Raw genomic sequence first — 70,359 nt, 5'->3', positions numbered from 1 at the left:
GTCTCTGTAATTAGATTTTTCAGGACCCTAATATTTAAAAAGTATCTTTTACTGTACAAACTGCAAAGAAAAGAGACACTCTCTTAATCCAAACAGCTTACTTCTATTCAGTCTTTGCTGAGGTCATTCCTGGGGGGAACTCAGTCCTTTGCAGACAGACAGTGAAGCAGCCTCCAGTTTGACCGTATACCAGTGAAGCAACTGGGAAATCTCCAAAACTAATATGAGTTGCCACAGCTTGAGCTAAACCTATTTAACTGGTGCTATGAGAGATGCATATCCTCTCTAGATTGGACTTAGAGTGTGAACATGGTAAAACACACCCAATAATGGGTTTCACCAGCACTACATAATGCATTTAAGATTGATAGGGGTTTATGCACCACTGATGTCGTGCTTAAGCCTTGCATGGAGCTGACTGAAAATCTTCTGATGAAAAATTGTGATTTCTTCTAAATGAACCTTGGGGGAAAAAGGCCAATGACATTTCTCACTTTTCCAAAGCAGCATTATGTGCCAGAGCATTGCATTTTAAGCACAACAAGAAGTCCTGTGGCACCTTACAGACTAACAGATATTTTGGAGCATAAGCTTTCATGGGCAAAGACTCTCTTCATCAGATGCCATTTCAAGTGAGCACTTCCACTTCGAATGCCATTTTCAGTCGGCATGCCCATTCACAAGGGAACACTTTGGTTGCCGTCGGCATTTTTGTTTCCATTTACAACATCCAAGAGTTTTGATCAAAAACATTCAGTTTGCACAGGAAGAAAGACATAGAAAGAATTGTTATTTCAATGCTTCATTCCAATCCAAGACAAAAACAAACATCAATTTGCTTTTTCGGCTCCAGGCAAATTTTCAGAAGCACTGACGTACAAGGTTTTTATGGGTCCAGCACCCTGTTTTCAGAAGACGTTAGCTCTAATTCAGGCACCCAAACAAGGGCCAGATTTTCAAAAAGATGCACCAATGTTCTCAGCGCTTAAGAAAACTCTGGCCATAGGAATTACACATTACCTAAGAGCTAGGCTGGCCTTCTTCATAGAGGTGAATTTCCTGCTAAGAGCATTACTTTTGCACACCCAGAACCTGGATGGACTGGGAGTTTCAGCATGCACAAGGATTGTGGTGTTGCCAATGCCCAAGCATTTGTCATGTGTCTCATTATAATGATTGTCTTCCTTAAAGCCCCAGCTCCTGGAGTCAAGTGGATCTGTGATAGTTTTGTTTTTTAAGAAAAAGTAATTTTCTAGTTTTCTTGGCTATGGAGAAAGCATCAAAATATGAGCCCCGTGTTCCCTAAAAGTTCAAAAAGCAGAAGGCTAATAGAACACAAAATCTATTATTTTTTACATCTCGTACCTCTAAAGTCGATCTCCATGATTTTTGGTGAGCCTGACGTGATTTAGAAAGATTCGTGTGGGGATGCAAATAGCCATTAAAACAGTTAACTAATTAAATGATTAAAATGATATTGCTTACCAAATCGCCATTGGTGGGCTGGTGCAGAGCAGCTGCAGCTTGGGTCCCATTGCCTCTCTGGGGCGCAGGTCCCGCTGCCAAGCATGGTGGGGGCTGGTTTATTCCAGCCTGCCAGGGCCAGGGATGTCTCCAGGCCTGTCTGCCTGCCTGCTGTGGCCAGGGTCTTGCCAGCTGGCCATCCACTGGGTTTTGGACAAGGCTCAGTCAAGCGGTTATCCAGTAAGCATTCCAGTAAGCCTAATGTTGCTGTGTAACCAAGTAACCTTTTGCAGCCCTGATTTGGGGTTGCATGATTGGTCCCACAGGGCGATCAAATGCAGATAAACTCATCTACCTTACTGAGTTCCTGTGAACCAGGGGCTAGTGAAGAGTCCATAGTGTGTGTGAAAGGTGGTGGTTGGTTCCCGTTGGCTACCAGCAGGAGTTGCTGTCACTGGAGTGAGGTGCCTTGCAAGCACTGTGAAAGCAGATCAGCTGCGAGAGCCCGCAGGGAAAGCAGAAGCATGAGGTGCCCACAGGAAGCACTCTGGGGGGCTGGTGGAAGTGTCTGAAACCTGAGAGAGCAGTGTGGGTTGCCGGGAGGCCCATGTCTTGTTAAAAGGAACAGGAGATATGGCGTTCTTGGAACACTCACAGCTTTTACTGATCTGAAGAAGTGGCTCTGTCCCACGAAAGTTCATCACCTAATAAATGATTTTGTTAGTCTTTAAAGTGCTCCAGGACTGCTGTTTTGTTTTGGTAGAATCCAGACTAACACAGCTACCTCTCTGTAACTTTTCCCTTGTTCATCTTCCAATATAAAACACATCAGTTGCCCCTCTGTGTTCCCATCCCCATTATCTATCTGGTAGCACCAATTCACTTGTTAAAGCCGAGGCAGGTGACCTCGATGATGGCACCATGAGGTGGTTCCCCAGAAAGGGAGCGCTACAGGAGAGACAGCTCCTGATGCCTGTTCTGTCTCCAAAGTGAATTCCATGTGGGGGAGAGAAGGGAGCCAGACAGCGCCGTAAATTAACCTCAACATTTCCTAAGGGAGCCTGATTTATCTCCTGCCTACTGTCTGAACTAATTGAGCTCATCCTGCATGGTGATTCATGCCATGGAGATGGGTTCCTGAGACAATGGGACCTCCAGCCACTTCAGCACATCGCCAGGTTTATTAGCCAGGGACCCTGAATGCTTTTAAAACCAGAAGACTTTCAAGAGACCCACTCCACCTGGACTCAAATCTGTCACTGCCAATGGCTGCAGCTCAGGTTTCAGCAGAGCCTGAGGCAATGGGAGGATGCCTTGGGGAAGTTTTCCCACTTCTGGTGACTGTGGCCTTGAAGGGAAGAGGTGGGGTGGAAGAAAGGCGAATAGTCACAGAGATGTAGCTGTGTTAGAAAGGTGTTAGCAGTGGGCTCCTTTGAGCTGGTGACCCACTGATAGTCTAAGTGCCTGGAAGCCGTGGAGTGAGGGGGGGCTTTGGGGCAGATTTCCAAGGGCTTGGCTTCCACAGGTGAGCCCATTCCTCTTGTAAAGCAGCTCCCTGTGTCTGAAATTGCCAGTCTCCTGCCACGTGCTCTCAGAAATCCATTGAGACCTGAACCTGTCGATGGAGGCGACTGGCCTGGCCGTGGCCCTGTGCCGTTCAGCCCAGTGGGTGTGTGATGCTCCATTGCAACTCTGCAGACTCAGGACTAAAGCCGGCTGGCGGCAATTTTTGTCATTAACTTTTGGATTATTTTTTTTAACTAAAACTTTTCTTCTCTGACAGTCGATATGTTTGGGTCAACGTGTGTCAGTCTTTGATTTCCCAGCCCACTTTGCAACCCTCCCCAGCCCCTAAAACTGTCACTTCCCCTGCCTCTTTGCTTGCAGTGTCCTGGCCAAACTCCAGAGCAGATGGCTGGGTCCCGCTTCCTGTGGTTCTGATGGATAGGAGCTTCTTTGGTTCCTGTTTAACCCCAGCATGTGCCTGGTTGTTCTGCAGCCTCAGCCTCCTGTAAGACATGCTGATGCTGAAAAGCAGAACTGCCTGGCTGTAAAATTAAGCAGCCCTCACGGGTCTGTTCCTGTGCGGTGCTGAGTGCCCTCATCTGGTGGACAGCTCCCTTTTGTACTGGTTCACAGGTCCCTTCTTATACCCAATTTAGCCATGAGTTCAAGTCATACGTACTCAAAGCTATCATGAGACCAAGGGCAGGTCTACACTACGGGGCAGTGTCAACCTCATTTACACACCTCCAGCAATGAGAGTGCCACAGCTGGGGTTGAGTTGTCACCCGCTGGGTCTCCGCTGTGGGGTGAGGTTGGCGGGAGAAACACTTACGCTGACTTCCCTTGTGTTTCTCGTCCTGGTGATGTACTGGAGCCGGTGAGAGAGTGATTGGTGGTCAATGTAGCAGGTCTTCGCTAGACCCACTAAGTCACCCCCTGGGGGATTGCTCAGGACCCCCATTCAGTGTAGACGCCTCCTAGACCAAAGTGGCAAGTCAGGAGCAAAGCAGTGCGTGAATTGCTGGCCCCACGGTCCATTCTAGCCAGGAGCCTGTCTGTGTTGCTGGTCAGCACCAGATGATGGAGGGGAAAGTGCAAGAAGCCTTCAGTAGGCAGGTCTGGGATGATCTGTGGGGAAACCCCCACAAAGGTCTCCTAATCCCTCCTCGTTAGAGATTGGTTTAAGCCCTGAAACATGATCTCCTTTCCGTTCTTATGCAGTTAGTATAATAATGGATGTTCTTATTATCCCTACAAAGAGCCAGTCCCTCTTTGAAGCTTACTAACTTTAACCAGACCCGTCACAAAAACTAGAGGGCTGCACTACTTTCATAATGAATCCCTCATGATCACACTTGCTGAGCTTGGGGAAGCCTCTCTCTGACCCCCCTATTTTTTATTATCCCCAGACCTTTGTTCTGGATGCCTGGTGCAGGCCGCATCTGGCCATGGACAGATGGTCACTTGTGAATCTCCACTGCATGTGCGTAGGAAGAGGTCCACCTGTGTGCGATCCTTTGGCCAGCTTTGGCCAGTGTAAGTGGGGCTGCAGCTGGGGATTGCTCGAGGGTAGAACTGGGCTGTTCATGAAATTAGCCCTGTCCTGTGCCGGGGCAAAGGGGGAAAGGAGCTTGTGGCTGCCTATGGGACGTGTGGACTGGCTTGTTTGTGTTTGTGCCGGCCTAAGTGAGCACAGGGGGGTGGGCTGAGTTTGGGCACATTGACAGTTGGACTCCAATGTCAGAACAGAGCACCTAACCCGGCCTCCTGCACTTGCAGGCCACAGAACCTGACCCACCACTCCTGTAGGAGACCTCTCACCCCGGGCTGAGCTACCGAAGTCCCCAGGTCATGATGTAAACTCTCCCAGTTACAGAGAATGCACCACTTCCACTCGTTGAAGCCTGCAAGTGACCCGGGCCCTGTGGTGCGGAAGAAGGCCGGGGGGAGGGTCTCTGCAGATTTGTCCTGGAGGGGAATTCCTTCCCTACCCCACATATGGCAATCAGGTGAACCCTGCGAGTGTGACCCACTAGCCAGACGCTGGGGAAAGACTTCTCTGTCGTAACTTCAACCCCTCCCCAGCTTGCGTCCCATCCCTGGCCCTTGGATGTGTTTGCTGCTAGCCATTGCAGACTGGTTACGTATGGTTGTAGGCAGTAATGGCTAATGGTCTGTCTGCTTTCTTCCTGTCTCGGGTCCTAGCCTAGGCTGAACACATGGCCTGGCATTCGGCCCTTGCTGCTCTAGCCTGCCAGAGGAGAATACCACCACCTGTCGCCTTACCAATGGCATCCTGGAGCACAGTGGGCCATAGCATTTCCACTGCAAAGGGTCCTTCAGCACTAACTCAAGGGGAGCAGGGAGCCCCTCCCCTCACCCTCTAAAGGCATCAGGGCACTCAGCTTGCTGCCCACTGAGAATCCTTAAGGAATCTCCAGACTCCCTGCCTGACTAATGAAAAACTTTTATGGAAATCTCAGAGTTGCAGAAAATTGCTCATTGCAAAACAAATAGTCTCTCCACTCAGGCCTCCGGGTAAACCTTGCCAAACTGCTGGCCAATTTAGTTGCCTCTCTCTGAACTGTCTTTGTAGTTTACTAATGTCCTCTCCTTACGGGTGACCAGAAGAGTTATCTAACGGTGTCCAGAACTAATAGTATCAGAGAGGGAGCCATGTTAGTCTGTAGCTACAAAAACAACAAGAAGTCCTGTGGCACCTTACAGACTAACAGATATTTTGGAGCATGAGCTTTCGTAGACAAAGACCCGCTTCATCAGATGCGTGAGTCATCTGACAAAGCAGGCCTTTGCCCACGAAAGCTTATGCTGCAAAATATCTGTTAGTCTGTAAGGTGCCACAGCATTAACAGCTGTTTCAGTCAGTGTTCCCTGTAAGCTGAGTGCTTGCATGGCCACCCAGGTGATTAGCAACCTGCCCACAGCTGGCAGCCTGTCTTTTTACTAGCGGTGCACAACTGCCTGTGCCTCAGTGCACATAACAAAATTTATTCTGCACACAGAGGGGAAAAAATTAGGGGGAACATTGGTTTCAATGGTGCATAAGTGGATGCAGCAGCTAGTTTACGGAGAACAGGATGAGGTGTCAGTTTCTGGACATGGCTGTACCTAGGACACTACATATTTTCTATCCCTCCCGTTGTAATGTGAGCTGTTCCTGTTCGTCTTTAGCAGCCATTGAACCGCGCAAACTCCGAAAGAGCGCACACCTTCCCTCGCTCATCTGCCAGGGATGTGCAGGCCAATGGAGCACTCCACAGCATACGTGGGAGACCCACACAAGCGCTCCTCACTGTGAGTTATTTGGCGCTTGCATTTTGCCTAGATTGGCTGGCGAGCCACTGACTTTGCCTGAATTCTTTCAAAGCCTTTGGCGGCTCTCGACAGCTGCTGGGTGTCAGCTGAACACACCCTCCTTGGGAGAAGCTAGATGAGAAACCCCACCTCTGATGTGCAAGGCAGCCCCACTCCAGAACCTCTCTCATTCTGCCCAACAGTCATCAAGGTCTCACCAAGCCCCATGAATGGTGCTGAGATTGAGAACCCGGCTGTGATACAGAAACGTAAGATAGGTGCGTGTGGGATCTAACCATGTCCTTGTCATGTCTCTAGTCCAATGCTGATGCAGAATCTGGGGGCACTGTTTAAACCTGGTTGGTTCTGTGCTGGGGATAGACCTGTTCTGTGCAGGTTCTTATAATTCCTTCACCGCTGTAGTAGACGTGCTCTGTACCTGATCACCATGTTATTGCAGCATTAACATGACCTTATTCCCAGGCTGACTGCTCACTGCTCGCTTCTGTTTCCTCTTTTCTCTTTGCTTCGCCCCAGGAGTTGGTCTACCCGGGCCCTGTGGTGGTTACGTTTCTGTAACTGTGTCACACGAGGAGCTTGCTGAAAACTCGCTGGCCTTCAAGGCAAATGATATTTACCCATTTCCTCCCTCTTCTCTGCCTTTGTTTACGGTCTTTGTTTGAGAATTCCAGCAGGAGTCACTGGCTGGCTCAGCCCCCTCACTTTATTTTTATCCACTTGATCTTCATTACACTGATCTTTATGAAGCTCTCAACCGATTTCCCAGCGCTGAAGAGCAGCTTATTGGCCTATCATTTCCTAGGTGCTCCCCCTCCCCAGGGGTTGCTATTCCATTCTCTTTTGGTACCTAAATCCCAAATTAAATACTCAGTGAATAAGAAGTTACTGGAAAGCTCCCGGGTTTACATGATACACTTTGGGAAAGTTTCTTCTGTGGTGCGGGCGGGGAGATTTCCAGTTACAGGGGTGGATGGAAGTTAAACCGCATATCTGGCCCTGAGGTGGATTATTAGGGTTAAACAGAAGTGCTTTGGCAAGCGTGGGAGGGAAGTCTGCAAACGCTTTGAATCTTCTGGCCCCCGAACAAGTGGATACGAGCTCCAGGGGAACTAGATCAGATAACAGTGGGGGGTTCAATGTGACTGAAGCCACAGCTGCTAGCCGGCCCGCTGAGGGCAGAGGAGCCACGAAGTGCACGGCCTCAGAGCCTGTTCTGCGCTATCCTGCGGGTTCATGGCTCAGGCCCAAAGGAGGGGCAGCGTGGAGCAAAGGAGCACATCCTGCCACTGCTGTCCACTGGCTACACGGAGGGCTCCTCTTCGGGGCTGCCGGTCACCCTTTCCCAGCACAAACGGCACTTGAGAACTGAGCAGGGAAACTCTATTGCGATTTGCAGCTGGCCGTGAGACTCGCTCACTTTCTGGACCACCTCGTTTGGTCCCATCTCTTAGGTGCCTAATGCAGGAGGAGACAGCATGGGGCAGCACCCAAAGCCCTGGGGTGTTGCATCGGCAGATTGTGGGTCTGCTCCCATCATGGACCCCTGACAAGATTTTTCCCGGCTCTGTGCCTCAGTTTCCCCATGTGTGAAAAGGGGGCGAAGGATTGCTTTGCTATGAATGGTTTTGTGGTTGCACCCAGGAGCGCCAGGCCTGGACCAAGGCCCTCATTCTGCCAGGTGCAGAGCGCCTGTGCTCCACCCAAAGCGAGCGACAGACAGCGGGACCCCTGAGGTAGCTCAGGGTCACTGTTAGCCAGCAGCTGGTCCAGCACATGCCACTTTAAATTGGAGGGTGGCACGTGTGCGTCCACTCTACGGCCTTCGGGGGCAGAGCCCCCAAGCTGTGGGTGCTCCCATGTGCTTGCTAAGTTCTGCCATGAGCTTCTTCCATACCAGGCACTTTTCCCTGTGTTCTGAGGGCCAGCTTAGGCCTGATTTGCATTAGGAACGAAGGCAGCAATTAGTGTCTATTGTCTTAGCAGACTGGGAAATTAGCTCCATTAGAAGTTAGGCACAGATGCTGGGAAAAGGCTCCAGCGGGTCCAGAAGCCAGCTAGTAGCACCTCACCAGCTGTGCACAGCAGCAGCCTGCGAAGCAAGGAGTTCATTTCCTTTTTCGAGTGCCCTCTTCCCTCCGCCTTCAGGCTTCAGGACTGAATGCTGTCCAGACGTGGACTCCTGGAGGGGTTCTTAGCAGGGAGAATACAGAAGGTTGTTATGTAATTAACAGGCCCGGTTGTCCTTTCATACCTGTACCACAATAGGTTTTGCTGTGGTTGTTTCTGTTTTGCACCAGAGCCACTCCACAGATCTCAGTGCCATCAGTTCTGATTTTACACAGCTGTTGCTCCGGAGACGTCACGTGTTTAAAATTAAGACTGTGCAAAAATACTTTCCTGCATCAAGCAGCCTGTGCAAGGACTCGCGGCCACGTTGACCTTGCACGGCAGCATGGTGCTGGCATGTTGCATTCACATACTGAGCTTCTCTGCCAGGCCTGGGAAGAACCACAAGCATGGGAGAACAGGTGCTTTGTGTGTAAGTGCTTAACCCAGCCATGCAACCAGCTGCCGATTCATTGCCATCTCTATTGGAACCACTAATTCTTCCTGAACATTTATTTCCCTGCATGGGAATATTAATGAATCTAAAAGGAACCCAGGAGCCCCCTTCCCCATTAGAGCGCTGGTCTCTTGACCCTGATGAACACTTCATTCCTGAGTGTTAATCAGAGTGTCTTCTCCACTTCAGGGAGATGGATGGAAATGCATTTACCAGAACCACGTGGCTGCAAGATAATGCATCTAACCAGGCTCTGAGAAGGACCTGCCATGTCTCTGAGGCTCCAACCTCCAGCTCTTTTACAGGGTGGAATGAGGATCTTGTGGGTTTTCTGGAAATCGAAAGCAGGAATAGCATCCTGATGATGCTGAGAAAGCTCTGGTGGGCTCAGGAGAGGGTTAGGCCGCTAGTGCTCTGAATGAATCCATAGGGATGTTTCATCAAGAATGTAACATCAGCAAATGGGCGGAGAAATGCTGTTTTTACCAGCATCCATGTGTTCTCTTCATGGAGCAGTCACATGGAGACTAGTCTGAAGCTGCTCTTCTCGGCACTGCTCCATGTACATCAGGAGCATCAATTCCCCGAGCACCAAGAAAGGGACTTGTCCCACTAGGCCCGGTACACCAGGAATGGTCTGGAGCACTGGTGTTCCAGCCCACTGGCACAGCCCCCCCTTGTGGGGGACCACAGAATGAGACCCCAGTTTGGGGGTGGGAGAAATGAGATGGGCCCCTGAGGCATCTTGTCCCTATTAAGTGGTCCAAAGCATGAAGCTGCTGGAGAAACAACATGAGTTTCTTCTTGGCTCTTTTTTCCAGTAAATTGAGGAGCGTCCCAATGCCTGGTGCTCCCTGCAATACCCTCATTGGTTAGTCACTTTCCTTTACCTGTACCCTGGAAAGGGGAGAGCTCAACACACCTGAAATGCCACAAAAAGAGAACGTTGAAGACCAAGGGACCGGTTGCTCTCAGTCACACCAGGGTGAATCCAGAGCATCCACTGAAATCAACAGTTACACCAGACTGACCCCATTGTTCATGAAACCCAAACGCTGCATGATCGATTAACACAAAACGCTCAGGGATGGTAGCGGGCGTAAGGACTCAGTGACACCTTCAGAATCTGGCTCTGAGAACTACATGGGTCCAAAGGCTCCCTCAGCAGTTCATGGGGTCTTTGGAAGAAAATACCGCGGGTGGAGAAAAACACCCTACGGCGTATCTCCCAACCCAGCTCCCACCCAGGCCAAGGCTCTCTAGCGAGAGAGAGATTATGTTCTCTTCTCTCTTTGTTCCCCTGGTTGCTGATGTGCAATGCCATCTCCCCCACTCACCTACCTGCCTTTCACTGTGGCCTGAGCTCGCTGGGTGGAAGACCCAGGTGCCTGTGCTGCCGACACGTGGAGAGGCGGTAAGGGGAAGACAGACGCGTGGGAAGTGGGAGAGCAGAGTGTGCTGCAGCGTTCGCTCCATGGTCCCAGCAGCCAGCCTGTGCCTGGAGCCTCCGCTGCCAGTTCCAGGGGTCCTGGCCAGGGTTCCCTCTAATTTAATCCATCCGTGGGTGGAATAAATTTTATGTGCACCAAGGTCTGTGCACCACCAATAGAAACACAGGCTGCCAGCTGTGGGCGCTCTGCTAACCAGCCAGGCAGCACCTGAAACTTTCCTGGGTGGCTGCCCGAGAGCTCTGCATACTGGGAAAGTGGTTCATGGCTGCCAGCCCCACTGGATCTGCAGCTGGCCCCTGAGATCCCAGCCACTGGGCACTCCACTGCTGCCAGGGTCCCAGCAGTTCACACACAATGTGGTGTTTGCACTGGCGCTCACATGGCCACGTGCCCCGCAGGCTGCGGGTCGCCCCTCACTGCTGTGGACGGATCCGCTCTCGGGGTGGGAGGCAGTGGGAGCCCTGTTCGGGCGTATGGGGGAAGCAGGGAGATGAGTCAGTGAAGAGCGTGCTGGGGAGAGCTGGCAGTGGAGGAGCAGGGGTCTCCCTGGGAGAGAGGGAGTCCGTTTCACGTCATGAGCGGTTCTCCTGTCTGGCTGTGGGCCTGAAGGAAGCTCCTTTCCCTTCCCACCCCTGTGCTTGCTGAGAGCTGGGAGCCGCTGAATGGGCTGTGCATGGGGGAGAATTACTCAGGAACCTCCATTCCAGGGGCCGTGTCAGCGGGAGAAGGAAGCAGGCCATACATGTGAGCACTCCTCCTGGGGACCCCTTCCCCTGAGGTGGTCTGACCATTGCATCCCCAGGGCCATTCACCTGCAAGGGCAGAAGGGGGCAACCATGTTCCTGTCCTCTGTAGCTCAGCGGGAAAGGCAAATCCCCCAAACCTCTTTGGTAGTACCAAGGTGCTGCTGTCAGCAAGTGGGTGAGAGCCACCTGTGTCCCAGCCAGACACTGTCCTGCCTCCACAAGAAGCGTTTTGCTGCCAGACTTGCTGCTGAGGCGCTGGCTTCTCTAAGCCGCTCCCCATTGTCAAAAGAACCACTGCTCTGATCCCTGGCTCGCCTGCGGCTGCGTAGCAGTGAGACACGGCCAGTGATGCAGCAAGAGGAAGAGACTGTCTTTAAACGACTGTCTCCTCTCCGATTGTTGTCTCTCGGGGCTGGCTGGTGTCTTCAAACTCAAAGGCACCATCTTGTTTTGGTTCAAAGCTAGTGAGATAATTAAATATTTAGAGTAGGAGCTAATTTGAAAATGGTGCCTTCTGCTGAAAAGCACTCAGCCATCAATGGGATATTAAATCCCTCTGCTCTGGCTCTGTTCTGTCGTCAGAAATGTTTTAAGCTTCTAATAAGGAAGTAACATGATAAACTTATATTACAAAACTTAATTGCAGGGAGAAGATTGCAGCATCGCATGCGCTACTGCGCAGGACACTGCAAACTTCCTGACACGAGACCGTAAGGAGGCGGCCACAGGAGGGAGGGGAAGAGACGTCTCTGGAGGAAGGTGGCGAGGGAGCCACCAGGAGCTCTCAAGGGGCCAGAGCACGACTTTCACAGCTCACAGGGCCCAGACGGAAGCCCTGGTCCAACCACCTCTGCTTTCCACTGGGCGCTGGGAGCTGCATCCGAACACACCTCCCAGCTCTACCGCAGCTAGTGAGAGAACCCTGTGGACTGCGGTGGGCCGGGCTCTCAGCTCCCTCTCTCTACTGATGGCCTGAGCCGACATTCCAGGTCTGAGCTGACGTTCCTGTGAAATCTGCATCTGAATGGCCTCTTTCTTTGCTGCCTCATTCCCATTCAGATTTAGTGTGTTACAGTGGAACCTAGAAACACCGGCTGGGATGGGGGCTCCTTTGGGCTCGGTGTGCCATGTACATAGGATGAAAGACAGTCCTGTCCCCAAAGGAAACCAGCCAGGAGCAGATCTGAGCCTGGACCAATGGTCTCTTAGAGCCCACCTCACTCACCTTGTAGGCCACGTGGCTTCCTGTAGGGCTGCCTTGTCCATTGTGTTGGCTTTTACACCAGTGCATACACAAGCACCCACACGAGCTCTGAGGCAAAGGGGGATCAGCCCAGCAGCACTTGCACTGAATCAGTCTTCCTGAGCTCTAGAAAGCAGCTCCCCCCCCCCCGGCTCCGTGAAGAGTTGAGTCACACACAGACCGAATGCGGGGGGGAAAACTAGAACAATAACAAATAAAAGGAAGTTCTTCACACCACTCGCAATCAACCTGTGGAACTCCTGGCCAGAGGAGGTGAGAAGGCCAAGACTCTAGCAGGATTCAAAAAGAGCAAGATGAGTTCATGGAGGTTAGGTCCACCAGGGCTGTTAGCCAGGATGGGTGGGACTGGGCCACGGCACTAGCCTGTTTGTCAGAGGCTGGGGATGGATGACGGGAGAAGGATCGCTCACTGTTCTGTTCCTCCCCTCTGGGGTACCTGGCATTGGCCACTGTTGGCAGACAGGAGATGAGCCTGGATGGAACCTTTGGTCTGATCCAGTCTGACGTTCTTATGTTCTTAATAACTTAATTGCAAATATCTGTATTAAAAGGGCCAGTGTGAAGGGGCAGATGGGCCCCCCAGCTCTGATCTGCTGCAAAAGTCAGCTGTGCAGTGGGGGGCAAAAGGAGAAGGACCGGCGCCATTTGCGATGGACCCAAGGGTGTCAGCTTACCCCTGGGCGAGGCAAGTGGGTCTCAGCTGAGAGCCACGGACTGTTGACTGCCTGGATGGGAGAACACCCCAGGACCAACATCTGGAAGACCAGCCCTACAGGAAGGTGGGCTCCTCAGCTAACCCTGGTCTGGGTTCAAGGCCTTCCTTCCCTTCTCTGGGCTGCAGCGTCCCACAGGGCTTCAAATGGCCCACAGCCTGGGGCCAAGGTGGAACGACAGGAGGGCACGGGGGCAGTGGTGGTGGCCTGCCCTGAGGTCCCACCCTCCCTCTCCCTCCCCCACAAGCTTGTGGGGACTCTGCTGTGGCTGGGGCAGCTCGAGCCAGCTTGTGGCCCAGAGACAACATCCCCTCTAATTTTTTCCACACATGTAGAATAAATTTTGGTATGTGCACCCAGGAATGTGCACCACTGGTAAACACGTCCTGTGGTGCTCTCCTCACCAGCTGGGCGCCATCTGCATCTCTCCAGGGCGGCCACCCAAGCTCTCTGCTTACAGGGAACACTGCCTGGTTGCTGCACTGGTGCTAGGACAAGCTGGGGCTTCTCCAGCTGTTGGGTGGGCTCAAGGCTCTGGCCATCTGGGAGGTGCATGGGTTGAATGGGAGAGCTGGGGCTAGCGTCCCCAAAGGGGTGCTTCACCCACTGCCCATGGTGTCCCCCCAGTGTTGGGACGCGGCTCAGAACTCGATGTCACTCCCACGCCCTCGTGCACATGTGGTGCCTGATCTGGCTGCTTCCCCGAAACACACAATCCCGCTTTGCTGGCCCCGGATGTCACGGTGCCCACGTCTGAAACACTTCGCAAAGGCAGCGAAGGGGGAGATGAGCCTGATTTAAAGAGATGGAATGGCGAGGCCAGTGACCCAGCAGGGGAGTGAGTGAGTTACGGCCATGGAGTCAGGTATCTGCATGAATCTTGCTGTCAGGAGGTTGCTGAGCTGCAGCATTTCTGGCTGCGTCCAAGCAGCAGGAAACGAGGGCCCTGCAATACGCAGCTCTTCTGGAAGGAAGGGGGCCTGTGATTTAACGGCTGTCATAGTCCCAGATTGCAGAGCAGGCGGGTGGGAGGGAATCTCGTTCCAGGCTGGAATCCTGACACCTCTGACGAAAGGGCAGGAGCTGGTTGGCCTGCACCTAGCTGCGCCACCCCACATCCTCTTGGTAGCAGATGGAGACTCAGGCCAGTGCTGAGTGGACCGCCTGGGCAGAGAGCGAGAAGGCAGAGGAACCGCTTGCAGAGCAGACGGAGGGATGTACCAGACAAGTGAAACCAGCTGCTGGGGAAGATCCAGGGAGGACAGCGCTGACCCCTGCTCCTTGCCAAACGGCTGTTAAGATGTAATGAAGCTCCAGGCTTATCCGCGAGGTTATTTCCCCAGATGTCAGCTGAGGGCTGTGCTGGTCTTTTACTAGGAAAACACTCAGGGCAGGGGGTCTGCAGAAGCTTAAGCAAAAGGCTCCAGCTGAGACCAGGGAGCCAAGCCCAGAAAAGGATCAGAAGGCGAAGACCAGCTTGTCTGCAGGGGGGGATTGAGAGGTGCTGGATGGTGCTCAGCACCCTGGCAGGGTTTGGCCCAAGCAAAGCACAGGTTATACTCAGGTCAATGGGTCCATGGGGCTGCACACAGAGCGGGAGAATGTGCTGAACAGACCTGGAGGCAAAGCCCCAACCAGCTGGCTCGGAGGGCTTGGCCTCCAGTGAAGAGCTGAGCTGTTTGTTCTCAGGTTCCTCCTCCACTTAGCCTAACTTGGCTCAGAGCAGCCCCCACGGCGAGACAACGCCAGAGCGGCCGTGTCCCCACTGCTGCTGTGCTCGCTCACGTGCAGGGTAAGACGTCCAGGGGGCCCGTCTCCTGCTCCTTTTGTGCTGCAGCAAGCTGGCCTGCCCTATGGCGTCTTCCCTGGGGCATCACGGGGAGGTGCGGGAGAGTGAGTGGCACTGGAAGGAGCTAACAGGTGTCCAATGGCCCCGTTAGCGGCTGGTGGGCTGTGCTCAGTCACGTTTCAGCCTGTGTGGCCGTACGGGCCAGCTGAATGGAATTAAATGCTCGGGGAAGAGTTCCTGTTGATGGACAGGACTCAAGCGAGAAGCAACACTTGCGTTAACTTTTCAGTGAAGAGGAGCCTGCAGCAAAGAAATGGAGCCTCCACGTTTCTGCGCACCTGGAGCAATGCCCCCTCCCCCTGAGAGCTGTTGAGGCGGCTGTATTGTCTGGTGGTTAGAGAAAAGGAGTGGGCTTTGGGAGGACTTGGCGCCATTCTGGGGTGCATCATTACCAAGGTGACTGGTGCCTTAGAACTATTACAGATGAGCTGGAGCAAGCCTCTGTGGTTCTGCCCACTTGATGGGCCAAAGGCAATTGGAAGCTGAAGTTGTTTGAAACTACCTGAGTTTCAATGGGGCAAGCCTCATTTGGCACCCATGCACCCTGTTTCCATGAGGAGGGTTATACTGTGGTAGCTTTAGGGGTGCGCCCTGGTCACCTGTGAAGACAGGCCTTTCTCTTCCCCATTAACCATAACACTAGATCAAGGGGTGACCTCAATGGGCATCAAGTTTAAATCAAACCAAAGGACGTACGACTTCTCATAACACACCGTCAGCCTGGGGCTGTGGTGATGGACAGAACTACAAGGGTTTCAAATAAGCGTAAGAAGAGCATGGTGGACAGGGCCATTATTTAGTGTGCAGAAGAGAAGAGCAAGGAGGGATTTGGTAGCAGCCTCCAACCTTTGAAGGAGTTCCAAAGAGGACGGAGAGAGGCTGCTCTCCATGGTGAGAGACAGCAGAATGATGAGCAATGAGCTCAAATGCGGTGTGGGGGAGGTCTAGGCTGGATATTAGGAAAAACTATTTCACCAGGAGGGTGATGAAGTGCTGGACTGGGTTGCATAGGGAAGTGGTGGAATCTTAATCCCTAGAAGTTTTTTGAGTCCCAGCTTGACAAAGCCCTGGTTGGGATGGGGCTGGTCCTTCCTTGGGCAGGGGGTTGGACTTGGTGACCTCCTGAGTTCTCTTCTAACCTTATGAATCTATGATTACTGGCTAGTGGAGTAGCTGGCCAGAGGTACAGCTCTGGGTGCCCCTACCCTCCGATTGCCAGCCAATGGATGATGGGGTGGATTTCTCAAAGATTGCCTCTTCTGTCCACTGCCTCTGAAGCAACCTGCATTGGTCACTGTCAGAAGATAAGATACTGGACTATATGAACCGTTGGCCTCTTCCAGTGTGGCTATGCTGATGCTTTGATGTTCTTATTAACTGGTAGAGGCCATTTCTGGTCCCTGTGCTGGGGGGAAACTCTCCCCATTCTTCCTGAAGATACTGCAGAGACAAAAGAGAACAGCATGGTAGAGAACAGAGTAAGCAACCCCCTGATCCCCCAACTGAAGGGACAAGTAACTCTGGCACAGTTCAGACTACCCTGCTCTTCAGCATGAGCTCTCGGCTCCTCGCAAACGTTCATTCAGCCTCCCAAGCTAACTGCAAGCCAGGCCAGTATTTGCCTCCCCATGTTACAGAGGGAGAAACCGTGACCCAGAGAAGTTAGCAGCCCAGATTCACTGTTTCGTGGGCACAGCTTGAAACCCGTTAGGTCTGGTGTGTAGCTCTGCTTCCACTTTGAGACGCGCTTGGCACATCCAAAAATGAGACCTAGAAGCAATCAAAATGAGAGGTGGCTGGTGCCTTGTCCGAAGTCACAGGCAGAGCCCAGGAGTCCTGACTCAGTGTCCAGTGCCTGCCTCTTTCCTTCAGATCTAGGCATTCATTTCCTTCCATCAGCAGAATTCCTGGTCTAACAACATATCTGAATCAATCGGTTCCCAAACCCTGGGCCAGCAAGAAGAAAGCCTGCTTTGCCCTGGCATGTGGAATCGATCAATACCTTAAACAGAAAAATATTGATAATCCTGTCTCCAAGCTGCTGCTGCAGTCATAGTTATGCCCATGATTATCGACACCATAAGGAATGGCCCCTGAATTTAGTATGTTTTTTCTCATTTTTGGAAACTCTTGTTGCTCCGGGTTAAAAAATGAAATTCTATTTTTATATCTCTCTTCCTCTTTTACAGTTGTACCCTTTAGTGGTTAGGCATCTACAGCCGTAGTTCACATACTTGTTGGGCACATTTGTTCATTGCCATGATGCTTCCGTGGTTGGATCATGCATCCGTGATCAAAACTTCCCTTTAAATGCTATTTTCAGGTCCCCATATTCAGGACTTTCCATTGGGCCATTTGATCTGTGCAAATGTCATAGTCCTCCAGCATTATGCTGTATTCCTGGAGCTAGTGTCTAACAGAATACAGGCCTGTAGGTTCCCTGTGTTACTGCTGAATATGATGCAAAGCAGCCAATATAATAAAGGCAAACTAGGCCCCAGGACATCAGTATCAACAGCCACTGCCAGGCAGTCCCCAGCAAAGCCCAGAGTTTGCTTAACTTTAAGCACATGCTTACGTCCCATTGACTTCCGCATGCTTAGCTCATCTGTGCCTAGGTGTTATTGTAAATCCCTAGAGGACTCCAGGCTGTTCTGTACCCACAGTAGGTAATGTTGTTGCAGCTGTCAGTTGCAGGATGTTAAAGACAAGGGGGGTGAGGTAATATCTTTTATTGGCCCAACCTCGGTTGTGTAGAGAGGTGGACAAAATAGGTTCATCTAAAACAAGAGCCATGAAACCCTCCCAGACTGACTTCAGAATGCAAATACCCAGCGGGGCCGACAGCCACCATGGGCCCTGGGGCAAGACAGGAGGGGGCCAGCTCAGATCCCCGAAAGGGATGGGGACCAAGGGCAGAAGGGGTGGGGCCTAGGGAAGTCAGGCCTTCCTGCCCCCTCTCCCAGAGCCATGTGACACAGTGGAGCAGCACTACCACGGCACTTCAAAGGGGTCCCGAACTCTGACGGCCTTCGCTGCCAAACTCCAGGCGCACGGAGACACTGGGCCCAAGGCAGCCGCCCTCTGTGTCCCTCCATCAGCAGCCTGCAAACACCTATGTTGCGTAAATGGGAATGCTGCGATTTTAGGGAATGGGTTATTTAAAACTGAGAGAGCACAAATATGAGGTTTTGTTTTTGGAGCATAATAAAAGTACATTTCCACAAACAGTTCAGGGCCCTATTCTGATTGGTTTGGGTTTTTTTGTTTTGTTTTGGGTTTTGTTTTTTTTTTGGTCATTTATAGAAAACCCTATTTCTAAAACCTGCATGTTCTTTGCCATCCTTTGCATGGTCTTCACTAGGGCAAGGGGAAACTCTTGCGGAATGTTTTCCGTCTGATAAGCATAGGTTTGTTACAGCCAAAGTGGTTGTGGGGAAAAGTTATTCCCTCCCCCTCACCCACTGTGTGTGTGTTCCTGGGATATGAGCGTGGCAAGGTGAAGGGGGAATATTTCACTTGGACCAGTTTCTGTTGGTGACAGACAAGCTTTTCAGTTGCACGGAGCTCGTCTGACACACCCTTGAGGTAGTTGAGTATTCTTATCCCCCTTAAAATTAGGGATTTGCTCCTAACGTGGAAAGACCTATCAGCCCCTAAATCCAAGGCCTGTAGGCTCGGGATTCAAAGTAAAATCGCTCAACTGAATCTGAGCTATTGCTCACGACAGAGCTTGTCTCGCCACTCTTCCTTGTCAGTTGCCTCCTGCTAACAAAGTGGGGGTTTGGAAGCTGAGCCTTGGCAGAGACCTGGGCTAGAGGGAGTGAGTGAGGGGTGAGCTTGGCAGCTGTGCTTTTCAAGCGTGTCTCTGAGTATGCCCCATTCTCTGCTTTGTTCTATATGTTCTTTTGAGGGTGTGCTCCGCTCTTGCCACCCATCTTAGGATGCAAAGCCCCTAATGCAGCTGGTTGGAATCTTTTCCAAGGTGTGTTCTGGCCTTTTGGGGTTTTTTGATTTAAAAAAATGGGCTTTTCTCAAAATCTTGATTTCCCACCTCCCTCCTGGCCACAGCTAATGTTCCCACTCACCTTTTCCATCCATGTGCAGAATATATTTTGTTATGGGCACCAAGGCCCATGTGAATGTGCATCACCAGGAGAGAAACAAGCCCAGCGGTGGGCACTCCTCTAATCAGTTGAGCATCTTTGGCATCTCTCCTGAGTGGCCGCCCAAGCACACGGCTTACAGGGAACACTGGCCACAGTCATTCTGGGCCCATGATCAGAGACTGTCTTTGGAATAAGTGTTTAGACAGTACCGAGCATACCCTGATTGCGGCGCATCGGTAGTAGTAACACAGTGTGAAAGGAGCTGAGAGCCAGATTCCTGCATGCCAAGTTTGCACCCAGCCACATCTGGCTACGTAGTTAGGGATGAACTTTTCCAAAACACCTAAGTGACTTACATGCAGAGATCTCATTGACCTGCCCCTCCAAAGTCATGTAAGCCCAGATCCCTGAAGGCTTTTGGAGTGCCTAACTCCCATCGGTTTCAGTAGGGGGAAGAGGTAGGTGCCTGAGTCCTTGTAGAGCAGTTGGGTTGTAGGTGCTTTAGGAGCTGAATTCTTTTGCGTGTCTATGAACGGTCTCGTGCTCAGTGACGATGGGAGTGCGACCTGATGCCAAGCAAGCTGACTGCATGTCAGCCCCCGGCCGTGCATACGCTGGGTATATATTTCTGCGTATATATTATTTATTTGTCCTTATTTATAACCCACCGTTAATGTGTTACTGCCTTTGTTGGGCCTGTAATTACCTATTGCTTTGGAGTAAAATCAATACAATGTTTGAAGGCTGCAGTTCGAGCAGTGTTTAACACAATCTATTTCTGGGGGAGGCCTCTGGCCGTTCTTGTGCCACACGTGCGTGGCAGGACAAACGCAGCCCAGGGATGAGCCCTTGTTGGGGTCTGTAGAGGAGCTGGCTCGGGTGAAAGCTACATTGAGAGAACAAAGAATACACTGGGGAAGACGTGTTCTGGGCACCTGATGCACTTAGGCTCCATCCTTGAGAAATGCTTATCGAAGCATGTTTTAAGTACAGCCCCTGCAGAGGCATTAAGTAAGCCCACCTAGAATACTCCTGGGAGACAGGGGCGGGAGCTGTGTGCACACATGGACTATTCCTGACTAGCTATTCCAGCGTAAGAAGCTGTGCATAAATCAGGGAATGCTTCTGTGGGTGGATGGGTCCTTCATTCCGGGTGTCTGAGGAGTTTTACAAGGGGGTGGGTGGATCCTGAAAATCACCCAAAAAGTTACATAATTTGTAGACAGCCCTTAACCCCCACTGCAGATGCTTTTATTCCAGAGGACGTGACCCTTATTCCGAATTAATTCACCCCAATAGTCTATGCAGCAACACTGAAGAATGGCAGTTGGGCCCATATTTTGCTCTGAATTACATTGTTATAGAGCCAGAGCCAATTTCTGAGAGCAATGAGTGGAACAGCCAGAAGGCTAGAATCCAGCCTCTGGCTTCCTCGCGTGCATGTTGGCCCTGATTTCCTGATGTGCATCCTGCTAATCGTCTCTGTTCCTCTGTCTTCTTCCTCCTTTCCTTTCTTACCCCATTTCATCGGCTCTTTCAATCCTGCCCTCTTCGTCCCTCCCTGATGGAGAAGTGCTGATCAATGTTCCCTCTCACTTTTAACATCCATGTGTGTAATAAATGTTGTCACTTGCACCAAGGCATGTGTGGATGTGCACCACCAGTAGAAGCACACGCTGCTGGCTCCAGTTGCTCTGCTAACCTGAATCTCTCCTGGGTGGCCACCCACGTGCTCAGCTTCCAGGGAGTGCTGGTGCTGTCACAGTAGCTGATGAATTCATACTGTGATGAGCCCTTCCACAACCCCCATGCTTGCCCGCGGCAGCACACTGGGGTCCTGCAGCTGGACTGACACAGCTTGGCTGAGCTCAGTGCCTGCCCCTGCTTCCTTGAAGGCAAAGTGTCTTGGGAAACTGGCTCGAAATGACACATGGCTCCTTCGAGGTGAAGGAAGGGCTTCCCTGCCGGCTCAAGGAGCCACACAGTTGAGCTGCTCAGATCAGTGGAGTCTGTCCCTGGGGAAGTGTTTCAGGCTTGTCCCAGGGAACGTGCCGTTCCTGCTGCAGAGGGGCTCAGCTCCACTGCCCTGAACCTTGGGCTGGTTCAGATCTGGTCCTGAATTTCACAGTTTGAACCCCTCTAATTTCTGTGTCACCAGCACCAAACACCTCCCCTCGACCTCTGGCTCAGAGCCCCCCACATAGCTGGTGGTCCTGCAGCTGTGAGTGGTTAGCGGCAAAGGCCCAGGGTGACTGTTCTGGGGGCAGAACAATCTCTAAGAGCAGCATTTCCATCAGGATCACGACCCAGATGTGTAAAACAGTGACAGGCAGGGCCACCTGAGTCAGCCAATCGATACCCCAAAGCAGCAGCAACATCCCTTCTGCTCTCAGCTCCTCAGCAATGTTCCCGTGAAGCCCTCACAGGCAACTTTCCCAGCATGCCTGGGCGGCCAACGGAGTGGCGGTGCAGGCCTGGCGCGTGTTCCAAAAATCTCTCCCTCTCCTGCACTGCAATGAGCTAGCAGCTGGATTGAAGGACCCGGAATGGGGGGATCCTATGGCACCTCTGAGAGGGGGCTTGAGCCCAGTGCTGGAGCATTTTAACTGGCCTTTGCAAATGCACTTCAGACCCGAGGAGAGCCAGGCCCATCGTTTGGCAGGTATGAGGCTGAGCACACATGGGAAGACCCTTCCTCCCAGCTCTTCTTGGGAGAACAGGCCCCTGGTTCGCCTGGGGATGGGGAAGTGCAGAGTTAAGGGGAGGGAAGAGAATTTAACTGACACCTTCCTGTGAGCACCTTTTCCTGATGTGCTGCTTGTTTCCAGCCCTGCAGTGCATAAGTGAAATCACTTCAGGTGCCTCCAGGCTCACTTCACATGTCACCTCGGCACTGGGGCCTCTGAGAATGGGAGGTTATTTCAGAGTTGACCTGGAGCTGATTCATAAATTCCCCAGAGCTTGGTATGCATTCCCAGGGAGCAGCCAGGGTCAGACCAAAGGTCCATCTCGCCCAGTGCCCTGTCTCCCAACAGGCCAATGCCAGGGGGAATGAACAGAGCAGGGAATCACCAAGTGACCCATCCCCTGTCGCCCACTCCCAGCTTCTGACAACCAGAGGCCAGGGACAGCTCCCTGCCCAGCCTGGCTCATAGCCATTGAGGGACCCAACCATGAGTTTATCTAGAGGAATTATGTCGTTAGAGGAAGTGTGGAGCTGCTTGGTGTAGGGAACACAAGATGGGTCTTGTCTCCTTGGTTTTGCTCTTCCCACTGTATCTACACCCTGTGCCCTGCCGCCAGGCAGATCTGTGCATTGCAACCGTCTCTGCATGAGCCGAAGAGAGCTCAGCTTATCACCACGGCTTCCAGCACAGGAGACTTGACCCTGGAGTGGGCACAGGTCTCATGTCCCAAAGACCAGCTCTGCCAAGTGGACACTCAGCTCAATACCCTGCATCTCATCTTCCTCCCAGACAGACATTGACCAGAGCCAGCACACCCAGCTTCAGATCCTGCACCATGGGATGCTTTTGTGATGCTCCGTCTGGCTGATGAAGAACAAACCACGTCCTTTATTTAATTTGATTTGACTTGGCTAAAGAGCATCTTCCCAAAGATCCTTTGTAGCTGCTCAGCCGAGCAGCCTGAGCTGCCCAGAAGACTACAGCTGCTCTAGTCTTACCATGTGACCCCATCTGCTAGGGCAGGTCGATAGCTTGCCTTTGTGAGAGGAAACGAAGCCTGAACCAATCGATATGACAAAGGCCTTACTCCGGCAGCAGTGGGAAGGCCAGCAACGGCAGGAAGGCAGCCCAGAGCTGTCTGCGGGGATGTGCCACCTCTTCGTTACCAGACAGCTCAGGAGAGGTATTTAAGGGATGGCTGAATGCTTGGTTGCTCTTAGCAAGGAGAAGCCAGTCCCACTGTGTATTGCAGCCACACAAGATGCAGTAACAGGGCCTGTCAACCAGGGTTACAGTCGTCATCTGAGAAACACACCAGCACTTGTGCTATGGCCATCAGTGGTGGGCACGTTGCTGCCAGGAAGAGAGAGAGAAATTGGAGGCAGTTCAAAGGAGAGCATCAAAGGCCAATCGGGAATGGCAGGGATTGATTTGCAAGGCAAGATCAAAAGAATCAAATATCTCAGCTGAGCAACTGCGCCGGCACAACCTGATCCCTGCCAGCTACTAGCAGAAGGGGCAGAATGCGCTGGGGCAGGTTGAACCTGGCGTGACGTGCTGGGCAGTTGGTGGGAAACCAGTGGAGACTGATAATGCGGGAGTGCTGGGCTGCCTGTTAGGAAGGGGCTTTTCAGATACTGACGCCGTGGGGCAGTGAAACAGAGTCTGGGGGGATTTAAAACTAGACAGGGCAAATGAGTGGAGAAAACTTCTGCCCCACAAGTCTTCACCATTGTTAATTTCTATGGGTCATGCTCCCTTGTTCTCACTCAGGCCAAAGCCCCACAGGAGTCATGTACTGGTGGGAGGGTTTGGCTGCCTTGGGCACGGCTGTCTTTTGTGACCTGGCTGGAGAATGGGATGCTGTTTGCATGAAGAGCGTTCTCTCCATGGGCATGGTTCTTCATTCAGCCATTTACAGCAATCCTTAACTCTGCTTCTCTAAGCCAAAATCTCCCTGCCTCCTGGTGAGAACCAGGGAGGACTGGGTAGATGGGTTGAGGGTCCAGAGAGGAAGTCACAGAACCCCATCTCCCCCTGCCACACCCCTCCTTGAGTTTCATCCTGATTCCCCTTCGTACATGACGGAGGATTGGTCTCAAATCCCCCCATTCCTTGCCTGGACCATCTGGGGGCCAGAGCCAACTCGCTGAGGGAGCTGCTTGAATCTCCTGGCCAGAGAATGTTCTGGGAGGTGACAGGAACACCCCAGCAGGGGCTGGATAACCCTCGGCCATCCAAGACACCGTGAAGGCTGCTGATGCTGTGATAAGCCAACAGAGAGCAATGGGCCCAAGTCGTGCTCGGTGAGTCCTGCCAGGTGTCTCCTCCTAACGAGGCGGCCTAAGGTCACTGATGACTTGGAGGAGAGGCAACGTTTTCACCGTCTCCTCTCACAAGTGTATAATTACCCTGGGCCCAAGCAGGGGAGGAAGCGAGAGAGGGTTTTCTGCTCTCAGGCTCAGGCCCTGAGGCAGAGGAAAAAAGCGCCCCGGGGGCACACGGTGCACAAACCCAGTCTGTACAGAGACGGGGCAGGGGAACCTTCCTGCTAATCAAGGAATCAGCTCACCTTTTTCAGTCTTGTTATGTGTATTACAGTTGCACCTACTGACCCCACAGGAGCCGTGTAATAGGTGCTGCACAAGCCCATCGCAGCAGACAGCCTCTGCTCCAAACAGCTGACAATCCAAATAGGCAAAGGGAGTGTTGGAGTGCTCCTGCTTTTCAGATGGGGAAACTGAGGCAGGGAGGGTTTTTTTGTTTGTTTGTTTGTTTGGGGTTTTTTTTGCACAGGGTCACATCAGGGGGCTGCATCAGAGCCTCAGAAATGAGCCTAGAACTCTTGAACAACATGGCAGCCCCAAGACCACCCTTTGTCGTTTGCAGTGAGGGACGGAAGGTTTTACCATAACGCTAAGTGTTCTCTGGTTATGGTCCCAGACAGGGTAGTCAGGCCGGTTCACTACCCTAATGCCCTCTAATACTCTGGTAAGACAGGATTCTCCCGATTCTGCCCTGCCACATGGCCACTCCGCCAAAGGCCTCAAGGCCGACCCTAATGCCAGCATTCCTGCTCTATAGGAGGGGAATTATCTGGAGGTTAGGGGTTGGCTAGCTCCTCCTGCTCACACCCCTTCCTGCAAGAGATGTGGGGCAGGGGTTAGGGGGCAAAGGAATGTGACTGTCTAGCAGTCCCTGGTTGATGTATCAGTGCCTGGGGACCACTCGCAGCTGGAATCAGTTAGAGCAGCCTTCAAGCTGCTCTGAATTATGCTGCACACCCCAGCTGCACACAGCTGGCCTAGTTACAGGAGGGTGAAGAAGACACTTCCTTGGTCTCCCGCCCACCCCGAACCCCCCAGCTGTCCTGGGCATTTCTCAGCTGCAACAGAGGAACTGGCCAAATGCTGGGGCCTGTCCTTGTAGAGCATCCTGCTGGCTTTTGCAGAGGGGCTGGGAAATCCAGCTGCACAGAACACCCAGTGTGATACGCTAGGACCAGCTCCAGTGTTGCTGCCGTCGGGGTCCCGTTCTCCCTCCCAGGGCATTCTGTCTGCGAGAGCACATCCGGGCTGGGCGGATGGAAGGGAGCGTTTAGTCTGTCTATCTTCGTCCTCCGTGGGCTTTCTCAGGGTGCCTCACCCACAGGCCTCCAGCCAGCGGAGGTGCCACAGTGATGCAAATTCAGAGTAAAAGACAGGAGGACAGGCAGAGAGCCATGGCTGGGTTTGGGGCTCTGTCTGGGAGGGATGGGGATGGGGGGATAGATCTGGGGGTGCCTGACTAGGCAGATAATACCAGTGAAATGAGCCCAACCAGTTTATGGGCCTGTGTGGAGAACTTCTCCTGGAAGCCCAGCCAATGAATGGTGTCTCATTCAGCTTCTCCCGGGAGATGCGCAGCAGCTGGCGAAGGGAGGGAGCGGCGAGTTCCGTTCGGGTTCTTTGCAATGATTTTTCTCCATATTTCCAAGCTAATTGTCTCCCAGGCTCCTTTCCAAAGAGCCTCTGGCTGAGCCGACAGATGCCAGCTCGGGGTGTGTGTGTGTGTGTGTGTGTGTGTTGGGGTGTGTGTGTTGGGGTGTGTATGTGTGCATGTGGGAGTGTGTGCCAGTGTGGGTGTCAGTCTCTGTGTGTCAGTGTGTGTCTGTTTTGTGAGAGTGTGTGCGTGTGTCAATGTGAGAGTGAGTGTTGTGTATGTTAGTGTGGGTGTCAGTCAGTGTGGGTGTATTTCTGTGTGTGTGCCTGTGTGTCTCTGTGTGTGTGTGTGCACGTGAGTCTCTCTGTGTGTTTTGTGTGTGTCAGTGTCAGTGTCAGTGTGTGTGTGTGTGTGTGTGTGTGATGAGGGCGTCAGTCAGTGTTTGTGTGCCAGTGAGTGTCTGCGTGTGTCAGTGTTTGTGTGTGTCAACGTCTGTGTCAGTGGGTCAATGTCAGTGTGTGAGGGTGTCAGTCAGTGTGCGTTGGTGTGTGTGTGTGTGCCTTAGTCTCGGGGTGTGTCTGTTTTGCATATGTGGGTGAGTGTCAGTGTCTGTGCGTGTGTCAGTGGGTGTCTGTTGTTGTGTGCCCCTGTCGGGGTGTGTGTGTGTGTGTGTGTGTGTGTCGGTGTGCGCGCGAGTGATGATGCTCCCGGGGGCGGGGGCGGGGGCGGGGGCGGGGGGCCCCGGGAGGCGGAGCTGCTGCCGGGGTTCGGACTTTGAAAAGCCCCCGCCGGCGGGGCGGGCGGCACTGCGCGGTCCCCGTCCAGGCTGCGCGGCGGCTCCGAGGCAGGTGCTGTCCCGCCGGGCCGGGCCGGGCCGGGCCATGGGGAAGAAGCTGCGGCTGCTGCTGCTGCTGCTGCTGCTGCTCCCAGGGGTGAGCGACCGCGCGGTGGGGCGGGCCGGGGGGCGCAGGCCGGGGAAGGGCAGCGGGGGGGACCGGCCCGCGGGCGCCCAGGCGGCCGAGCCGAGCCGTAGGGGCACAGACCCCCCATGGACCCTTCCCTGCTCCCCGCGGACCACGCTGCGCTCCCGGCCCGGGGCTGAGCCCCACCCTGGCTCCATCCCGCCGGGGAGCTGCGCGCCCCCAGTGGGGCTTCGGTCGGGGCGGGCGGCTGAGCGGGGATCCTCCCGGCGATGTCCCCTCCTCCCGCCCCCCTTTCCACACCCCCGCCCCCCATGGCCGGAGACGCCCCAGGGGTCTAAGCTGCAGCTTCCCATGTGGCCGCCGGGATTCTGTGGAGCCCCCAGCCTAGCGGAGAGCGGGGACAGCCCCAGCCCCAGCGCCAGCCCCAGCGCCGGGGGGTATCCGCCTCCAGGCACCTTTCCACAGCTGGCTCAGGTCCCCTCACGCCCCTCCGCCGAGCCCGAGGGGGCAGTCGGAGCACCCCGCCCCAGGCAGCAGGAGGGGCTGGTCTGGGACCCCCTGCAGGGCCAGGCCTGGCACTTTGGCCGAAGGAGGCAGCTGGCCCATGAGATTGGGGCTCTCAGATGAGCAGGGAGCCAGAGAAGCTCTGCTAACGCACCCCTCCCCCTTCCTCCCTGGCATGTGGGGCGGGGAGGCGGGGGAAGTAATTAAAATATAACAGGGGCCACAGTGAAGTGTCGCCCGCCCGGGGCAGAGGGCGAAAGCCCAGTGAGATAGGCACTCGCCCAGGTGGGGGTCGGTCTGTGGCAGATCCCTGGCCACCGCACAGTGGCCAGCCCCCCGCAGCTCCAAGCCTGGCCAGGAACAGCCAGCGTTCTCTCTCCCTACAGGCACATGTCAGAGGGGACTTTAGCTTGAGCCAGTCTGAGCCTCCCATCTCCTGTCTCGTCTATTTAAAATTCCTTAGTGCCAGGGCCATGCACCTCCTGAACCCACAGGTAGCCCAGCCGGAACCAGCAGGAGCACCGCTAGGGCTCGGAGGGGGCTGGGTGACACCTGGGACCCTTTGCTGAGCCACCCAAGGAGGGAGATGAGAAGGCAGAGAGACTCATCTGCTTGGAAGGCAGAGAGACTCATCCGCTCATGTCACGGGCCACCAAACCGATTGCAACGTGCCATCACTGGGCCGCGCTAGATTGGAACCACTGCCTAAGAGCTGCCAGGAGCCAGGGCCCCTTCCCACCCCCAAAGCGGCACCTAAACTCCTTGGATCCCAGGGAAGGTGGTGCTCATCTGCCCTTTGGTTTGGCCAAGCAGTTCTCAGGTGCCAGGATCCAGAGAAGCTGCCTGCCTGGTGCTCTGATGTGCGAGTGACTCGAGCCAGTGCATTCAGGTGAAGATTTCAGATACCCCCCGAGGCTGGAGGTTGCTCAGAGCTGGCATGCTGGGTCTGCTGGGTGTAGCCAGGGAGGAGCGTGCCACAGCCTGGGGGTGGGGCCATATGGCTCCAGGATTTGGAGGTGGGTCCATCCGCAGCTCAAAGCCTGCCCCAGGCCCTCTGTTCAGGGTGTAATCTTTTTCATGCCCAAGATTTATAGGTATTGCGCCCTGTTGCCATGTCCTGCGTATTAATCTGTCTCCCAAGTCTGGGGTAGATGATCCATCATCCTCTTCGGTAAAAACCCCAAACACCCACCACCTCCACAGCGACTTAAAAAGCAATTAAAACCTCTCGGAGGTGTCACACACCCCTTCTTCTTCCAGCTGTCATGATGCTTTATGGGGTTAATACCTGTGGCTTTGTCAACAGGAGTTGTGCTAATAACATGCACATTTCACTGGACTAATGTAGACCATGTGCCCTCCTCCGAGTGTGTTAATCTTTACGGGAGTTTGCAGTGCTCTGGGCCCAGAGCGGAAAGGGAAATGCAGGCAAGCGGGGAGAGTGGGTCTGGATCTGGGGACTAGCAGCTGTATTTTCCACACCATTTAGTAGCACAGAGGGGAGGGGCTGCCAAGGAGCAGGGGGCAGTGCCCAACTGCCCTTTCCATGGGCAATGCCGGTGGTTACTCAATGCCACTTGCTGGCAACCGGATAGTTAGGGACTAGCCACGTGTCACAGCTGCTCCTCAGCCAGCAGGGGACACTGCCGGGGCGCTGGCAGGAGGAAACCCTGCACACTTCCAGCCGCTAGGACCCAGGGCAAGGGTGGGGGTAAAGGAATGGGTCCTTGGTAATCCACTTGCCTCAGTCCCAGCTGGCTGGAGCAGACTGAGGCTGACCGCACAGCTGCTTTGGTCCCATTTGTTCCCAGGCTATCCATAGTCAGAAATGCATAAGTGCTGCACGGGCTGTGGGCAGCTGGTCTGTGACTTCAGCCCCAGCCTCTGGCGAGAGATGGTGCCGGAGAAGTAACTGAATTATGACCCAACTATGGCAGTCCTGAACCTCTCCGCAGCGGGTGCTGTGGGACAATGCGGGGGCCGAGCTGGGTGTGGCGGCGTGGGAAACAATCTCACCTGGACGTTCGCACTTGCCTCTGAAGGGGAGGGGAATGAGGCCGACAAAGATCCTGTGCCTGTGTCTTGCTGCCCTCATCCCAGGGCCCTTGGCTTTTCTCACTCGTGCTCTCATGCTTTGTGGTGGGTTTTGAAAAGCTTCGCTTTCATTCCGATGTGGAATGGAACCCGATTTGGAAACATCACCATTTTTTGCCCAGTAACAGAGAGGAAGCTGGGCTAGTCTATACACTATCAAAACAAAAAGCAGTCAAGTAGCACTTTAAAGACTAGCAAAATAGCTTATTAGGTGAGCTTTCGTGGGACAGACCCACTTCTTCAGACCATAGCCAGACTGGTTCGGTCTGGCTATGGTCTGAAGAACTGGGTCTGTCCCACGAATGCTCATCTAATAAACCATTTTGCTAGTCTTTAAAGTGCTACTTGACTGCTTTTTGTTTTGATTTTTTGCCCAGTGGAATTCTGCTCTTCCAGCCAGACCTGGTGTAATTGTCAGCTTCTTCCAGCAGAGGGGCACTGTACAGTGGTGACCTTGCTTCCTGGGGGTGTGGAGGACACCCCTCAACTTCTCCAGTCCCACCCTCACCCAGCAGAAATATCCTACACCAGGGGAATCTCCGCCAATGTTCCCTTGTGCAGCCACTCTGGACAGACTGCAGCGCTGCATTGCTGACTGGTAGAGCATTCACAGCTAGGTGTGTGTTTCTCCTGGTGGTGCACATTCATGCCTGCCTTGGTGCATGCAACAATACTTATTCTGCACATCAATGGAGCGAAAAACCCACAGGGCTGGGAAAGATTAGAGGGAACTTAGTTCTCAACCTGTGGCTTGGCCCGCCCCCCAACCCCCTCACCCAGCTTTGATTGTTTCAAAGGGCCGCGTGACAGCTCTTGTCCTCCATGTACTTGCCTCCCTGCTCCAGGCACGGCAGCCTCTGGGGTCCCAGCACCACACAGGGTTGGCCTGGCTGCTGTGGAGAGGGTAGGCGGGGTGTCACTGGTGTAATGCAGTATTTACAACAGTCATGGCTACGCTGCAAAGACAAACCCATCGTGCTGCGTTTCAGAGCCTGGCTCAATTGCCTTGGCTTGGCCTGTGGGACTAGAAAGAGGCAAGTAGACAGTCAGGATTGGGCCTAAGCAATAACAACTCCACTGCTGCTTTTCACCCTTGACTCACCCGTGGGGGTCCCTCCATCCAGCCTCCCAGGCTTGGTGCTGCAGGGCTTTTATTTCAGCACAGAGACTCCTCCCAGGCCCTTTCTGTGCAGCTGAGAGCTCAACTGGGCAGCCAAATGCAGCCCCAGAGTGCACATGCTCACCAGCACTGGGTAATTGAAGCCCTTTGTCATTCAAATGCCTCCAACTGGCACTCTCTTGTCCAACACCAGCATCTGTAATACACAGAGCAGAGAATTGAGCGAATGGACCCCAGGAAAGGAGGCAGCTAATTGGCAGAGGGAGGTGACAGCTTTCAGCGCCCTCGGCTCCTTAGTCTAGCTCATGTCCCTTGCACACGGGCCGAGGGGCTGGGGAAATCGTCCGGAAAGCATCTCTCCAACCTCCATATTTTTCATGGCTGGGTTTGTTTTGCATGATGTTTGTCAATGCTGGTGTGAATTGTATTAAGGAGCAGTCAGGAGGGGCTGCCTTAGAGTCCAGATGGCCTTAATAACTGCACCAGACACCTTCCCGCCACTGATAAACCTACTAAATAGTGGCTGATACAAACAGATACAGGAGGCTACCTATGGAAGTCAAGAGGGAGTGTAATGGTGGGAAGCCAGGAGTCCCTCACTCAGTTGCTGGGAACAGAGGTAGAGCTGGGATTCCTTCCTGCAATGCTCTCCCTGGACTCTGCTCCTTGTGTGGCAGCTTCTGGCTAGTGGTGGCAGCTAAATGTAAATATCCTATGTTAGCTGGAAGGAAGAAAGTTTTCTCACTCCCTACTCCACTTAGCTATTCCTCCCACACACTATTGGCTGCTGCTGCTAGAGAGGTCAGATTTCTGCTACCCCGCCTTTCCCCAAGGGCCATATTTTGGATCCTTCTTCATGAATAACTCAGCGGCATTCTTGTGTGGCTGCCTACAGCAACAGACTACAACTGACAAGATTCAGCTGGCTCCCTGAAGCCATGAAACTGACCGGGCTTGTAGGTTTCACTATGGGGCTGTTTGAAGAAGCTGTGGGCAGCAGGTGAGCTATCTGTCTGCAGGCTCAGGAAGACAGTGCTGTATCCATTCACATTTGGAAGGTTCTCTTCAGAAACTTAAAGGCTAGAAATGCAAAGATTATTTTTTAACAAAGATCGAATCTTAAGTTGTGCAGAGATTGATGATTTATACTTCTGGTGAAGTGATTATCAAGGGATGAATGCAGAGTGTTATGACTTGAAGCTATATTCCACATTGCTCTTTCTGTTTTATTTAATGGGAGCTCCCTCACCTCCAACGCTGTTCAATACAGTAGCAAGTTCCCCACCTGCAGTGCTGTGAAGAGATTTATTTTAGTTGCACTGAGTGATCCCTTTACAAAAATACAGCCCTTGCTCCCTGTCCCTGAAATGTTCCCTATCCAGCACTAGCCAAGAGGGGTTTTCAAGCACAGCTGCTGTGATTAGTCCTATGGGACCACTGCTCAGTTGCTCTGCCCATGCAGTCCTGGGCCTTTCTCCTGAGACAATGGACATGCTCAGCAGAATGGAAAGCAGTCTGACCGTGCCCAGCTCATTCCATACAGTAGCCTGAAGCCTATTACCCTGCCCTGAGCCAACCAATCGTCCCGTTTGTCTTTCTTGTGACCATGGCTCATGCAAACCTGTTGGCACCTTCTCCACACAAGCCAGGCAGCGAGGGGGAATACTGGCCTTTGCAACAGGTGACCGTTGCTGAACTAGACCACCAGTTGTCTCCGCCAGGGAAGCAGATGCTGAGTTGCTAGGGAGCACGTTTCACACTCTGTGCAGTTCAGTCACCCCATCCTCCTCGGGAAGATTGGCCTGACTCATCCGCCATTTACCAAACCCACCCAATCCATGTGCAGATCCGGCCTGACCGCACAACTTGCGGCGTGTTATTGCTTCCAGACTCAAGGGCAGGATTTATTTATAAAGCAAACATTGTTGCTTCCATTAGGCGATGATGTAGCCGAATCCCTTGGCACCACAATTACCAAGCACTTCCAAGCATGTGCTTCCATTATCGCTCCTCTGAATGCAGGTCCTGGAGTGCAGCAAACCACTGTGCGCTGGACAGGTCTCTGGCTGGTTGCGTTTAAAACAGCGCTCGCTTTCCAGCTGTGCTGCCGCAATGACCTTGGGCAAGTCTTGGAGCTTCTGCTTATCCCCCCCATAAACCGCTAGATTCACAGGGACGGGTGTCAGGTTGGGTGGCTGACGACTGCAAAGTGCTTTGAGATCCTTGGTGAAAGGTGCTACAGGAGTTCAAATGAAGTGTGCGAGGGGAAACCAGGCCCCTCCATGTGCTGTGCCGGCTGTAGAGCGAATCTGGCCTCGGTTGGTCTCCTAGCTGAACACACTGTCGTGCTTTTGGGGGCTTTACTGGGGAATGGGAGTGTGGGGGGGAGGTGAGGACTCCCTTCCGTGTCTTTCTTCTCCCGAGGCTTTGATGTTAATAATAGTTGGGAGGTGAGCTCATCTCAAGCCCAGCTGTTTCCAATCAAGTCCATTTCAGGCTGGGGTGTTTGATCACGTTGGACACCTCTCCTGCTGATGGGACTGGATTTATTTAGTTGCTTATTTTACCCCCACTCCCACCACCCGGCAGAGAAACTGACCCGAATCCTCCTGTTTCCCTCCTGCGGCAGGGGCCGGCCTGGGCCACCACGGAGACGTGTCCCACCGAGCAGTACACCGACAGCGGGGAGTGCTGCAAAGCCTGCAACCTGGGCGAGGGAGTAGCGCAGCCCTGCGGGGTGAATCAGACGGTCTGTGAGCCCTGCTTGGACAGTAAGTGCCTGTTTCACCTCTGCCTCAGGCTGTAGGGTGGGGGGATGTGCTGCCCATTGCATGGGGGTGAAAGCTGTGGGAGGGGTTTCCCACAGACGGGTGAGATGGCTGGGCCAAAGAGCCTCTCTGGGTCATTGACGTGCATTGTCTGATCATGGATATGATATGGGCGCAGCTAGAATAAAATAGGTGTCCCCTCCACTCTGGACAAAACCCTGGATTTATTGTTGATGGCCCATGTCCTGAGCACTTTCTGTACAGTCCTCACTCAGCTCTCTGCTCACTCCAGAGCCAGACAGCAGCTGTCACCTGCAACATCTGATGTGTCCAGTATCATGCAATCCTAGGGCTGGAAGGGACCTCAGGAGGTCATTGAGTCCAGCCCCCCCGCCCAAAACAGGACCAACCCCCACTAAATCATCCCAGTTAGGACTTTGTCAAGCTGGGACTTAAAACGCCCCCTAGGGATGGAGACTCTGCCACCGCGGTAGGTAACCCATTCCAATGCTTCACCGCCCTCCTCGTGAAATAGTTTTTCCTAATGTCCAACTTAGACCTCACGCGCCGTAACCTCGTTCTGCCATCTATCGTACCCGGCCTCCCATGATGTCATTTACACCCATTTCTCCGCACAGCAGCTATAGGAGAACAATTAGAAACTCCACACCACAAACACACGAGCTTTGGAGTCACTGAGGACTATCCACTGCCATTGGCTTGTATGGGCTGAGGATCTGATCACCCCGCTCCCAGTCTGCACGTGCCAACCAATGTGCACGTCCAAACCCAAAGGGTTTTTCTCTTCCTGATCTCTCAGTTGAAATACCGGTCCTTTGTGTTTTCTTCTACTGCCTGTTTGTTTCATTCCGTGCTTCCTGGTGCGTGTGTGTGTGTGTGTCTGTCTGTCTCTCTCTCTCTCTTCCCTTCACACCCACTTTGCGGAGAAAGTAAAACATTCCCCCCATGCCCTCCCCACTTCTCAGCAGTTTGCCCTCAAATAATGACTCTGGCAGGAAAGTGCCAATGTGCCGTAACATGGGAAGAAGGGGTCACCAAATGAAGTGAATGGGCAGCAGGTTTAAAACAAACAGGGAAGTTATTCACACAACATAGTTATTCACACAGCCTGTGGAACTCCCTGCCAGAGGCTGTTGTGGAAGCTGAGAACACAACAAGGTTCAAAAAGGAACTAGATAAGTTCTTGGAGGATAGATCCCTCCACGGCTGTTAGGCAGGCTGGGCAGGGCTGGTGTCCCTCGCCTCTGTTTGTCAGAACCTGGGACTGGGTGACAGGGGATGGATCATTCCATGATTCCCTGTTCTGTTCACTCCCTCTGGGCCACCTGGCATTGGCCACTGTCAGCAGACAGGAGGCTGGGATAGAAGGACCTTTGGACTGACCAAGTGTGGCCATTCTCATGTTAACGCTGGTGGTTCCAACTGTTTGCAATGATAACTGCCCCAGCCAAAGCGCTGTGGGGAAGGGATGGAGGTTTGTTGCACAAGGCTTATTGAGCTTCAGAGCAAAACTGAAGATGCTGCGTGGGGAGAAGAGGTCCCTGGTGACAGGACTTCCCCTGTGGAAGAGAGATCCTTGGGGCACAGGCCCCCTGTAGACAGTCCCCGGAGGAGAAGGTGCAGCCTGGGAGAGGGCTGGAGGCCAGTGCGCTGGCTCGGTAGAGGAAAGTGCTCCATGCCAAGCACAGCTCTGCACAGCATTGGCTAAATATATCAACCTTCCTGCAAAATCAATGAATGCCACTTACCCTGGGAGTGACTGGCAGCCAGGACTCTGGCTATTGAACACCCGCCCTGCTGTCTGACCTTGCAGGAGGTGCATCTTAGCACAGTGCAGAGGAGCCAGCCAGACCCTGACCTGAGCATACGCCGTTCCTTCGCTGCAGCATTCCCTCTGCATATCCCACTGCGGGATGCTGCGCCTTTACCTCTGCACTGGGCAAATGCTGTGAGACTCGGGTCCCAGGGACGCACGCCAGCTCCTCACTCCAGAAGGAAGGAGGGACTGGGGAAGAAAGGAAAGAGTTCCCACCCCGGGGATAGAGGGAGCGCATGTGCGGGAGGTGCCCAGTGGGTGTGGATGGGAGTAGACCGCGTGGGGCTGGCAGATGAGCGGATGGTGACTCTTCCACAAGTGAGTGGTGTGTCCCCCTTTTGTGGCTGGTCCCTGAGGATCTCAGCCTACGACTGCTGGTTAGTGAAGTGGCTCCTTTAGCTCAAGCCTGCGCTATGGTGCTCTGGGAGAACCCCCCGCTACTGGGGGAGGGCTCCATGTGAAGTGGTTGCAGGCTGGCGCTGCGCGGTCGTGTGCTTGTGGCACGCATCCTCCTGGCCTTTGCAGCAGCGGGAACCTTGTGCGTGCAGCGTGCTGGAGGCCAGGCTCCCAGATGTCGGTACGAATCATTACAAACACATGCTCCTTCTCCGCTCGGGCATTTCAAGTCACTTCCACTCGCACAGTCCCAGAGGGGCTCAGCATGGGGACGTGTCAGTTTTCTGCAAATCTCCCCATCCTTCCGGCCGGGCTGGGACGCGTTCTTCCCCGCAGGGTGGGGATGGAGCCATTCCAACCCTCCTGTCGTTCCCACTGTATGTGACTGGGGAGGGCATTAAGAGAGTGGGCTTGGAATGTGTGGCAGTGGTGCTGGAACGCCTGAGAGGTGGCTGCATCCGTCCGCTAATCTGCACGGGGGTGGCTGTGTGTATAAATACACAAGTTTCTGTTTTATGAGTCTGGTTGACCTTGACATGTCTTTAGTCCCAAGCTGGAGTCTGTATTTCTGTCCTGCTGCTAGGACTTGGGATTAACGTCTGGGTTTGATCTCTGCTTTGTCACACTATGAGACAAGACACACAGCAACAGGGGCTTAAACTCTCCCCTTTCTCTAACCCCACGGCACAAAATAATGTGGAGGCAGGAGTGGCTCAGGTAGAGGTACGGTATGAGCTAGACCAGGCGTCAGCATCCTTTCTGAGGCAGAGTGCCCTCTATGGACAGTCCAAGGGCTGGGGATGCTCTTTAAAGTCACTAGTAGTCCTATTCACAACAGCTTCATTAATAACAGAGATGCAGAACGTTACGGTTTAGATGGTGGTTGGTGGCATTAGTTGGTCTTTTTTTAATTCACAGGCGACCTGGCATTGAGCAAGCTCCTGGCTGCATGGGGGGAGGAGTGGGACTGAGCTCCCGCCTTGCATGCCAGTGAAAATCAGCTGACGTGCTGCTCTGGGCACCGGTGCCGGGGGTTACTGATCTCTGAGCTAGATAAGAATGCAGCATACTGGAAAATAGGAGCATTGATGTCTCATCTGGCTCTGCTACTGATGTGCTGCATGACCTTGGGCATGTCACTTCCCTTCTCTGTGCCTCAGTTTCCTTCCCTCTCCCCCGCCATCTGACTCACCTATTTAGACTGTACAATCTCCACAGAACAGCTTTCCATCACAGTGGGAGACACTAATACTCTATAACTTGCTTTACTGATAAATGGGGAGGGGAGAAGGGTTGGGGATAAAACAAATATAACTAGTTAAAAACCCCAATGAAAATACACAACAAGAAAACAGGTGCTGGTGCCAGCAGTGTTCCCTTGAAGCTTTTGCATCCATATGTAGATTTTTCCCTCCATGTGTGGAATAATTTTATGTGCACTGAAGCACATGTGAATGTGCACCACCGTAAGGAACTAAAAACCGGGCGGCAGGCCCTGTGCTAGTCAGCTGGGTGGCACTGGACTCTCTCCTGCCCCATCTTACTGGGAACGCTGGCTGACGGCAGGATCTGTTGCAGAGCCAGGGGTGGCAGATGCGTCTCTTGGTCACTTTGCTTGGCTTTATGTCCACTCAGTAGCCTCGTTCCATATCTGATTCTTAGGAGCCCTCAGCCTTGGTTCTACTCTCGCTTGCACCATAAGGAGCCCCGGGAGCTAAGCTGGCGTAAACCTGGTGAATGGGTCTGCAGAATCCAGCCCCTTGCCTCTCCCATGCCAGGACCTCAGCTTCCAGGAGGATTCTCCCTCCCCTTCCTCTTTTTTTTGTGAAATCTCGGCCGTGTGGAACAATCCCATCTGAGGCTGTTGCTGCTCTGCATGTGGAATCCCTTGGGCTTTAATAGGAGACCCAGGTGCAAGGCCATCCTTACCCATGTGCAGAATATGCAGTTGCACAGGACACTCAAATATTTGGGGCACTGCTGGGTCTTAAGGTCCACCCACCAGCCTTTTCCTGTCCCTGTTCTGTGGCTGCTGCAGCCTGGTGAGTCTTTGTCTGGAGGGAAGCTAGTAAACTTGAAAGTGAAATAAAACAAAAAAGCAGTCCTGTAGCACTTCAAAGACTAGCAAAATAATTTATTAGGTGATGAACTTTCGTGGGACAGACCCACTTCTTCAGTTCTTTGAAAGTGAAATAGTCATCCAGAAAGCCTGTTAATAGAACCTTTAACCTGTGAAACGTATCAGAGGGGTAGCTGTGTTAGTCTGTATCCGCAAAAAAAAAAAAAAAAAGAAAAGTCTTCTGGTGCCTTATAGACGAACAGATTTATCAGAGCATAAGCGTTCGTGGGCAAAGACCCACTTTGTCCAATGCATGTAGTAAAGACTACATAAGAATAATGCATCTGATGAAGTAGGTCTTTGTCCATGAAAGCTTTATGCTCCGATAAATAAGGTGCCACAAGACTTCTCATTGTTCTAACCTGTGAAAGATTAATTCAAATGCTAATGAAGTCGTTTAACAGGTCTAGACTGTCAGTTTCTGAATTCACCATGTTGTACACAGAGCCTGAGTTTAAAATGTGCTTTGAAACATTTCCTTAGTGTGTTCCTGAAGGCTGTGAAATCACATCTCTCAAAAATCATTGTCATCATCCGAGACTGCCGTCAGGCACGCGGCACCCATTTAATAGAGCTGCGTAGGGTCCCGTTAAGCCTAAGGACAGCCCTGCCCGGGTGGCTGCAGAATCACACCCCAAGAACTCGCCTTAGGGAATTGTAGTGCTAGTTTGTGCGATCCACTATCCTGGCACTGAGCTCTGACCCACCAAATCCTCTCTCCTGCTCCTGGCAGCTGCTACTGCTTGGTGGTTCAGAGGCTACACAGCAGCCTAGCCACTCGGGAAGCATTGTCCCTCGCGAGGGTGGGTGAGATGAGCCTCAGCAGGGGATCAGCTTACACCCCGGAGCATGGCATCCGCCGCCCCTTGATTGCAGCCTCCAGAATAACCGCGCAGTTGCTGACCATTAAGTGATGGAGCCCTCTAGTAATCCAGCCCTGTCATTTGGCTCGGGGTGAGCACCCGCAGGCACAGATTCCTCCAGTTCACCCCAGGCTGCCTGCAGAAGCATTTCCTTTGATTTGCTCTCGACTCGCCAGGCTCAGTGAATTGCAAGCGACCCGGCGATGGCAAGGCGCAGAACTCTGTCTGTGCAGCTGGAGGACAAACTTGGTTTCTTTTCATGTTGAAGTTCAACCCCCAGCTCCTGCCTTAGCCCAAACTGCTGCATTTTCCTCCCCTCCCCCAAACAGCCTCTGCCGAGAGTGCTGGCTCATGATTTATTTATCCATCTCCCGCAGCATCCCTCCTTACGGGGCGGGGGCTGGTTTGACTCTCAGCTGTAATTGTTCAGCTCGCATGCCCGGCTGCCACTGAAAATGTGCCCACTCAGCCAATACACTTTTCCTGTCAAGCTCCTGCTTCTAATGGCGCCCATCAATAATTCAGAATAATGTAAGAAATTAACCCAGGTTAATGGGAGCTGTGCACTCTTGCGTATGACCGGGAACTGCAGGCCTTGGTTTGTGCAGAAAGACAGGGGAGGTGGGGTGTGGCAGGGTGGGTGAGAAGGGGAGAGAGCACCAGTTTCTGTGCCTGGCTGGTGATGGGCCTGGGGGTGAGGTCACTGGGTCAGGCCTGAATAGGATAGCTTGGGGAGGTCTGAGCTCCATTCTGACTTAGTCATGACCATGAAATTGGTGACTGCCAGAGGATCCAAGAAAGCAGAGGTGGCAGACAGCATTCCCTGGAAGCTGAGTACTTGGGTGGCCGCCCAGGAGAGAGATGGGTCTTGCCCAGCTGATTAGCAGAGCGCCCATGGCCAACAGCATGGGATTCTGCTAGTGATGCACATCTGTACAGGCCTTGGTGCACATAACAAAATTTTTTCTGCCCATGGATAACGAATATTAGAGGGATCACTGGTGAAAGATCAGAGGAATGCAAACGATCTGCTGCTGAGCCCCTGCAGAACTGATGCAAACTGAGATCCAGAAAGGGAGGCCAGTAAGCATGAGAGTGGGGAGACCTGGAGTCCCAGGGGTGTGGGGTATGTGTTCGGGGGGATGCTTTCAGCCATAGATCAGAGGATGAGCCATGGTGGGGACCACAGTGGAAGGAAGCACCTTCCAAGGGCAAGCAGGGGCAGTGATCTCTCCCCTCCCCCTGCACTCCACCACAGCAGCACATGGTGCAGCAGGAGAGGACAGTGGGGCCAATACCTGGCTGATGCCAGCAGGATGGTGCATGCAAAGCCTGGCAGAACAGGCTGTGCCCTCCTGGTGCTCCCACCTTGTCTGAAGCACCTCTTCACTGGCACCACACTTTCCCCTTAAGAGCTAAGCTAATAGCAATTTGCTGCTCCAGGCCACATAGCCACTTGGCACAGCTCTGCCTTCTGTCTCTAGTGGCGTCCTCCCTGTGCTACTTCAGCAGCAAGAGCTGATGCTGCTCAGTTCTTTATGATGCTGCCTAAAACAGTGACACACCTCGGAACCAGTACGCTGTCCTGCTGAGAGGAACACTCACCAGCAGCCTGGGGCTGCTGGGGCTTGATGGCTGGCCCCAGCCACTCCTAGACCTCCTGGCCGATGGCTGGGACATCACAGAGCTAATCTCTCAAGACCCTCCAAGGTGTTGAACTCCCAATGGAGGCAAGCCCAGCCAGCTAGGCCTGGTAGCTGTGATCAAACGGCACTGTGCCACGTTTACTGATGTGACGCAGACCAGGAAGGGGCTACACAGCCTGTTAAATCCCAGTGGCACATCAGTGAGAGGAAAGATGAGCTTGTGATACAGTCACTGGTCTGGGATTTATGTCTTCTATGAGTCTCGTGCCTAACTGGGTCGATGTGTTCTCCATGGCTATCATTGTCTTCCCCCTCATACCATGGAAGACACGACTGCAACTCACTGCCAACACACGCCACCAAGCCTGGGACTGAGCCACCGCTTCTTCACGGCCACATCTCGGCTATCCAGAATTCATTGCTGGGTGCGGCCTTTCTCGCCGGCTCTTGCCTTGCATGGAGTCTTCTGAGTTCCGTTGAGCTTATGGACAAGGGTTGGGGTGAGACCATACTCCCAGCGTACAGCAGCCTCCAATCTCCTGGCCAGTCTGGTTACTTGGAGACACAGTGCTGGTGGATCATCTCCTAGCCCTGAAGCGCAAGGAGCGTGAGATGCATCAGCCACCTTTAACCACCCCGGAACACGAGGTGTTGATGGGAGAAGTTGGGAGGCCAGGTGCTCTCCATGAGGGCTCCAGCCCTTCGGAGTTCACTTCCCCACAGCCTAAGTGGGTCAGTTGTCAGGGCCTACCTTTTCTCCTGTTGTCAAGGAGCTGTGCTGGGGCAGCCCGGGTAGGACTCTGGGGAATAGTGGGTGTAGCGTGGTTATTTGTAATGCTGCTACTGTTGGAGTTGCTCGGAGAGAACTGCCTGGCCTGTTTTTTAGTTGGTGTGTTTTAAAGATTGTGGAGAACATTAGGTGGGCTGCTGCCTTCCTGGAGGAAGGGTGGCCAAGTGATTAGGTCGCAGGACTAGGGAGGTTATAGCTGTACGGATCTCAGCTGATGCCTCTCCTCTGTCCTCAGCCCCACTTCTTCGCCTCATTCACAGAGGTTCAGGACAGAAGGGGCCATGTGCGGCCAGTTAATTAAGCTTAATGGGACTGGACGGGAAGCAGGCCTGCTGCCTGGGAGGTGGAGCTCTGAGGTCCTTTGAGTTGCCTGACAGCACTGCTCTGGCTGCACACAGCTGGGAGGGAGCAGCGTGGGGCAGTGCTGGGGTCTGGGTGGCACGGAGTGCTGAATGCACTAGGCCCTGCCCCTTCTGGGGCACAGAGCTGCCCCCCACACCTTGCTCTAGGACCCACGGGAGCTGTCGGCGCTGCTGGTGGGAAGTGTCGTACCACAGTGATCTGGCTCCTTCCTCTTCTCCCTTAGTTCAGGGCTTCTCAGTCCTCAGCCCATGGTCTAGCTGCCTCCAGTGAACACACCTTCCCACCCAATTTTCTTGCTTGATTGCCCATGTTCTAGGCTGCTAAGGTACATGCAAAAACCACAGCCCCACTCCAACTGCTCTCATCAAATGCAACTGGATTCAGAGCCTGCCTTTGCCACAGACTCCCCATCTGGCCTTGGGTGAGTCACTTAGGCTCAGAGCCTCAAAGGAGTTTCCCACTCCAACTCCCATGGCACTGGGAGTTAGATGCCTCACTCCCTTTGTGGATCTGGGCCTTACTCTCTTTGTGCCTCTGTTCCCCATCTGTCAGAGGAGATATCACCACTGCCTGAGCTCCCAGGCTGTGGGAGGAAAAAGGCTTGAAAGGCCAGGAGATGCACAGATGCTGCAGCTCTAGACAGGCAGATAGCAAAGGGCAGGTGTAACCAAGACTCCGGGAGCAGGGCAGCTCTGATGGCCGTGTTGAATGCAAAGGAAGCACTTTGTGTCCTGTCATTCAGCAGGGTAATTGCCATCTCCCGCAAATGTCCTCAGGAGATCGTCCAGAGAACTAAAGATTAAGAGGGGGATGGATGGCTGGAAATGAGGAGGAGGCTGAGCAGAGGCCTAGGGTTAATCGCTGGCATGGCTCTGCCCAGAAGAGGGGGAGGTTCTGAGGCCCTGGCAGGTCATGTTGGAGGAAGTGAATTCATAGGGGGCAGATGAAGAGGGAGTGACTGCAGATGGACAGGACTGGGACTGAATGCCTCTTCCCCAGGCTAGAATCACTCCAGACACCAGCTCTCCTCCCAGTAGCCATGGGGCCTCCATTCCCCTGGCCCACAAGGCCCCCTCTCATGCCTGTGGGGTTGGGCTGAGGGCAGAGAATGGGGCAGGCAGATCAGCTCCTCTGTCCAGCAGGGCCAGTGGATGAGGCCAGCCCTTCCCAGGCCAATGTTGCAGCCCTTTAAATGTGTATTTGGCCAAATCATGCAAGCCCAGGTCCTCAAAGCCTCGGAGGTGCCTAACGCCCATTGTTTGCTAATGGGAGTTAGGAGTGTCACTAGCTGGGAAAGGCAGGGCCTGTTTCTCTCACTAGTGCCAGTTCAGGGCAGAGTACAACAGGGCCCCCCGTACCAGCCGGGGCTCTGTGATAATATCAATAACTAGGAGAATGCCTTTGAGCTCCCCAAACTCTCCAATGGCTGTAGTCAGAGGGTTCCCTCCAAGGCAGGTGGGTGCCAGCTCTGGGGGGCCGGAACACAGCAGTCCTGCAGCACCGCGCACCAGCAGCCACACTTAACACCTGCTGCTCCCCTCCCCCGGAGGAGGGGGGGAGTAAGGGTGGTGCTCTCAGGCAGCATCTAACAACAGGGCCTGCCAAGTAATGGGAGGTGGACCCCGCAGCTGGGGCAACAGGTTGGGGATGTCAGAATTGGGAGGGGAGTAGGTCACAGCAGCAGGAGAGTGTGGGCCGCTGCGGGGGGCTGGCAGTGAGGCTATTGGGGAGAGGTAGGCAGCCGCAAAGTAGATGAAGAGACCCTTCTGGAGTAGCCAGCTATGGGCTGGCAAGTGGGACAGAAGCCCTGCCAGACTGGATCAGTGCAGGGATCAGGGCCCTTTCTCTGGCAGCACCCAGACGGAGGTGCGAGAAACTGCAGCAGAGTGTTACGGGATAACCTGCCCCTTACAGCCCCCACGCCCATACCCACCACCACGTCCTTTCTCTACATGACCCCCACAGAGGCTTCACTGACAGTGTCTGCAGCAAAGTACTCTCCCCCGTTAGCAAAGCATGCTAATTACACGGCAGGTAGGCCAGAAATTAGCCCGTGACTAACTGTTCGGAGGTCTCCCAACCAGTGTGCCTTCAAATCTCTTCCATCCACGTGCAGAAGAATTTTAAGTGTGCCGAGGCATGTCCAAATGTGCACCACCAGCAGAAACAAAACCCAGCTCTGGGTGTTCTGCTCACCAGGAACACTGCCCCCAGCACGGCTGGAATTCAGAAGGCCTCCCTGAGCAGAGAGCTCCCACTGCAGCCTGACGCTGCCGTGATTACAGCATGAGCGGCATCTTCCAGCGCCCGGCTGGTAGGCTGAAGGGAGTGTGGGTAGGGTTAGGTTCCCGTAGCGAGTGCCTTTCTGCTCCTGAGCTGCCCCTTTCGTAGCAGGCTGGGTGGGCTAAGGGTTTGCTGTCAGAACCCTGAGACTCCCTCGTTAGGGTGCTACCTCAAAGCCAGCCAGGGGGAATAGAACAGGAAATGAGTCACTGGTCTTGGTCGGGTGCCCGCTGGATGAGGAGCTCTGTCATCTGTAGCACTGGCGAGCAGGCTGCGGACTGGTTGGACCATGGAGGCTTAGGAGCCTCAGTTTCTTTGAGGAGCTGGGCCTGAGTTCGGGGGAGAGGCGTGCCGGCGGGGCAATGCAGGGCCATGACCGGGGAGAGAGGATGTGGGTCTCCCACTCTGTCAATCTGGCACCTTCCACCAGCAGCAAACACGCTTCCTCCTAATAAACCCTTAATTTCCTGGGATTTTAACAAGCTCGTGCTGCAGCTGCAGAGGACTCTTGAGGCGCCTCTTGTTCTAGTTGAGTCCCAGCCACATACTGCTGAAACAGTTGCCAGAGTGAGAACCCAGCACAGCCCTGACTGTTTGTCCTGCCACAGCCTCTGCCTGCAGCTGGTTCGCATTGCCACCCTCAGCTCCATTTGGAGGGGGACTCGATATGTCCACGGGGCTGTAGGAGCAGCGGTGTTGTCCAGCAAACCTGCCGGGGAGCACCGCTGTGACAGGCACTAGCTTGGCCATCTCCAGGGAGAGGGAACCGGGAGCTGAAAGCCTGAGCTGCTGCAGCTCGAGTTCAGCCAAGCGGAGGGGCAGCCGCGTTAGTCTGTAGCTTCCCCAGTAATAACTCACAGGGCTGCCTGGCTGGGGTTGCTCGCTCACCAGGGGCTACCCACACGCTGATCTCTCGCTCGCTCTCTGCTCCATCGCAGGCGTGACCTACTCGGACACGACCAGTGCCACGGAGGCGTGCAAGCCATGCACGGAGTGCGCGGGCCTGCAGAGAATGTCAGCTCCCTGCGTGGAGTCAGACGACGCCGTCTGCAAATGCGCCTACGGCTACTACCAGGACGAGGGGAGTGGCCAGTGCAAGGCGTGTGAGATCTGCGAGGCGGGCTACGGCTTGGTCTTCCCATGCGGGGACACTCAGAACACAGTGTGCGAGGTGTGCCCCGAAGGGACCTACTCAGATAAAGCCAGCTACATGGACCCCTGCCTGCCCTGCACCATCTGCGAGGAGAACGAGGTCCTGATCCAGGACTGCACCCCCATATCTGATGCCGAGTGCAGAGGTAACGGGCCCTGGGGGACCTGGGCTGTGGATCATGGGAGTTCAAATGAACACATTAGGGCCACATTCAGTCCCATTAGAGTCCATGGTAGTTTGGCCCTTAACTTCCTGGGCACCAGGATTTGTCCCTGAGCGAATTAAGCTGAAGGAGTAAATCACCCAGCACTCCTTCCATTCCTACCTCTCCAGGCATTTTACCCATGGCAGGTCAGGAGCATTAGCCTCCGCTTACCTAAGTGGAAACTGAGGCACAAGGTGAGTGAAGTGACATGATTGTCCTGCAATGAGCTAGTGTCCCAGTCAGAAAGAGGGTCCCAGAGTCCTGGCTCCCAGTGCCCTGCTTTGATTACGGTCCTGCTCAAACTGCTTAGCACAGAAACCAGGAACCCCGTGTTCGGTCCCCAGCTTCAGCCTCCCAGCAACCTGGGAACCCCCTCTCCCTGCCTCTGCACCTCACCTCGCCAGGATGCGATGGGAAAGCAGGAGGTGCAGGGACTGATTGGAGCTGCAAGTAGAACTGTATGGAACAGACAGGTCTGGCTTCCCCAGCAATGTCCCCGGACAGACGTAGAAACGGGCCCCAGATGTGTGCTGGCACCTTCTCTCTGAACCTGCGCCCCACTGCACAGCCTGGGGAGCTGCTGTCAGAGAGGTACCGCCCTGCTGGTCCCTGGCATGCTCCAGCGCTGAGCCCACTCCATCTCAGACACAGGGGGGTGGGGTGTACTGACACTTTTTCCATCAGGAAATTCTTTGGCTGCCAATCTTTGTTCACGTGGGAGGTCCTAGGCCCAGTGATTAGCTCAGGGGAGCGTGGGTTGTGTGAACTTCGCCCATTCGCTTGGGAACTTTGTGCCTCAGTTTCCCCTTGTGTATAAAGTGGATAATGGTGGGGCACCCCTCTTGTTCCAGTGCTTGGGTGTGCCCCAGGGAAGGGGACTATAAATGCAAAGCACCGTCTCTGTCACCAGGGCTGAAACTGGTCGTCCATCCGTGTAATTTGATCCTGACCATTACGGTTAAAGATGCGACACGGAGCAGACAAAAGATGGTGGATTATAGGCCACAGCCACTGGAACCCCTGGGGTCAGAGTGTGGGTTCTAGGCAGCAGCTTCACACGCATCAGGGTCATAAAGTAGCAGAGCCAAGGCTAGCAGGGAAATAGAGGGTGTGAAGGACGCAGCCCTTGGCATTTCAGGGTGTAACGCTCAGTGCACCAGGTCCAGAAAAGCCAGCACACGTTTTGACCACATGGCTTTGGGTCTCCCACGCGGCTTGCAAAAACCTGCCCTGCACCGGGGGATGCTCTGGTGAGGCTCCAAGGGGAAGCCTGGCTGATCAGCGAGTGGCGTGGGTGGGGCAGAACCTGGGGGGGAAGGTCTCTGCTGCAGCATTTAAAAATAATATTCCTGGCAGTGACAGGAACCTGGAGCCTGGGAGACGTTTAATAGTCTCAGCTGCACTTGGAGCCTGGCAGTCGTGGCCTTCTGCAAAATGAGATTTGCCCACCAGCAGGCCTCTAATGGGAATTAGGTTGTGCTGCCTTTGAAATAAGCAGATGAGGGCTTGGCTGAGGCATTTGGTCACTGCCAGGCTCAGAGCGTGGGTGTGGAGCTGGGCTGCCCCAGGAGGAGCTATTGTGCCTCATTTCGGGGTGCGGAGGGAAGCAGACACGGCACCTCTCTGTGTTCCCTGGGGCAGAGAGGAGCTGGGGAGTGGGCCTGGTGTGCAGCCGTGCCTGGTTTCGGGGCAGTATGTGCCCTGTGGGCTGCACAGAGACGGAAATTCTCCTGTGCAGGGTCCTGGGGCAGACCTAGTACCAACAGAACCAGTGTGGCCTCAGCCCCAGGCAGAGGGCGTGGAATCACAGTGCCGGGCCTGTGATTGCTCCTTGCCCATACATGGGTCGAGGGGAGGGAGTGCCCTGAACTGGCCGTCCCGTCTCCCCAGCTTGCACAAGGCCCAGGAACAACCTCTCCCTAAGATGCTACAGTGCCCCCATCTAGCTCAGGGCCCGCCGGCTACAGTGAGGCTCTGGCAGGGTCGGGCCTGCTGGCACGCTGGAGGGGTGACTGAGTTTCACGAGGGCGCTCCGCTTCCTGGGGCCGTCTCACGGGAGGGGTGCAGGGCCAGCCTGCATCTTGTGGGCCACTGTGCTAAGAAGAGGGGGTGACGGAAGTCAGGAGGGCGCGACAGTGGTTCTGTTCTCCCCGGGGCTATCAGGGAATGAGGCAGGTGAAGAATGTGGCCATAAAATCAAACCTGCGGGCGGCACGCAGGCCCGGGTGGGCGAGAGGGAAGAAGTTCACACACCCCTGCAGGGAACAGCACGCGCGGGTCTGTTGGCTCCGGTCCCCAGCTCCTCCTTCTGTGGCTTACAAGGCCTATGGTGTGTCCAGGCCCTGGCTCTTCATGTCCGAGTGGGACCTTCAACGGGGCTGGAGGTGAGCCCTGGGGTGAGGAACGAGCGCTCTGGGCCAGCTGCAGGGGCTCAGCTGTAATATCAGCCTGGGACTTTGCCACAGTCTCCGAGGTATGTGAGCGCCTCACTTCCCTTGAGTTCAGTGGGAGTTAGGAGCCTAATTCACTGCGGCTTTGGGCCTAGCACTCTGGGCAGAGAAGCGTTGGCTTGGGCATGGGAAGATTTTGGTGTAAGTAACCCACGGGTGCGTGTGAGTTGCTGGTCCCAGGCCCCAGCGAAGGTAGGGCTGTTACAGATCTGGATACAGCCCTTGACTTTGTGCTAGGGCAGCTAGTTTGTTCGTTTTTAGCTGTGGTGGTTCCCAGTTCAGTCCCCAGGGTGCCAGCCAACCCAAACCGCAGGCAGGTTAGCACTTTCATCGCTCACACACCGGTGTAAGGTAGGGACGCAGACTCCTAAGGGAATGACAGTGCCTGAGATCTGATTCCCTGGCTCAGAGCATCAGGCTGGCAGTAACCCCCTAGCCCACAAAATCGAGTCCGCAGCAGCCACGCTGACAATGCTTCGTGGACAGGCCCAGGCCCCGAGGGGATTTTCCAAAAGGGGGCAGCCCTGGATTTGGAAAGCTCGTTAGCAGCATGAATGGGTAGTGGCAGGGGTGGGGGAGGGCGCCAGTTTCCTCCTTGGTCGGAGCTGGAGTTACGCTCCCTGCCCCGAGCACAGAAGCTGAGAAGAGGCCATTGTGCCGTGGGCTTCTGTGATTCACCGCTGCGAGGCAGGGGAGGTCTGGCCAGCCCTTTCTGGCTGATCCCCCTACAGGGTTGAATAAATGGAGCCAGAAGTCAAGGCACAAAGGGTGGGCTTTGTTAGCAGGGTCTTTATGCTCTGCGGCTTGCGGGGCGAGAGCGGAGCCTAGCAGGAAATAGCTCTGAAGGCCTTCCAAAGTCTTGCTCTGAAAAGGCGGCATGGGAGGCAACAGGAGGATTCTGTCCCAGCCCAGCGGAGGGAGGTGTGCCAAGCGGAGGGGGCTGCCACTTGCTGCAAGTAGTTCTGAGCCAAGAGCGATTGGTTGTGTATAACGGCCAGGCCGAGAAACCACTTCGGGATCTGGATTTGCCTCCTTGCTCTGGTGCCAGGCCCCCAGTGGCGCTCTGGTTAGACTGTTGAACCTAGAGTCCGCAGCCTGCAGCATGGAACATTCCAACTGCTGGCGCTAGAACCCAAAGCTACAGTGGAACATTCCAACTGCTGGTGCTAGAACCCATGGCTACAGTGGAACATTCCAACTGCTGGCGCTAGAACCCACGGCTACAATGGGACATTCCGACTGCTGGCGCTAGAACCCACAGCTACAGTGGGACATTCCGACTGCTGGCGCTAGAACCCAAAGCTACAGTGGGACATTCCAACTGCTGGCGCTAAAACCCAAAGCTACAGTGGGACATTCCAACTGTTGGCGCTAAAACCCAAAGCTACAGTGGGACATTCCAACTGCTGGCGCTAAAACCCACGGCTACAGTGGGACATTCCGACTGCTGGCGCTAGAACCCATGGCTACAATGGGACATTCCAACTGTCTGCCCCAGTGCCCCCAGCCTGCAGTGCAGAAGAATCCATTTGTTGGCCCTGGAAGGAACTCCCAGCCTGCAGCGTGGACCATTCCCAATGTGGGTGCCAGGTTAGAAGGTAGAGCAACCCTTGCTCTCACAGCCCCCAGCCCAGGCAAAAGGAAAATCCTCGGGCACTGAGCAATGAAAAATGTGGCAATCTGGTGCCAAGGAGCATTAGAACAGGAGCCACACGTCAGCTCAGCTCTCGCGCTGTCCTGGCAATGGGACATGGTAAGCGTAAGCCTGCTTCTTGCAAGAGCCCATCAAACCACAGGCCTGCAGGCCTTGCCTTTGCTCTCCGTGCTGTGTTCTCCTGCCACCTTTCATAGCGTCCCCAGCGCTCGTTTCTGCCTTTTCCCCAGAGCAAAGGGTTTGCACCACCCTGATTCTCAGGTACAAGATGAGACACATTTCCTTCACCAGGCATGCCTCCGTGCCGTTCTTGGCTCTGCACGGGCACCCAACCAATAGGAAAATGTTTTTCTCCTCTCCAGAGCTGGGAGGAAAGGGTGTGTCCCCGCAGGCTGACAGTGCAACAGGGCGTGCCTGGAAAGTAGGAGAATCTGGGCACAGATGGGAAGGGAACAAATTGGAAATGTGGCTGAACCGGATGAAGCAGGGACACCTTGATGAGCCCACCTCCGTTCCTGATTCCTGGCCTGTTACTGAGAGGCTCCTGGTAGAGGTGTGTTTGCTGGGAGACAGCAGCACCTGGCGTAATGGTTACACGTCAATGCCCAGATACAACAAACCAGTCACTGGAAGTTTTATAAACACCTCAATCTGCAGATGTGTGTCTGCTGGCTGGGTAGCCCAATATCCCCGTGTATTAAAATCAGTGCGACAGTGAGCTCTAACTGAGGTTGGGGCCCCGTTGTGCCAGGCCCTGTACAGAGAGACAGGCAGTGAAGAGTCTGGTCCTCGACGGTGTTTAAGCACATAACTCCCATGGATTTCAGTGAGATGTAAGCACATAACAACTTTGAGGACCTCTAGCTTAAACAGACAAGGAAGGCGGGTGGTGTGGAAGAAATGGTGGTATTCCCATTATACAGGTTGGGAACTGAGGCTCAAAGAGAGGCGGAGATGGGGTGGAAACTGCACTCCTCTCCTGAGTTGTAGACCACAGCCTGCAGGCCCATCCTTCCTATGCAGAATAAAGAGATGTGTATGCACAGGGCAGAGCCTTCCATTGCCTGGGTGGAGATGATTCAGCAAAGAGCCCCTGGAGGTGAGTGACTGAGCCTGCAATGCAGTAGGACTCCAGGTGGAAAGTAGGGATGAGAGGAGGAACAGCACAAAGAACATCTCTCCCCTCAGGCACTGAGCTAGTCAGATTTCATCAGAAAAGTGGGGGAAGGCCAGGCCAGCACTACAATGGGAGATCTCACAGGGAAAAACCTGCCTGTTCGTGCTATGCAGATTTTTTCTCACCCATGTGTGGAACGAATTTTGTTGTGTGCATCGAGGCACCTGTGAACGTGCACCACCAGGAAAAACACAAACCTAGCCACGGGCCTTCTGCTACTCAGCTGGGCAGCACTGGAATCTCTCCTGAGCCCTTGCACAAGCACACCATTTACAGGGAACACTGGTGCTGTGCCACATCTCACAGAAGTAAGAGCTGGAATATTAATCAGCATTCCAGCCAAACTCCAGCAGCACAGCTAGCTGCCATATTAGGCCCATTAATTTAATCTCCTGCTGTTGCAGGATTGCTCCCGACAGCGTCTTCTAGTGCATCATCCTGCCTAGCTGTCAATGTCTCCAGAGGTGGAGCCTCCATTCACAGAGGTTGTTTTTTCTTGATATTTATCCTGCATGGTATTACTTTTTTTTAACTATCCTATTATTTCTAGTTGCAACTTCTTGGACCATTCTCCTTGGTATTGAAATAGTTGTGGTGGCCTGTCCAGCCTTGGGTAGTACTTAGTCAGGAGAACCGTGTTTGGATGCTTATAATCTGAATATTTTTTCTGCGTGCTCTATTGGCAATGGGTGTTCTTGGTTTCTCTCGCCCACAAATTGCAGGCCAGGGCTGCCCAGTTCCTGCAAGTAGGAAGGAATTGAAGGGCAGGAACAAAACCCATTTGAGCCATAACTGAAAGGTAAAGTGAGGGAAAATTAGAAGACCAGATTTCTGTTCCCAGGTCTGCCACTTGTCTGCATGGTGACCTCAAACAAGCCACTTTCTCTTTTTCCCCCGTGGCATCTCTCTAGATTGTAAGGCCTGTTGGGCAGGGACTGTCTTTTATTAAGTGTCTGGGCCGTGCTCTGCAATGGTGGGCTCTCATCTTGGTGAAACTGAAATACAAATGATAATAACGTAATAACAGACACACTGGGTCAGACCAAAGGTCCATCTAGCCCAGTGTCCTGTCTTCCAACATGCAGTAGAGGAATGAACAGAAAAAGTAACCATTAGGTGATCCCTCCCTGTTGCCTATTCCCAGATTCTGGCAAACAGAGGCTACAGACACCCTCCCTGCTAATAGCCATTGATGGAGCTAACCTTCATGAATTGATCCAGTTCTCTTTGAACACTTTTATAGCTGTGGCCTTCGCAACATCCTTTGGCAAAGAGTTCCACAAGCTGTCTGTGTATTATGTGCAGAAATACTTCCTCTTGTTTGTTTCAAACCTGCTGCCTATTATTTGCATTGGGTGACCCCTAGTTGTAAGTCTGAACCAAGGTTAATTTCAGATGTGTTTGAGGTTAGAGATGAACACTTCTCAGACTATTAAAAAGCTGGCCTTAGCTCCACCCCAGAGGTGGCTGCATTTCAGCGATGGGTGAGCAAGTACCTGAGTACATGGTATACTGCCGTGGGACCAGTGAGACCTTCCGGGATGAAGAGTGTGCTGTGTAGACTGTTCCACATTCTTGCGAAGAATCTACAGTGCTTTGTGTGCTGGAAGCTGGCTTCTTCATTGCATTTAGCCTTCCTCAGTAATGACAACTCCCCTGGGAGGGCAGCTATCAGGTTCCTCCAAACCATGCTCAAACGAGTGCCTACCATTCTTTTGATCTCTTACCTGATGTGCTTCCCCCTTTTCCATAGCCTCGTGTGCGCTTTCCCAACAGCTCAGATTGTTGCTCTTTGTTTCTAGTACATACAAAAGAGATGCATCGGCTTTGCTGCTGGGTATACCAGGCACAGCACAACTTAATAGCTATGCTGTTGATTTCCATGGGCTGCTCCTGGATGGCAGTGCTACAGGGAGTGTATTGCTTATTGGTCTTCCCTGTCCAGAATCCCTCCCTGCAATGCAGGCTGGCTGTCCGCTGTCAGCCATTCCGTTTCAGCGCCACCCTTGGCATTTGGCTATAATGCTGCGATTCAAAAACCCTTTGCCCTTTTCGATTTGGTTGGCATGTCTCTGACGCTCCAGATGTCACGTGTTTTAGAGAGAGAGATGTCAAACTCCCACGGCCCTGGACCATCCAAAATATAAAATAATGTAATATAATATAATATAGTTAACAAAAGCCTTGTATAAGCGAAAGTGAGAAAAGAGCTCATCTCAAAGATAGCTCTGTGCTGGCCCCAGGCATGGTCAGCATTGCCAGGGATGGGGAATTTCATGCCCACATTCAAAGGCTGCCATCTGCAGCGGTCTGTGCCTCTGACCTGCTGGAACTAATGAGCAGGTCAGAGGAAAAGGATCGGGAACTAATGAGCAGGGCTATTGAGGAAAAGGATCGGGAACTAATGAGCAGGTCAGAGGAAAAGGATCGGGAACTAATGAGCAGGGCTATTGAGGAAAAGGATCGGGACGCTTTGCAGAGCAGTTGCACAATACACAACACATGATGACCCCAACACACCACCAAGGGTGGCTGACGATGATTAGAGATGGGCTCCAGCTGCAGCATTCAGGGGTGTTAGGCTGTGGACTTCCCAGGTGACCCCACTCCACCCCCTGCCAGGAAGTCCCCACAGGCTTTTGGCGGGTTTAGTTACTTGAGGTAAGTCTCATCCCAGCTGGAGCCCTGCCAGAGAGTCATGGGCAGGGACTGTGCAGCTTGCTGTCACAGCTCACCCCTTGGTGTGGACAGGGTGGGGTGAGATGGCTCATATGGTAATGGCTCATTGATGGGGGTGGTCTCTCTTGGCTCCTCCTGTGGTATAAAAGCAGAGCTTCCCAGGGAGAGTGGTGGCTGCATCTTCCCAAAGCGTCCCAGTCTTACTGCCTGGCCTCCCCTTCCCTGCTGCAGTGAGGCTGGTAGCAGCCGTTGCTGAGTGCGAGAGAGGAAACCGAGGTCGGGGAGGAGGGTATAGCTAACTCCATTTGCATTCCCCTTGGCAGACCTTCACCCACGCTGGACACCTGGGACCCCAACCCTGCTGGGGTCCGACAGCCCTGTGCCTTTCACCAGAGACCCATACGATAGCGAAAGCATCACAAGCACCCTGGCAGATACCTTCACCACCGTCCTGGGCAGCTCCCAGCCAGTCGTGAGCCACGGCACAGCCGAAAACCTCATCCCTGTCTACTGCTCGATCCTGGCCGCTGTGGTGGTGGGCCTGGTGGCCTACATTGTTTTCAAAAGGTAGGCAGGGCCCAAGGCCCGCAGGAGTAGGGGCGGGAGGAGCCGGAGGAGAGCCCCAGGAGTGGGGGCAGGAGGACGCTGTCATCTGCAGACAGAGCAGTAGAGAATGGGGCCCTGTGTGTTCTCTCTCACCTATCTTGCCTTTTCTTTGGCTCTCTCCTTTCATTCTGCAGAGCTGTCACTTTTGATTTCTTGTGCCCTCTCACCCCCTGTCTGCTGAGATTTGCACCTGGTGCCTGTGCAGGTTGCAGCTGGCTCTGTGTTGGCACAGAGGGCTGTGATTGGTCCACATGCCCACATGCTGTAAAGAGTCCCTAATCACTGCTCTCCCTCGGGAGGAGGTTAACTTCTCTGCTAAGGAAACACCCAGTGACTTCAGTGATACCAACAGAGGTGCATCTCTTATCTCCCCTCCCACCCCCCAGACATTCCTGTGTGCTCACGCACAAGCATGTTTGCACATGTGCACCACCTGAGTTCATAAGTGTACTTACTCACCCACCCACCTGTGTGCACCAAATCACCACATTCGCATTCAGCTGCATTTACACACACAGTCCGACATGCCTTGCAATGTCGCTCTGCACACCCATTCACCTGCACACCCCTCCAGTCTGTTTCACAGGCATTTCCATGTGCACATTAAGCACATAAACAGATGCCTTTACACATCTGCACGCACAGTTCAAGCATGCATTCACATGAGCACACAAAATCACACTTGTTACTACTATTACTATACTAGTAATAGACCTGTATTTTTGATCAAAAGGTAGCTGTTTGATTAGGCCATTGCTCATGGTTCACTATGAAAAACATTCAAGAGCCAAAATCATAGAATCGTTGGACTGGAAGGAACCTCAAGAGGTCTTCAAGTCCAGTCCTCTGTACTCAAGGCAGGACAATGTTTGCCCAACCTCAGCCAAGTTTATTGCGTAAGACAAAGTAGTACAATGTACCACTCCCTCTGGGAAATTGTTTCTTGCCTCACATGCACCTTCCACAGTAGGTTTGCCGCTAAGATTTACCTTCCAAAAGAGCTGGTTGTGTTGGAGACCCGTTTACAAAGTAGTGCTTTCAATGTGTCACTCAAGACTAAAATGCATCTTCTTACCGTTTTCTCTTGGTACCGTGGTGTGCCCTGTACAGGGCTGGCAACAGACTTTGTTCCTCTCTTGGCAATGTGTGCATGGGAGAGGTGCTTGGCTCCAGCCCCCTGAAAGGGGTGGAACAGAAGAAGAAGGGCTAGGCACTAGCCTCCCACTGCCAGCCCTCAGCACCACCAGATTGCACCATGTGGGGCTCCAGTGGCAATTTTAAAGGGTCTGAGCTCTGGCCACTGCTGCTGGTGCAGACTACCTGCGGTGGCAGCCCAAAGCCCCCACACAGTCTAAATCGCTGGGCCTTGGGGCAATTTTTTCCCTTTTGCCCCCACTCTGTTGGCAGCCTTTACCACCTAGCTCCTAGTTTTGAACAAAGCAATCCATTCCACGTCCCAAAGACACTAGCTGTCTGGTGCCACCAGAGCAGAACACTCCTGTGCCTTGACTTCAACAGAGTTTATATTGCTTGATGTTGCATGATGGGCCTACCTATGTGGGATGAATGTATCTTTTGATGTAAGTGGGCAAATGTCACCCTTACACAACTTAGCGCTCCCATTCATAGGTAACCTAAGGTACATAATGCGAGTATGATATGTAACCCATAGTAATAGGCTCACGCTACATACAGCCCATTGTCTGGCAGTGGGCACAGGCATTCCTGTGCACAGATCAATGCAGACAGACCAGTTTTCATACACATTTGCGTGTGTAAAGGCAAGTGTGGGTTTACAGGAAACTCAGGGCTCTCCTGGCGCATACTGGCACTGAGTTCAGTGGCGCTGTGCCAGCTTACACCATGGGAGAACTTGGCCCGTAGACAATAGGAGAAAAGTGTGAGTCTCCTGCGAAGGACTAATTCTGCCTTAAATCACTTTATTCCTCCTGCCTAAGCCTAGGAGTCCCCAGCAAGCCAAAACAATTTGGACCTGATCCCAGTGGCTTCACACAGCCTGCCACAGTGGCCACACACCTCTGGACCAGCGTTCCCAGTAAGCTGAGTGCTTGGGCTGCTGCCCAGGAGAAATTCGGGTGCTGCCCAGCTGGTCAGCGGAGCAACCACAGCAGCAGCCTGTGTTTCTGCTGGTGGTGCATATCGGCACATGCCTGGGTGCACATAACAAAACTTGTTCTGCCCATGGATGATAAAAAAATAGAAGGAGCCCTGCTCTGCACCACTACTGACTTTACTAGAAGAGTTAGGCCTGGTCTACACCAAAGCTTTTGGCCAGTCAAGCTACGTCCCTCAGCACCATGAAACATTTTGCACCCCATACAACCCAGTGCGGGAGACCTGACCCCCCACCACAGAGGTAGCTAGGCTGGAGGAAGAATTCTTCTACTGACCTAGGTACTGCCTCTCGGAGAGGCAGATCTGTCGATGGAAAAACTCTGCCTTCAGCTAGGGAGTGCCTGCGCCCTGGCACTGCAGTGACACTGCTGCAGCGAAGTAGTGTAGACACACCCTTGCCCGTTTTCCCTAGCCGAGACTGAGCAAGCAAGGGCAGTTCTGGGACTGTGCAGCTCCTAGCAACCTGAGGATCTTGGTCCATGATGAGGACTGTACATCACAGTAGTCAGAGTCAGGGTGCTGGTGCCTGGAGCGCTACGGACAGTGGGTCTGTCTCTGTGCTGCGCTGCTCTCACATCAGCATTTCTTCCAGCACTGTCAAGGCACACAGAGCACAATGGGGCAGGACAGGGCGGACGGGGTCCTGGGAGCCTGGCTGACTTACAGTAAGACCCAGGTTGCAGGCTGTTGGAGGGGGCTGTACCAGCTGCTTCACGTCCCTTTGCTGGTCCCTTCTGCAGGTGGAACAGCTGCAAAAAGAACAAACAGGGCGCCAACAACCGCCCTGCGAACCAGACCCCCTCTCCGGAGGGTGAGAAGCTTCACAGCGACAGTGGGATCTCCGTGGACAGCCAAAGCCTTCATGATCAACAGCCGCAGACGCAGCCCACCCAGGCGCAGGGTAAGGGTTACCCCCAAGCTGTGCTAGGGAGGGGCTGGCACTGGGAAACTGCGTCATTGATGAGGCAGGAATGGGGGGGCACCCACAGAGCTGTGGGTGGGGGATGCACAGGAGGGAAAAGCTGAGGGGTCTGCAGTCCTGGGCGAGGGAGGTCAGCCATGGTAGAGCTGTGGGTCAGGAATGGGGTGAGAGTCTGGGACTGCGGGGAGCCCAGGCCTGGGAGAGTGGGGTGATGCTGCAAGCCTGCACTAGGGAATTGATGCACAGGACAGAGGCCACATGGGTCCCCTGCTTCCCCCTGCCCAGCTGTCTTGAGAGCTGCATCCCCCTCAGCACTGAGCTGGCTGCCCCTGCTCCCCTGCACCTTATGTCCCCTCTGGTTCAGCTTCACCTCCCAAAGGCCAACGTTCCTGTAGGCTGAGCACGTGGGCCCACAGCCAGCAGCCTGGTCCTACTGGTGGTGCACAGCCCATGCGCCTCGGTGCACGTGACAAAGCGTATTGTACCCACGGATGGGAAAAGCTTGCGGGAACCCTGCCACAGCCCGTAGTGACCCGCCTCTGCTCCCCTCTTGCCTGCACAGCTCTGAAAGGGGAGGGGAACCTCTACACCAGCCTGCCGCCCAGCAAGCAGCAGGAGGTGGAGAAGCTGCTGAACAGCTCCCCAGAGGACACCTGGCGCCATTTGGCCGGGGAGCTGGGTTACAAGGAGGATCACATAGACTCCTTCACGCAGGAGGAGTGCCCGGTCCGCGCCCTGCTCTCCGACTGGTCCAGCAAGGACAGCGCCACCATGGACACACTTTATTCTGCCCTGCGCAAAATCCAGCGCGGAGACGTTGTGGAGAGCTTATACAGCGAGTCAACCGCCACGTCGCCGGTGTGAAGGGCGTGGGGGGCAGGCGCTCCCCAGCCAGCCCCTCTGCGACCCCACGGCGAGAAGATGTGAAGGAAATGGGGTTCCCCCGCAGGGCCCTGTTATTTACAAACAATCCCATAGGCACTGACCTCTTCCTCTCAGTATTGTCCCTTTTTACTGTCCCCAGCCTGTGGCGGACCAGACGATGCTAATGCGGAAGGGAGACAGCCCAGGCAAATGGGGGCTGTGGCCTCTGTCAGTCCTGCTGGGACCTCGGAGCCCTTGGTGGTGCAGGAGAGTTCCATGTGAGCAGGAACATCCTGTGTGCTTCCCCGCGAGCCCCAGCCATACGTCTCTGGGGGCTGAACAACAGCCGTGTTCGCGCTCTCTCAGGATGCTCCTCTTCCTTTCTTTGCCTGCTTCGCTCCCACTCTCCCACGCCCTCTGCAGACCTTCCTCTGCCCCCTCCCGCATATTGCCACCCCCTCCAGCCTGCCCCAGATCTCCTGTTGTTCCCCCTTGTAATGCACCTGCCACGCCAGGCAGGACAGACCTGAATGCTGAATGCAGAGAGATCCGGATGGATCTCATGGCTAATGTGTGACTGAAGATGTTATTAACAGGGAATTGGGATGGGGGGTGGGGAACCAGAGAGATGTAAATTAGAAGGAGCTAGTTGGGGAAATGGGGGGTCTCCGTCTGTAGCATTTGCCCTCTGCACCTTCCTAAGGGGGTGCTGCTGGAGTTGGCAAGGGGTTGGGAGGACTTTGTGTCTAGCAGGCAAACCTACACTGTGAACCATGAAACACCCGGCATGCAGGTGTGGGAGAGAGCAACCCCTTTGCCTCCAGGAGACGCACAGCCCTCCAGCTCAGAAACATTTGCTGTGGTTGTTAGCTGCCAGGCAGCGTGATACGTTAGGAAACAATCTAGTTACCTGTGGACCAATCTGGTTTAGTCCACCCTGCGTGCTCAGCGGTCAATGGCCAGCCCCTTCCCAAACCTGCTCTCCCCTGGGCAGACTGCACCCTTGTTTGAGCTGCCAAACTGCAGTGGAGAATAGCAAACCACCAACCAACTGGGAGAGGGTCTGCCCTGGGGGGATAGGGGGAGCAGAGAACAATTGTCATCCGTCAGCCAGCAACCCTCTGCGCCAGCTGCCAGGCCACCGATTGGCTGTCACCCAAGAACTGTCACATGTTGCACTGGTGAGACACGAGGAGACCGGCGCTGTGCCCTTCCTGCAGCGAACCACCCACTGTGGGCTATGGCGGAATCACAGCTGCTGCATTAAGGGCCGATGGGGAGGGGGACTGATGCCTTAGCAGGTTGGCGAGGCAGCCAAAGAGCGGAGAGCCATTGCTTGGGGTATCTGGTCTGCACCAGCAGCTCTGATCAGCCCTGGGGGTTCAGGTGAGTGGGGTTGGATTTTACAGACGCCTGTGACGATGAACTCACTTCTCCCCCTTCCTTCTGCTGGCGACGTTAGAGATGGAGCCGGTTCCGTTCTATGCAGCAGTCTCAGAGATGGGGTGAGTGGGCTCCGAAGGGCCAGAGGGTGATTGGGAAGAGCGCCCAGAAGCTCAGCTATCTTCACTCTTTTTCCTGAACCTTCATCTCTGCAAAACCGACAAAACCCTGGGAAATACCCTGGGGCATTGTGAGGCTTCCAGGCAAGACCCAGGATGCGGAGCAGCAGCTGCAGCAACATCACTAAGGGCACGGGCAGGGAGCGTTTTCATGATTGGTGTTTGCTGCGACTGGGAAATGGGTTGGGTGAGAGCTGGGGTGGGCGGCTCTGACTTCTGCCAAAGCAGAAGGGCCCGTCCCCCACTCGAAGTTCCTGCTTTGGAGGAGATACTAGGAAGCACCAAATCATTAGACAGCTGCTTTCCCATCCCCTGGAAGATGAGCACTCCAGAGATGTGTTCCTAGGAGAGGAGAGTTCCAATGGAGCCCAGCGCTGCTGGCAATCCAAGTGGCCTGGCCCTGTCCATGAGGCTCCCTTTTGTATGAAGCTCCTGATGTGAAGAGTGACTTGAAGCTGCCTTTCCTTCACCTGCAGGGCTCTCATGCCTGCGGGAAGTCAAGAGAACTGTGTGAAGCGCTCTAGCCCTTCAGAAGCTCAGCAGGCCTCTCCCCGAGCTGCAGTACTCATCTGTTTTGCAAGCTTCCTCCTCCTTGCTGGAAGGGAAGTTACACAGCCTGAACCCATTGGATTCCAGTATGGCCGGTAGGAGAAAGGAAATGACTTCCGAGAGCTGTAAGAGTAGACAGGTCAGTACTGGCCATCAGACCTCAGTCCAAATTCGGATGGTTGAACCCTAAGCTGCAACGTCCCAGCACCTGCAGTGCATGCTGCCGTAAAGTTTCTCAGGCTGTGGGGGTCCGGCAGCTACAATGAGGTGTCTCTTCAAGAGGCTCCCTGGGGGAAGAACTCTCAGATTATCAGCAGTCTGTGCAGCAAGGAAGAGGGAAAGTACGAAATGTGAAAGTGCTTGTAGAACTTGGCTCTGTTGTAATTGACCCAACTGGAGAGGAAAGATTATTTAATGCCACAGTCAGAGCTGGGAGCATTAGAAGCTGAAGGCAGGGGTCATTCTTGCGTTTGCTCCTTTTGCAGGACCAGTAACTGGCAGAAAACGCTTTGATGACTGAGAAGATTGTTTCGGTGCACTTTGATTTTCAGTGAGGGCCAGATTCTCTTGGGTCCTATGGAGGAGCAGTTGGCTCCCCGTGGATCCCTGCTGAAGATGAAGACTAATGGAATAAAGGGCTCCTCAGACCTAGCTGGCCAGGGAATGATTTCCTGTCCCGTGAATGCTTTCAAGCTATTGAAGAATGTTCTCATCCCAAACTGAGAGGAAAAGTCCAAATGGCAACGTTTTTTGCAAATCAAAAAATCCAGAAAAAATATCCAGTTCAGGGCAAAACATTTCTTTTCAATCATTTTGAAACACTTTGTTTTCATCTGGAGCATTTCTAAGGATTTTCAATGGGGCAGATAATTAGCTTAATTATTTAACAGAAAAGCCCCTTTGAACTGGAAAACTCTGATTTTTTTCATTTAGAAATTGTCAAAATGAAAAACAGCTTTGAACCTCCTCCCACTTGTTGAGTGGAAAACTGTCAAAACTGACTCTTGCCTGCAAAAAAAAGGTTTCCATTACAAAGACAGCATTTTCTAATGGGCAAAAAATTTTCTTTGGGAAATACCTGACCAGCTTTTACTACTGAAAACAAGTAAAAATCTGCCCCCAAATTTCTCCAGTTCTACAAGCTTCCCCTGCTGCTGCCCTAACACATCTCCTTGGACTGGAAGCTAGTGAAGACTTGTGGCAGAACTGGAAGGGAAGAGAAGCCCCCCCACCCTTCCACCTTTTATGCCTCTGGTCTGGTCTCTTCCTTCTGTTCTCAAGCCAGTATGTTCATGTCATATATCCATTGAGCTGCTAAGTCACTTGAGCCTGACTCTAGACTCCTTGCTCAGGCAGCACAGCCTTGGAAATCACTGGGAGTCCTGACAGAGGACGGCCCTCAGCTTCAGGATTTCACAAAGGATGGGCCACCTTAATCTCTGCTCTCATTGTGGTGGGCTCCAAAGGGGCAGACCTTGTCCCTGAGAAAAAACCTGAGAGCCAGTACTCCGTACATGAAGGATGACCAGTTGTTTAGTTGTTACCTAACTACAGATAGTCTGTGTGCCTCCCAGCTCTGCTAGAAACCTTGTTATTAAACGAGGACGGGGGGGATGGAGAGGAACCCACAACCCAAGGAGACAGCTAAGAACTGTAAATAAAACTGCCTTGTTTTACTCACCACTAAAATGTTTCTAAGTGTGAGGTAGATTGCTGAAGAGCAGGCAACCCTGGCTTTCTCGTCAAGGGTTCTGTTCAACGCTGCCTTAGCCTGAGGTCTTCCACAAAGCTACCGTAGTGTTACAACTGGTGCCATTCAGCCCCCAGACTGGCCTTTAGTGTCTTCCTGATGGACAGTTTTGTGGCAAAGGTCCATTTGCTGAAGTCTCTGAGTTCTGGGTTGACTTTTGTTGTCAGCCTTGTATTTGTTACAACCTTGATTCTGGCCTTACAGACTAAAGACACAACAGGGGAAGCTGGCACAGGCCACGTCGAGAGACTGTGCGTAACTGACACAATCAGGGAGATTAGCTCTGCGATGAAAGGTCAGGCCTTTTCAAAGGGATAGTCTGAAATTTTCCAAAGTGCCCAGGCTTGGGAGATGGCACCCCATCCCATTGAAAGTCAATGCAAGTTGAGCACCTAACTCAGTGGTGGGCAGGCCATGGGCTGCATGTGGCCCATCAGGGTTCTGTGTGTGTGTAAAACATTTTGTTACCATTGCCCACATGCAGGGCTGCCAGATTCTGCAGGTTTCTGTCCGCGTAGTTTTTCCCGAGTGGTATTACTAAAGTGACACATACATCAAGTCCGGACCCGTGAAGTGAGGTGTGTGCTGATTGGCCACACAACAGTGACTCAGAACCGTGCACTCCCTCTGCAGCCAATCACAGCACTGCCACAGTTCACTTGGCACAGCCCTCAAATTCTAGGTATGCCAGCACAGTGAACAAAAGGCCCCTGTGCAGCAGACCGTCTTGGTTACAACAATCACGTGGCTCACTGAGATGAAAGAGGGCCACTCATGCAGCCCACGCTCCAGCCTAGGGTGCCCACTGTTGGCGTAATTTTCTAACTGCTTTAGAAAATTTCACCCATTGCACTTTAAGGTGGAGATTGTGGCTTGCTAAAAGTTGGTTTTCTAGGACAGAATTTACAAAAATGCCCAGCTACCTTCCTATGTTTCCTTGATCTAGGAGTACAAGTCTTACCAGCTTCAAGTGGAGCTTGAGCTTCTAGGTAACTTAAGGGAAATCATATGCCCATGACTATGTGTAGGCATGTAATTAAATGTGCTGGTTTAGGGATAAACACTCAGCAGCCTCCTTTGAGGTCAGTGTGAAATGAGCACCTCTGAAAATCTAGCCACTTAGCAAGGTGCCAAATATGAACCAAGGAGAGGATCATTTTGGCCCCCGTTTCTGAAAATTTTTACCTGGGTAGTTTTTTAAGTTTTAGAAAATTTCTTTTGAGTTTAGATGTCCCAGATAGTTAAGCAAAAAAAAATGACTGTGGAAAAAGAAGGGATTGGATCAAAACCTTCCTACTTTGGTACTGAAGATGTAAATGGCTTAGGTTTTTCAAAAGTAACTAGTGACCAGGTACTCAAGTGAGGCGCCTTAAAAAGGGCTGATTTTCAGAGGGTGGGCACTTGACACTTTCTGAAAATTAGACCCATCCTTAAGGAGGCCCAAGATAACAAGCCATTTGCAAAAATCTTGGCCTAACACACTGGGCTAATGCATAAGAAACAAAAACAGAAAATTAACTGTCTAGATCAAATGGGGAGAAATATAAACAAGGGAAGAAACAGTAAAGTACACTTGAGCAAGAAAAATATTACCTTTAACAATCTATTGTGTTAGTAATGCAGGCAAGGGCTTTTTAAAAATGTTAATAGTGACCTTATTACTCATCTTTTTGTATGTGGGCACTGAAGCAGAATATAGAAGATCAGGTATTCTTCACACAACCTGGTGCTTCTTGTATATTGTACATGCAGTAACAGCTTTAATTTTTGAGTTACCTTTTATATGGGGAAGCTGATCTTAATCGTAACATACCTATATTGTGCTTCAGCCAAAAATGTCTCGCAGAAAACTCTGGAAACCAAATGCAGACTCAAGTTTCTTTTGTAAAGCTGGTTGAAGTTTTTTGAACGATTGTTCCCACCAAAAAAATTAATGAAATTTATCACTGGAAAATGTAGTTTTCAGTGACATTTTATTTCTCAAAGGGAAATTTTTAGAACAAAGACACTGTATTCATTGAGAGGGCAATTTGAAATTAATTGAAAAGTAGCACAAAAAGGGAAAGTTTTTATTTGAATTGGAATGCAATGAAAAGTCTCTGGTTTTGTTTTAAAATTTCCTGCCAAACATCAAAAACATTGGAACAAACTTTTAGCTGAAGATTTTCAACCAGCTCCAATATTAAGCATTGTCTTGATTTACGCACAGGGGAGGTTTGCATGAAAACAGGATTATATGGGCATTGTGGCGGGGGCTTTGAAGTATACTCAATGAAAGCCAGTGGAGAAGTCTGTGGTTCTTGTATGGCTTCCATCACTGTGCTCTCTGATCACTGACCACTCTCTAAGGCAGGGCAGTGCTTTTATTCCCATTTTACAGATGGGAAATTGAGCTCCACAGAGGCAAAATGATTTGTGAAATCAGAGAGGAAGTTTATGGAAGAATATGGGCAATAAACCAAGATCTGCCATGCTGCAGGCCAAGAGGTTACCATCCTGCCTCCTCTGTAATTGTGCAGTCCCTCTGCTGTGCTGTCTCTGAGGCATGATTTATATGTTCTGGCATCTCGGTGTTCTATGCATTAACATTCTTCCGCCTGCTTAAAAGAGAAGACACTCACCACCACAAAGCAGTACTGGACTGTATTATTTGACCCATGAATCCTATAAGCCGAGAACAGAAAAGAGGCCTCGTTTAGCATAGATCCCAAAATAATTAACTGCCCATGAATCCTTAAGAGTCACACAGCAGAAAGAGTTAATTTCGCGCAAGACTCTCACTATACCCCCACCATCAAAAGCCAGTCCCTTGCAAGGAGAGATGTGAAAAATGGTCCAGCTGTCTGCCACCGTCCAAAACAAGTCAGAGAAGCTCATATACAGGGATCATGGGAGTCTTAAAGCATCTGTGCTGGGGAGGATCCCTGGGGATGTTTAGGGTGAGGTGCAGTGTCCCCTGGAAGCTGAGCGCTTGGGCAGCTGCTCAAGAGAGATTCAGGTATCACCCAGCTGATTAGCAAAGTGCCCGCACTGGCAGCCTGTGTTTCCATTGTCAGTACACATCCACCCTTGCCTTGGAGCATGTAGCAAAATTTATTCTGCTCATGGCTGGAAGAAATGAGAGGGAGTCCTGGCACGGTGTGGGAATGAGGAACCATCAGGCAGGCTTTTTTGAGACTGGCAGAAGATGGAGAGCTGAGGGATGGGAAGTGCTAATGCAAGAGGTTGTGGGAGAGGAAAACAGGCTGTTAGGTGTGGGGGCTGCCTTGTGCGGTCAACAGGCAGGGAGCACTGTGGTGTCAGGCGGTGGCTTTGGAGGGGGGGATGGCTCAGAGTGGCTTTGTGCAGCATGATGGCTCCAATGGGGACAGGAGGTAGGCGCTTTGGCATGGAGGGTTTCAGAAGTGGCTTCTGCTTGAGTAGCAGCCTCCATCTCACCTGGCCAACTACAGCCCACTGCTCGCCCCATCCAGGAAAGTAATAAGGAGACGGACATGTCAGCAGGAGGAGGAGGCTCTGTGGAGCCCCAAAAAGCCTGTGTTCATGCAAATCTCCCTGTAGACAAGGAAGAAAGATCCATTCCAAAGAGGAATCATTTCCCCAAATGCTGGTGGCTGGTCCAGAACCCACACGCCTGCAGAATTTGTCCTAGTCTGTGAGCTCAGCTGCCTGGTATAATCCCAAAGAAGTCCAATGGACTTCATCTGAATGTTCAGCTCCCCCAGCATTGGGACTACTCTGGATTATGGCTTGTTTAAACACACAATTTGCACTGGTTTAATTGAAATCCATTTCATACCCAAACAGCCCCAAGTGGACTCTCCAAGGCCTGCTCTCAAATCAACCTAACTGCAGTACATGGGGCTGGGAAAACATTTTGCATGGTCAGACTCAGATAGCTTGACCTGTCTCTCTGTATAGACACAGCTAGGTGAGTAGGAGAAAGCTGCTATTGTAGTAGCTCCTGCCTCTTGGGAGAGGTGGATTAACTCAAGCAATGGAAACCACCTTCTACTGATACAGGAAGCACCTACACAATGGTGCTACAACAGCACAGGCGCAGTGCCATAAATATGCTGCTGCATAAGTATATTCATGGCCCAGCTTAAATCCGGCTCCCAATTTTACTGGCATTGTTAAATGTACCGCTAAAAATGCAACTGTTACAAATCAGCTTTACAGGGACTGAAGAGTGGCTATGTTGGGTTTAACTAAATCAGTGGAAAGGCCCATGTTCATTTAAACAAGAGCAATTCCGTGTGCAGAGCTGGAGCTACTGAGAGTAAAAATGACTCTATCTCCAGCACAATAGTGCAAAGGTATCAGCTTCTAACTGCCATATAGTAAAATCCCCTTTGCGTGTTACCAAATGCCCGCTGAGAAGAGAGACGCTCAGTATGCAAAGAAGGGCTTAAGGATGCCTCACGTTCCTGGTCTGAGACAAAAATAACGAGGAAAAATAAGCCAAAGTTAATGATCTTGGAGATTTTTTTTGTTGCTTTTTATACTGTTTTGTTATACAAAGAAAGCACGTTCCTCTTGTTAATACCTGTTATTATCCTGGCCCCTCGGTTTCTCTGTAACACGAGCAATGCCAATTTATTAGAAATTCTTACAATGAATAAATAGTCCTGTAATGGAAACATCCAATTAGTCCATGGCTTTTGCTGGGCTCAGTGTCAGTGGCTTACAGTAGGGGTCTGGGTGGCTGGCTGATATGGGCCAGCACCAAATGGTTGTGTCTGTATGTCGGTGAATGAATTTGTGCTTGTGTGGGCAATTAGCCGTGTGTATTTTTCAGCTGTGAATAAACAGCATGCAGCACTGGTGTGTCTTGGATGTATTATGTGTGAAATTGCTTTTGCCTTTGTTGACACATAAGCTTGTAATTGTGATTGTTAGCATACATGTGCGAATACACTGGTCTTACATATGCTCTGTGTGTGTGGGCTTGTGTCCACATTTGTATGTCACACTAGGATTTGGGACTGTGCATATGTTTGTTGGACTTTGTGTTTATATTGCTTGAACTATGATCTGTGTTCCCCATAAGGTGTGCAGCCACTCAGGAGAGATTCAGATGGCACCCAGGTGACTCACAGCTAACTTTTTCATTTCTGTGGGTGGTGCACATTTACACATGCTTTGATGTCCATAACAAAAGTTGTTCTGCACATGGATGGAAAAACCCACACACCAATGGAAAAGATTAGCGAGTACATTGACTGTGATAAGGCTTTGTGATTTAGATGAATTGGGAACACCTGGCTTCTAACTGCAGGTCTACCCTGTTTATGTTGAGATACCAGACAAGTTGCCTTAGCAGTCTGTACCTCAGTTTCCCCAGAGAGGGTGATGATGTTACTACTGGGCTTAATTAGTTAAATGTGACCAAATTATTGTTAAACAATGAACATTATGCTCTTTTCCCGCATTTAATGAAAGAAAAGGGGATTTATGTGAGGTTTTAAAGGAGAGATATTTGTTCTCCTTTTCCCTCCTGCTAGGTTTTTAACCTTGGAAATATCAGATGAATAAACCCTGGTCTCCATTGTTTGGAGAGAGGATGTTGTGGGAGCCTCGGGGGTGTTCTCTGGGAACTTGCACCTCCATTAAACCCTCAGGCTTGAGGAGCCTTTAACACAGATGTCTTTTCTCCCAGCTGTTCATTGGACATGCATGCTAAAGAGATTTTACTAGAATCCCCATCGGAGTGATAAGCCCTCCCCCAGCTTTTGGGCTGATGTGCTCCCATAATTTCACTAGTTAGCTGGTCCCAGTAGGAAGTGGCTATGCAGACAAAACATGGATTTAAACAGCAAAAGAAAGAAAAAACATTTTTCCTGCCCTCCGAATACCTGCCAGCAGTCTCTATTTATGAAAGAGTGCCCTACAACACCCGCCCCCCCTGCAATTATTATTTTGGAGTATCTTTTAAATTTGCACAGTGTTTTACCTGGCACAGACCCCATCCAGCCAATGAGCACAGAACTAACCTGCTAAAGACAGAAGAGCAACATTTATTATTTGTTGTGGCCCAGTTCTCCAAAGAGCTCAGGGCCAACTTTTCACAAAGGCTCAGCACCCCGCAGAGATCTGTGGCTTTCTGCTTCCCATTTAGACAACTAAATAAGAGCCAGATTCACAATGCTCAGCGACTACCCAGCCTACCTAGATGGAAAGCTCGGATGCTTTCAGCCTTAGTAGAAGCCACAGAGGCCACAGAAGACAATTTGCCTGTCAAATAAAGGCAGCGCTGGGTGCAAAGTATGTTTATAGTTGTGTTGAACAGCACGTGTGTGCCTGTTTGCTGGCTGCATTTATGCACACAGGCTTGGGAGTGTGGGGTGTTGGTCAGGGATGTTTTTTTGGGGCCCTATGTGGTACTATTAAACTGGGTCCCCCTAAGCCTAGTGGCAGCCAGGGCCAGTGGGGCCTGTAAGCTCAGTGCTTGAGCAGCTACCCAGGTGAGCTTCAGGTGCTGCCCAGCTGACTGAAAGCGTGCCCCCAGCTGGCAGCCTGCAGTGGTGCACATCCATACATGCCTGGCTGCACATAACAAAATTCATTCTGCTCATGGACAGAAAAAAAATAGAAAGAATACTGGCTGGGGGAGGGCATGCTGAACATTTTTTAGAGACATGATCTTAAAACCATTGAGCAGCATACTAATGAGATATTTTAAAGCAAATTTTAAACTAAAATCCTGTTGACTAACCCAGTCGATTCAGTAACTGACAGGCTAGACGGGAGTTGGCAAATGCCTGTGAAATGGCTTCCTTGGCACTTGACTGGTGCTTTCACAGACCCAGGGTTCTGCTAATAGCTCTGGCCAGTTGTCTCACTTTTACGTTAACGAGATTGGCTCCAGAGGATACAGAGCCAGAAAACAGGGATAGGAAGAAGTGGGTGGACAGTAAAACCCAGCTGTGCCCCAGATTTTCAGGTGCCTTATGCTGTTGCATCTGGGTAAGTTTTGGGGTCCACTCACAGACACAGGGACTAGCACAGGAATGTAGCAAGACTCTTGAATGGGGCTGATTTTACTGGGGTGGGGGGTGGCGGGGGAAAACCTCCTTCCCACTCTTTGCTGTGTTGTGGCACAGAACATCAGAACGGACATACTGGGTCAGACCAAAGGTCCATCTAGCCCAGTATCCTGGTGAACTGAAGACAATGATCAAGCGATTTGTCTCCTGCCATCCATCTCCCGCCTTCGACAAAAGGCTAGGGGCACCATACACAGAATTATAGCTGTGACGGCCCTCCACTCACACCTTCCTCCTGGCATGGCCGAAACCACGATGGTGCATCATTGCAACAGGGTCAGTATTTTAACCCGTACTCCCATTGGCAGTGGTTGGGAGGCTTCCAGGGGTGGGTTGGGCAGTCAGTGAGTGCCTTTGACCCAAGTGTCAGAGCAGCGGTACCAGCTGCCAGGGTTCCAGTGCGGTCACAGTGGCTTCCTGTCCCCAGCTGCACGACCCTGCCTGGGAGAGCGCTGGGGAGGCTCACCAAGGTGATCGTTGAGTGTGGGACTGGCTGTGTAACATCCTCCCCTCTGCTGCACCAGGATCCCCAGCGCTGGCCATTGCAGCAGGAGAGAAATTAACCCTCTGTTCTGGACAGGCACCTGAGGCTCCCATTGCTGCCAGGGTAGCAGCCAGGGAAAGGACGCGGCCAACTTCCTCTCCGCTCTTTACCTGCCCCTCAGGAGCGCGACATCGGCCCCAGCTCAGCCTCACATGCGCATAATGAGCTCCAGCGCCAGGCCACTCCTAGCCCTGTACGGACGCGCTGTCAGTCACTGCACCCTGTCAGCTCTGAACCTGCTCAGCACCCCCACGCCCCGCTCTGTGCCGCAAAAAACACCCCCAGCCCCCCCCACTCTGTGCCTCAAACAACACCCCCAGCCCCCCATGCTGTGCCTCAAACAACACCCCCAGCCCCTCACTCTGTGCCTCAACCAACACCTCCACTCTTTGCCTCAAACAACACCCCGAGCCCCCCCAGCTCTGTGCCGCAAACAACACCCCCAGCCCCCCATGCTGTGCCTCAAACACCACCACCAGCCCCTCACTCTGTGCCTCGAACAACACCCCCAGCCTCCCCGCTCTGTGCCTCGAACAACACCCCCAGCCCCCCATGCTGTGCCTCAAACAACACCACCAGCCCCCCCACTCTGTGCCTCGAACAACACCCCCAGCCCCCCATGCTGTGCCTCAAACACCACCACCAGCCCCTCACTCTGTGCCTCAAACAACACCCCCAGCCTCCCCGCTCTGTGCCTCAAACAACACCCCCAGCCCCCCTGCTGTGTGCCTCGAACAACACCCCCCCAGCCTCCCCGCTCTGTGCCTCAAACAACACCCCAATCCCCCCCCCACCCAACTCTTTCAAGACTACCGTGGTCCACCCGCACACCCAGCCATCCAGGTTACAAGCAAGAGCAGAGTTCTCTGGGAGATTCCCTTTGTCCAGTTCCCTGCTGCCACCCTACAGCACATCCTCTGCAATGACACCCGTCTCCAGCCTCTGCACCCCGCCCACTGTAAAGCCCACCGAGGAGTCCTACTGCCTGCCTCTGCCTGCAGCCAGACTCTCCTTCCATGCCCCCACTCAATATAGTCACCCTGAGCACCTGATCCTCCTCTGCCGTGTCCTGCCTCCCCATCACCGGAGCAAGCGCTGCAGCTGAATTCCAAGCCCCAGCACTGCTAGAGCGCCCATTGGCCTTCACAGGGTCAGGGTGGCACCGCCTCTGCTGCTATGTCCTCTGTTTTGACCCTTAACTCTGCTCACAGCACTGTTCCCTCTAGCTGCAGGCCCCTTGCATTCCCTGCTGCACCCACCCCTATTTGCCCAGGATCCAGGGCCAGGCAGGAACCGGACCAAAAGCAACAAACACAGAATATTCTGCGTGGCCCACGTCAGGGTGGAGACAGAGCTGGGCCCCAGCCAGGGACCTAGCCAGGACAATAGCTGAGGACATAAGAAAGGCCACACACAAAGGTCCCTCTAGCCCAGTCTCCTGCCTGCTACCAGTGGCCAGAGCCAGGGGCCCCAGAGGGTGAACAGAACAGGGAGTCACTGCATGATCCCTCTCCTGTCTCTCATTTCCAGGCTCTGACCAACAGAGGCTGGGCCACCATCCCTGCCCATCCTAGCTAACAGCCACTGATGAACCTCACAGCCATGAATTTATCTAGTGCTTCTTTGAACCCTGTTAAAGGCCTGGTGTTCACAGCCTCTGGCCAGGAGTTCCACAGGTTGACTGTGTCCTGTGTGAAGAAAACTTCCTTTTAGTTCTTTGAAACCTGCCACCCATTAATTTCAT

At 52.9% G+C, this 70,359-nt stretch overlaps 1 protein-coding gene across 1 annotated transcript; it reads left to right on the top strand.

Annotated features, from left to right (window-relative positions):
- The first annotated feature begins 26,453 nt into the window (after positions 1–26,453).
- On the top strand, positions 26,454–65,815 carry NGFR (nerve growth factor receptor). The gene is made up of 6 exons (XM_074979217.1): positions 26,454–26,541; positions 32,880–33,021; positions 44,254–44,613; positions 52,957–53,200; positions 56,116–56,276; positions 56,860–65,815. Exons 1-6 carry the CDS (start codon positions 26,491–26,493, stop codon positions 57,159–57,161), a joined length of 1,260 nt encoding a protein of 419 aa, XP_074835318.1. The 5' UTR covers positions 26,454–26,490; the 3' UTR covers positions 57,162–65,815.
- Positions 65,816–70,359: the final 4,544 nt, after the last annotated feature.

This window comes from Carettochelys insculpta, chromosome 28 (genome assembly GCF_033958435.1).
Source record: "Carettochelys insculpta isolate YL-2023 chromosome 28, ASM3395843v1, whole genome shotgun sequence".
Lineage (NCBI taxonomy): Eukaryota > Metazoa > Chordata > Testudines > Carettochelyidae > Carettochelys > Carettochelys insculpta.
The sequence above is the reverse complement of the archived record's forward strand: the minus strand, read 5'-3'. Positions and strand labels throughout refer to the sequence as shown.

Excerpts from the sequence above, each read along its gene's own strand:
- NGFR (XM_074979217.1), top strand. The coding sequence starts at position 26,491 with ATGGGGAAGAAGCTGCGGCTGCTGCTGCTGCTGCTGCTGCTGCTCCCA. Across the intron at positions 44,614-52,956 it reads ATCTGATGCCGAGTGCAGAG|ACCTTCACCCACGCTGGACA; the intron begins GTAACGGGCCCT and ends TCCCCTTGGCAG. Across the intron at positions 56,277-56,859 it reads GCAGCCCACCCAGGCGCAGG|CTCTGAAAGGGGAGGGGAAC; the intron begins GTAAGGGTTACC and ends TTGCCTGCACAG.